General features: G+C 33.6%; 2 protein-coding genes and 1 pseudogene across 3 annotated transcripts in view; all 3 read right to left on the bottom strand.

Moving 5' to 3' along the window:
- LOC139876179 (uncharacterized) overlaps window positions 1-21,879 on the bottom strand; it is a 49,265-nt gene extending 27,386 nt beyond the window's left edge. Inside the window, exons 1-2 of the mRNA XM_071863475.1 lie at window positions 20,938-21,879; window positions 20,773-20,839 (exon numbers count right to left, since the gene is read on the bottom strand). Coding sequence (XP_071719576.1) covers window positions 20,773-20,839; window positions 20,938-21,879 — 1,009 coding nt within the window. The remainder of the gene's footprint in view (window positions 1-20,772; window positions 20,840-20,937) is intronic.
- Window positions 21,880-54,667: 32,788 nt separating this feature from the next.
- LOC139876177 (uncharacterized) lies at window positions 54,668-57,836 on the bottom strand (annotated as a pseudogene).
- Window positions 57,837-58,611: 775 nt separating this feature from the next.
- LOC139876531 (uncharacterized) lies at window positions 58,612-62,568 on the bottom strand. Of its 2 annotated transcripts, XM_071863869.1 has the most exons (4): window positions 60,982-62,568; window positions 60,554-60,602; window positions 59,719-59,798; window positions 58,612-59,385 (listed from the first exon to the last, which is right to left on the bottom strand). In XM_071863869.1, the coding sequence occupies exons 1-4, from the start codon at window positions 61,069-61,071 to the stop codon at window positions 59,170-59,172; spliced, it is 435 nt and encodes a 144-aa protein (XP_071719970.1). In that variant the 5' UTR covers window positions 61,072-62,568; the 3' UTR covers window positions 58,612-59,169. The 2 variants fall into 2 exon arrangements, 1 of the variants encoding a protein (XP_071719970.1); XR_011768169.1 differs by lacking the exons at window positions 59,719-59,798; window positions 60,554-60,602; window positions 60,982-62,568 and adding an exon at window positions 59,479-59,711.
- Between the last annotated feature and the right edge of the window lie 9,521 nt (window positions 62,569-72,089).

Here is a 72,089-nt window from a genome sequence, read left to right as displayed (position 1 = left end):
ATATAATAATTTAAAATCTCATTTGATATTACAAACATTGGGTTAACAACATTTAACAAGATCGCTAACCTAAAGGTTTCAAAACAACACTTACATGTAACGACTAACGATGACTTAACGACTCAGTTAAAATGTATATACATGTAGTGTTTTAATATGTATTTATACACTTTTGAAAGACTTCAATACACTTATCAAAATACTTCTACTTAACAAAAATGCTTACAATTACATCCTCGTTCAGTTTCATCAACAATTCTACTCGTATGCACCCGTATTCGTACTCGTACAATACACAGCTTTTAGATGTATGTACTATTGGTATATACACTCCAATGATCAGATCTTAGCAGCCCATGTGAGTCACCTAACACATGTGGGAACCATCATTTGGCAACTAGCATGAAATATCTCATAAAATTACAAAAATATGAGTAATCATTCATGACTTATTTACATGAAAACAAAATTACATATCCTTTATATCTAATCCATACACCAACGACCAAAAACACCTACAAACACTTTCATTCTTCAATTTTCTTCATCTAATTGATCTCTCTCAAGTTCTATCTTCAAGTTCTAAGTGTTCTTCATAAATTCTACAAGTTCTAGTTACATAAAATCAAGAATACTTTCAAGTTTGCTAGCTCACTTCCAATCTTGTAAGGTGATCATCCAACCTCAAGAAATCTTTGTTTCTTACAGTAGGTTATCATTCTAATACAAGGTAATAATCATATTCAAACTTTGATTCAATTTCTATAACTATAACAATCTTATTTCAAGTGATGATCTTACTTGAACTTGTTTTCGTGTCATGATTCTGCTTCAAGAACTTCGAGCCATCCAAGGATCCGTTGAAGCTAGATCCATTTTTCTCTTTTCCAGTAGGTTTATCCAAGGAACTTAAGGTAGTAATGATGTTCATAACATCATTCGATTCATACATATAAAGCTATCTTATTCGAAGGTTTAAACTTGTAATCACTAGAACATAGTTTAGTTAATTCTAAACTTATTCGCAAACAAAAGTTAATCCTTCTAACTTGACTTTTAAAATCAACTAAACACATGTTCTATATCTATATGATATGCAAACTTAATGATTTAAAACCTGGAAACACGAAAAACACCGTAAAACCGGATTTACGCCGTCGTAGTAACACCGCGGGCTGTTTTGGGTTAGTTAATTAAAAACTATGATAAACTTTGATTTAAAAGTTTTTATTCTGAGAAAATGATTTTTATTATGAACATGAAACTATATCCAAAAATTATGGTTAAACTCAAAGTGGAAGTATGTTTTCTAAAATGGTCATCTAGACGTCGTTCTTTCGACTGAAATGACTACCTTTACAAAAACGACTTGTAACTTATTTTTTCGACTATAAACCTATACTTTTTCTGTTTAGATTCATAAAATAGAGTTCAATATGAAACCATAGCAATTTTATTCACTCAAAACGGATTTAAAATGAAGAAGTTATGGGTAAAACAAGATTGGATAATTTTTCTCATTTTAGCTACGTGAAAATTGGTAACAAATCTATTCCAACCATAACTTAATCAACTTGTATTGTATATTATGTAATCTTGAGATACCATAGACACGTATACAATGTTTCGACCTATCATGTCGACACATCTATATATATTTCGGAACAACCATAGACACTCTATATGTGAATGTTGGAGTTAGCTATACAGGGTTGAGGTTGATTCCAAAATATATATAGTTTGAGTTGTGATCAATACTGAGATACGTATACACTGGGTCGTGGATTGATTCAAGATAATATCTATCGATTTATTTCTGTACATCTAACTGTGGACAACTAGTTGTAGGTTACTAACGAGGACAGCTGACTTAATAAACTTAAAACATCAAAATATATTAAAAATGTTGTAAATATATTTTAAACATACTTTGATATATATGTATATATTGTTATAGGTTCGTGAATCAACCAGTGGCCAAGTCTTACTTCCCGACGAAGTAAAAATCTGTGAAAGTGAGTTATAGTCCCACTTTTAAAATCTAATATTTTTGGGATGAGAATACATGCAGGTTTTATAAATGATTTACAAAATAGACACAAGTACGTGAAACTACATTCTATGGTTGAATTATCGAAATCGAATATGCCCCTTTTTATTAAGTCTGGTAATATAAGAATTAGGGAACAGACACCCTAAGTGACGCGAATCCTAAAGATAGATCTATCGGGCCCAACAAGCCCCATCCAAAGTACCGGATGCTTTAGTACTTCGAAATTTATATCATATCCGAAGGGTGTCCCGGAATGATGGGGATATTCTTATATATGCATCTTGTTAATGTCGGTTACCAGGTGTTCACCATATGAATGATTTTTATGCCTATGTATGGGATGTATATTGAAATATGAAATCTTGTGGTCTATTGTTACAATTTGATATATATAGGTTAAACCTATAACTCACCAACATTTTTGTTGACGTTTAAAGCATGTTTATTCTCAAGTGAATACTAAGAGCTTCCGCTGTTGCATACTAAAATAAGGACAAGATTTGGAGTCCATGTTTGTATGATACTGTGTAAAAACTGCATTCAAGAAACTGATTTCGATGTAACATATTTGTATTGTAAACCATTATGTAATGGTCGTGTGTAAACAGGATATTTTAGATTATCATTATTTGATAATCTACGTAAATCTTTTTAAACCATTATTTATGAAATAAAGGTTATGGTTTGTTTTAAAAATGAATGCAGTCTTTGAAAAAAACGTCTCATATAGAGGTCAAAACCTCGCAACGAAATCAATTAATATGGAACGTTTTTAATCAATAAGAATGGGACATTTCAGACTTGGCCACTGGTTGATTCACAAGCCTATAACAATATATACATATATATCAAAGTATGTTCAAAATATATTTACAATACTTTTAATATATTTTGATGTTTTAAGTTTATTAAGTCAGCTGTCCTCGTTAGTAACCTACAACTAGTTGTCCACAGTTAAATGTACAGAAATAAATCGATAAATATTATCTTGAATCAATCCACGACCCAGTGTATACGTATCTCAGTATTGATCACAACTCAAACTATATATATTTTGGAATCAACCTCAACCCTGTATAGCTAACTCCAACATTCACATATAGAGTGTCTATGGTTGTTCCTAAATATATATAGATGTGTCGACATGATAGGTCGAAACATTGTATACGTGTCTATAGTATCTCAAGATTACATAATATACAATACAAGTTGATTAAGTTATGGTTGGAATAGATTTGTTACCAATTTTCACGTAGCTAAAATGAGAAAAATTATCCAATCTTGTTTTACCCATAACTTCTTCATTTTAAATCCGTTTTGAGTGAATCAAATTGCTATGGTTTCATATTGAACTCTATTTTATGAATCTAAACAGAAAAAGTATAGGTTTATAGTCTAAAAAATAAGTTACAAGTCGTTTTTGTAAAGGTATTCATTTCAGTCGAAAGAACGACGTCTAGATGACCATTTTAGAAAACATACTTCCACTTTGAGTTTAACCATAATTTTTGGATATAGTTTCATGTTCATAATAAAAATCATTTTCTCAGAATAACAACTTTTAAATCAAAGTTTATCATAGTTTTTAATTAACTAACCCAAAACAGCCCGCGGTGTTACTACGACGGCGTAAATCCGATTTTACGGTGTTTTTCGTGTTTCCAGGTTTTAAATCATTAAGTTAGCATATCATATAGATATATAACATGTGTTTAGTTGATTTTAAAAGTCAATTTAGAAGAATTAACTTTTGTTTGCGAACAAGTTTAGAATTAACTAAACTATGTTCTAGTGATTACAAGTTTAAACCTTCGAATAAGATAGATTTATATGTATGAATCGAATGATGTTATGAATATCATTACTACCTTAAGTTCCTTGGATAAACCTACTGGAAAATAGAAAAATGGATCTAGCTTCAACAGATCCTTGGATGGCTCGAAGTTCTTGAAGCAGAATCATGACACGAAAACAAGTTCAAGTAAGTTCATCACTTGAAATAAGATTGTTATAGTTATAGAAATTGAACCAAAGTTTGAATATGATTATTACCTTGTATTAGAATGATAACCTACTGTAAGAAACAAAGATTTCTTGAGGTTGGATGATCACCTTACAAGATTGGAAGTGAGCTAGCAAACTTGAAAGTATTCTTGATTTTATGCAACTAGAACTTGTAGAATATATGAAGAACACTTAGAACTTGAAGATAGAACTTGAGAGAGATCAATTAGATGAAGAAAATTAAAGAATGAAAGTGTTTGTAGGTGTTTTTGGTCGTTGGTGTATGGATTAGATATAAAGGATATGTAAATTTGTTTTCATGTAAATAAGTCATGAATGATTACTCATATTTTTGTAATTTTATGAGATATTGCATGCTAGTTTCCAAATTATGGTTCCCACATGTGTTAGGTGACTCACATGGGCTGCTAAGAGCTGATCATTGGAGTGTATATACCAATAGTACATACATCTAAAAGCTGTGTATTGTACGAGTACGAATACGGGTGCATACGAGTAGAATTGTTGATGAAACTTAACGAGGATGTAATTGTAAGCATTTTTATTAAGTAGAAGTATTTTGATAAGTGTATTGAAGTCTTTCAAAAGTTTATAAATACATATTAAAACACTACATGTATATACATTTTAACTGAGTCGTTAAGTCATCGTTAGTCGTTACATGTAAGTGTTGTTTTGAAACCTTTAGGTTAACGATCTTGTTAAATGTTGTTAACCCAATGTTTATAATATCAAATGAGATTTTAAATTATTATAATATCATGATATTATCATGTATGAATATCTCTTAATATGATATATATACATTAAATGTCTTTACAACGATAATCGTTACATATATGTCTCGTTTAAAAATCATTAAGTTAGTAGTCTTGTTTTTACATATGTAGTTCATTGTTAATATACTTAATGATATGTTTACTTATCATAGTATCATGTTAACTATATATATATATCCATATATATGTCATCATATAGTTTTTACAAGTTTTAACGTTCGTGAATCACCGGTCAACTTGGGTGGTCAATTGTCTATATGAAACATATTTCAATTAATCAAGTCTTAACAAGTTTGATTGCTTAACATGTTGGAAACATTTAATCATGTAAATATCAATCTCAATTAATATATATAAACATGGAAAAGTTCGGGTCACTACAGTACGTACCCGTTAAATAAATTTCGTCCCGAAATTTTAATTTGTTGAAGGTGTTGACGAATCTTCTGGAAATAGATGCGGGTATTTCTTCTTCATCTGATCTTCACGCTCCCAGGTGAACTCGGGTCCTCTACGAGCATTCCATCGAACCTTAACAATTGGTATCTTGTTTTGCTTAAGTCTTTTAACCTCACGATCCATTATTTCGACGGGTTCTTCGATGAATTGGAGTTTTAACCTTACAGAATGGTATCAGAGCCACTCATGTGCCGTTGGTGGTGGTGGGGCAAACCTCATCGAGGACGATGAGTCACTAAGGGGGGGGGGGGTGAATGTAACACCCTAGGCAAATCCCACATCGTCCACGAACATGAGTGATCATGGGATTATAAGGTAATACTCACGCGTAAATGACACAACGCGTTGTGGGATCACAGGCTGAGTAGAAGTGCGAGTACGTTGTGGTTAAGCGTGCTCGGGCGAGAGCACTACCAGGATGGGTGACCTCCTGGGAAAGTGCTTCTCGTATGTGGTTGCCAAGAAAAAACCGTGCGCCTGCGGGCAAAGCGGACAATATTGTGGTCATGTTAAGCTGGGGTGTTACAGAATGGTATCGTTAAATAAATTTAGTCCCGAAATTTTAAGCTGTTGAAGGTGTTGACGAATCTTCTGGAAATAGATGCGGGTATTTCTTCTTCATCTGATCTTCACGCTCCCAGGTGAACTCGGGTCCTCTACGAGCATTCCATCGAACCTTAACAATTGGTATCTTGTTTTGCTTAAGTCTTTTAACCTCACGATCCATTATTTCGACGGGTTCTTCGATGAATTGGAGTTTTTCGTTGATTTGGATTTCATCTAACGGAATAGTGAGATCTTCTTTAGCAAAACATTTCTTCAAATTCGAGACGTGGAAAGTGTTATGTACATCCGCGATTTGTTGAGGTAACTCAAGCCGGTAAGCTACTGGTCCGACACGATCAATAATCTTGAATGGTCCAATATACCTTGGATTTAATTTCCCTCGTTTACCAAATCGAACAACGCCTTTCCAAGGTGCAACTTTAAGCATGACCATCTCTCCAATTTCAAATTCTATATCTTTTCTTTTAATGTCAGCGTAGCTCTTTTGTCGACTTTGGGCGGTTTTCAACCGTTGTTGAATTTGGATGATCTTCTCGATAGTTTCTTGTATAATCTCCGGACCCATAATCTGTCTATCCCCCACTTCACTCCAACAAATCGGAGACCTGCACTTTCTACCATAAAGTGCTTCAAACGGCGCCATCTCAATGCTTGAATGGTAGCTGTTGTTGTAGGAAAATTCTGCTAACGGTAGATGCCGATCCCAACTGTTTCCGAAATCAATAACACATGCTCGTAGCATGTCTTCAAGCGTTTGTATCGTCCTTTCGCTCTGCCCATCAGTTTGTGGATGATAGGCAGTACTCATGTCTAGACGAGTTCCTAATGCTTGCTGTAATGTCTGCCAGAATCTTGAAATAAATCTGCCATCCCTATCAGAGATAATAGAGATTGGTATTCCATGTCTAGAGACGACTTCCTTCAAATACAGTCGTGCTAACTTCTCCATCTTGTCATCTTCTCTTATTGGTAGGAAGTGTGCTGATTTGGTGAGACGATCAACTATTACCTAAATAGTATCAAAACCACTTGCAGTCCTTGGCAATTTAGTAATGAAATCCATGGCAATGTTTTCCCATTTCCATTCCGGGATTTCAGGTTGTTGTAGTAGACCTGATGGTTTATGATGTTCAGCTTTGACCTTAGAACACGTCAAACATTCTCCTACATATTTAGCAATATCGACTTTCATACCTGGCCACCAAAAATGTTTCTTAAGATCCTTGTACATCTTCCCCGTTCCAGGATGTATTGAGTATCTGGTTTTATGAGCTTCTCTAAGTACCATTTCTCTCATATCTCCAAATTTTGGTACCCAAATTCTTTCAGCCCTATACCGGGTTCCGTCTTCCCGAATATTAAGATGCTTCTCCGATCCTTTGGGTATTTCATCCTTTAAATTTCCCTCTTTTAAAACTCCTTATTGCGCCTCCTTTATTTGAGTAGTAAGGTTAGTGTGAATCATTATATTCATAGATTTTACTCGAATGGGTTCTCTGTCCTTTCTGCTCAAGGCGTCGGCTACCACATTTGCCTTCCCCGGGTGGTAACGAATCTCAAAGTCGTAATCATTCAATAATTCAATCCACCTACGCTGCCTCATATTCAGTTGTTTCTGATTAAATATGTGTTGAAGACTTTTGTGGTCGATATATATAATACTTTTGACCCCATATAAGTAGTGCCTCCAAGTCTTTAATGCAAAAACAACCGCGCCTAATTCCAAATCATGCGTCGTATAATTTTGCTCGTGAATCTTCAATTGTCTAGACGCATAAGCAATCACCTTCGTCCGTTGCATTAATACACAATCGAGACCTTGCTTTGATGCGTCACAATAAATCACAAAATCATCATTCCCTTCAGGCAATGACAATATAGGTACCGTAGTTAGCTTTTTCTTCAATAATTGAAACGCCTTCTCTTGTTCATCCTTCCATTCAAATTTCTTCCCTTTGTGCGTTAATGCAGTCAAGGGTTTTGCTATTTTGGAGAAATCTTGGATGAATCTTCTTTAGTAACCAGCTAGTCCTAAAAATTGACGTATATGCTTCGGAGTTTTTGGGGTTTCCCACTTTTCAACGGTTTCGATCTTTACTGGGTCCACCTGGATACCTTCCTTGTTCACTATGTGACCGAGGAATTGAACTTCTTCCAACCAAAATGCACACTTTGAAAACTTAGCGTACAGTTTTTCTTTCCTCAATACTTCTAGCACTTTTCTCAAATGTTCTTCGTGCTCTTGATCATTCTTTGAGTAAATAAGTATGTCATCGATGAAAACAATGACAAACTTGTCAAGATATGGCCCACACACTCGGTTCATAAGGTCCATGAACACAGCTGGTGCATTAGTTAAACCAAACCGCATGACCATAAACTCGTAATGACCGTAACGTGTTCTGAAAGCAGTCTTTGGAATATCATCTTCTTTCACCCGCATTTGATGATACCCGGAACGTAAGTCAATCTTTGAATAAACAGACGAGCCATGTAGTTGATCAAATAAGTCATCGATTCTCGGTAGTGGGTAGCGGTTCTTGATGGTAAGTTTGTTCAACTCTCGGTAGTCGATACACAACCTGAATGTACCATCTTTCTTCTTGACAAACAAAACAGGAGCTCCCCACGGTGATGTGCTTGGTCGAATGAAACCACGCTCTAAAAGTTCTTGTAATTGGCTTTGCAGTTCTTTCATCTTGCTGGGTGCGAGTCTGTAAGGAGCACGAGCTATTGGTGCAGCTCCTGGTACAAGATCTATTTGAAATTCAACGGATCGATGTGGGGGTAATCCCGGTAATTCTTTCGGAAATACATCGGGAAATTCTTTTGTAATGGGAACATCATTGATGCTCTTTTCTTCAGTTTGTACTTTCTCGACGTGTGCTAGAACAGCATAGCAACCTTTTCTTATTAGTTTTTGTGCCTTCAAATTACTAATAAGATGTAGCTTCGTGTTGCCCTTTTCTCCGTACACCATTAAGGGTTTTCCTTTTTCTCGTATAATACGAATTGCATTTTTGTAACAAACGATCTCTGCTTTCACTTCTTTCAACCAGTCCATACCGATTATCACATCAAAACTCCCTAACTCTACTGGTATCAAGTCAATCTTAAATGTTTCGCTAACCAGTTTAATTTCTCGATTCCGACATATATTATCTGCTGAAATTAATTTACCATTTGCTAATTCGAGTAAAAATTTACTATCCAAAGGCGTCAATGGACAACTTAATTTAGCACAAAAATCTCTACTCATATAGCTTCTATCCGCACCCGAATCAAATAAAACGTAAGCAGATTTATTGTCAATAAGAAACGTACCCGTAACAAGCTCCGGGTCTTCCTGTGCCTCTGCCGCATTAATATTGAAAACTCTTCCGCGGCCTTGTCCATTCGTGTTCTCCTGGTTTGGTCAATTTCTAATAATGTGGCCCGGTTTTCTACATTTATAACAAACTACATTGGCATAACTTGCTCCGACACTACTTGCTCCGCCATTACTCGTTCCGACACCATTTGTTCCTTTCGTTCTATTAACCCCTGGTTCGTAGACCTCACACTTCGCCGCGCTATGACCATTTCTTTTACACTTGTTGCAAAATTTGGTGCAGAACCCCGAGTGATACTTTTCACACCTTTGGCATAGCTACTTCTGATTGTTGTTGTTGTTGCGGTTATTATTGTTGTTGGGATGATTGTTGTAGTTGCTGTTGTTGTTGTTGTTGTTGTTGTTGTTGTTGTTGGGCCGTTGATAAGACAGCGTGTTGTAACGTCGTCAAAGGGACGAGGGTTACGTAATGACCAACAGTCTCGTAATAACCTAAAAACCTCATTTCTTACCCCAATTACCGACTCCGTCACTTGTGGGAACGTTTTGTTTAATAGTTGTAGCACGATGTTCTTTTTCTCACTTTGGTGAGAAGCGAACATTACTAACCCGTAAGCATAGCATGCTTCTTTATGTTGCATGTTAGCCGGTTTTTCTAAATCATGAAGTCCTATATTCGGATACATTGAGTCAAAATAATTTCTTAACCCGTTGCGTAAAATAGCATTTGGGTTCCCCGCAATATATGCGTCAAAGTAAACACATCGTAACTTATGGGTTTCCCAATGTGATATCCCCCATCTTTCAAACGAAAGTCTCTTATAAACCAAGACATTCTTGGAACGTTCTTCGAATGTCTTACAAACTGATTTCGCCGTAAATAGTTGTGCCGAAGAATTCTGACCGACTCTAGACAAGATTTCATCAATCATGTCTCCGGGTAGGTCTCTTAAAATATTGGGTTGTCTATCCATTTTGTGTTTTTATACTGTAAAATAGACAAGAGTTAGATTCATAAAAAAATATACTTATTAATACAAGCAATTTTTACATATATCATAAAGCATAAGCACACTATATTACATATATTACACCACACGAATACAACTATCTTATTCCGACTCGCTCATTTCTTCTTCTTCAATTTTGGTTCATTTTGCCAAGTTTCTAGGGATATATGATGTTCCCCTAATACGAGCTGTCGTTTTCCACAACGGTTTAGAAAAACCTGGTGGTTTAGAGGTTCCCGGGTCATTGTTACAATTTAAGGGCTTCAGGGGTTGACGATACATATAAATTTCATCGGGGTTGGAATTAGATTTCTCTATTTTTATGCCCTTTCCCTTATTATTTTCTTTTGCCTTTTTAAATTCAGTTGGGGTAATTTCTATAACATCATCGGAATTCTCGTCAGAATCCGATTCATCGGAGAATTGGTAATCCTCCCAATATTTTGCTTCCTTGGCGGAAACACCATTGACCATAATTAACCTTGGTCGGTTGGTTGAGGATTTTCTGTTACTTAACCGTTTTATTATTTCCCCCACCGGTTCTATTTCCTCATCCGGTTCCTCTTCTTCCGGTTGTGATTCTTCTTCCGGTTCTTCTTCGGGAACTTGTGAATCAGTCCAATATATATTCGACTCTTCGTTATTATTAGGTGAGTCAATGGGATTTGTGCTAGAGGTAGACATCTATCACACAATATCAAACATGTTAAGAGATTAATATATCACATAATATATACATGTTAATAATATATAGTTTCCAACAAAAATGTTAAGCAATCATTTTTAAAGAAAACACGGTCGAAGTCCAGACTCACTAATGCATCCTAACAAACTCGATAAGACACACTAATGCAAATTTGCTGGTTCTCTAAGACCAACGCTCGGATACCAACTGAAATGTCCCGTTCTTATTGATTAAAAACGTTCCATATTAATTGATTTCGTTGCGAGGTTTTGACCTCTATATGAGACGTTTTTCAAAGACTGCATTCATTTTAAAACAAACCATAACCTTTATTTCATCAATAAAGGTTTAAAAAGCTTTACGTAGATTATCAAATAATGATAATCTAAAATATCCTGTTTACACACGACCATTACATAATGGTTTACAATACAAATATGTTACAACAAAATAAGTTTCTTGAATGCAGTTTTTACACAATATCATACAAGCATGGACTCCAAATCTCGTCCTTATTTAAGTATACGACAGCGGAAGCTCTTAATAATCACCTGAGAATAAACATGCTTAAAACGTCAAGAAAAATGTTGGTGAGTTATAGGTTTAACCTATATATATCAAATCATAATAATAGACCACAAGATTTCATATTTCAATACACATCCCATACATAGAGATAAAAATCATTCATATGGTGAACACCTGGTAACCGACATTAACAAGATGCATATATAAGAATATCCCCATCATTCCGGGACACCCTTCGGATATGATATAAATTTCGAAGTACTAAAGCATCCGGTACTTTGGATGGGGTTTGTTAGGCCCAATAGATCTATCTTTAGGATTCGCGTCAATTAGGGTGTCTGTTCCCTAATTCTTAGATTACCAGACTTAATAAAAAGGGGCATATTCGATTTCGATAATTCAACCATAGAATGTAGTTTCACGTACTTGTGTCTATTTTGTAAATCATTTATAAAACCTGCATGTATTCTCATCCCAAAAATATTAGATTTTAAAAGTGGGACTATAACTCACTTTCACAGATTTTTACTTCGTCGGGAAGTAAGACTTGGCCACTGGTTGATTCACGAACCTATAACAATATATACATATATATATCAAAGTATGTTCAAAATATATTTACAATACTTTTAATATATTTTGATGTTTTAAGTTTATTAAGTCAGCTGTCCTCGTTAGTAACCTACAACTAGTTGTCCACAGTTAGATGTACAGAAATAAATCGATAAATATTATCTTGAATCAATCCACAACCCAGTGTATACGTATCTCAGTATTGATCACAACTCAAACTATATACATTTTGGAATCAACCTCAACCCTGTATAGCTAACTCCAACATTCACATATAGAGTGTCTATGGTTGTTCTGAAATATATATAGATGTGTCGACATGATAGGTCGAAACATTGTATACGTGTCTATGGTATCTCAAGATTACATAATATATAATACAAGTTGATTAAGTTATGGTTGGAATAGATTTGTTACCAATTTTCACGTAGCTAAAATGAGAAAAATTATCCAATCTTGTTTTACCCATAACTTCTTCATTTTAAATCCGTTTTGAGTGAATCAAATTGCTATGGTTTCATATTGAACTCTATTTTATGAATATAATCAGAAAAAGTATAGGTTTATAGTCGGAAAAATAAGTTACAAGTCATTTTTATAAAGGTAGTCATTTCAGTCGAAAGAACGACGTCTAGATGACCATTTTAGAAAACATACTTCCACCTATCATGTTTCGACCTATCATGTCGACACATCTATATATATTTCGGAACAACCATAGACACTCTATATGTGAATGTTGGAGTTAGCTATACAAGGTTGAGGTTGATTCCAAAATGTATATAGTTTGAGTTGTGATCTAGCCTGAGACGTGTATACACTGGGTCGTGGATTGATTCAAGATAATATATATCAATTTTTTTCTGTACATCTAACTTTGGACAACTAGTTGTAGGTTACTAACGAGGACAGCTGACTTAATGAACTTAAAACATCAAAATGTATTAAAAGTGTTGTAAATATATTTTGAACATACTTTGATATATATGTACATATTTGTTATAGGTTCGTGAATCGACCAGTGGCCAAGTCTTACTTTCCGACGAAGTAAAAATCTGTGAAAGTGAGTTATAGTCCCACTTTTAAAATCTAATATTTTTGAGATGAGAATACATGCAGGTTTTATAAATGATTTACAAAATAGACACAAGTACGTGAAACTACATTCTATGGTTGAATTATCGAAATCGAATATGCCCCTTTTTATTAAGTCTGGTAATCTAAGAATTAGGAAACAGACACCCTAATTGACGTGAATCCTAAAGATAGATCTATTGGGCCTAACAAACCCCATCCAAAGTACCGGATGCTTTAGTACTTCGAAATTTATATCATATCCGAAGGGTGTCCCGGAATGATGGGGATATTCTTATATATGCATCTTGTTAATGTCGGTTACCAGGTGTTCACCATATGAATGATTTTTATCTCTATGTATGGGATGTATATTGAAATATGAAATCTTGTGGTCTATTGTTACGATTTGATATATATAGGTTAAACCTATAACTCACCAACATTTTTTGTTGACGCTTTAAGCATGTTTATTCTCAGGTGATTATTAAGAGCTTCCGTTGTCGCATACTTAAATAAGGACAAGATTTGGAGTCCATGCTTGTATGATATTGTGTAAAAAGTGCATTCAAGTAACTTATTTCATTATAACATATTTGTATTGTAAACCATTATGTAATAGTCGTGTGTAAATAGGATATTTTAGATTATCATTATTTGATAATCTACGTAAAGCTTTTTAAACCTTTCTTGATGAAATAAAGGTTATGGTTTGTTTTAAAATGAATGCAGTCTTTGAAAAACGTCTCATATAGTGGTCAAAACCTCGCAACGAAATCAATTGATATGGAACATTTTTAATCAATAAGAACGGGACATTTCAGTGGTAATGGAAAGCTGAATAATGGTGGTAATCCGAGAGTTTGTTACGAGTGTGGGAAACCGGGGCATTTTAGTGACGCATGTCCCAACAAAAAGACTGCAGAGACTGCACAAGGTAGAGCGTTCAACATTAACGCTAGGGATGCTGAGGAAGATCCTAAACTTGTTACTGGTATGTTCTCGGTCAACGATTTATCAGTTTATGTACTATTTGATTCAGGGGCTGATTTAAGTTTTGTGTCGAGTAAATTAAGTCCAAAAATCAAAACACCGTTAACTCCTTTAGACAATACGTATGTTGTTGAAATAGATAATGGTAAGATACTCACTGCTAAGACTGTGCATCGTAAATGTAACATTAGTTTAGCTGGTAGGGATTTCGAGGTAGATTTGGTACCGATTGAACTTGGTAGTTTTGACATTGTCATTGGGATGGATTGGTTATCTACGAATCGTGCTGAGATTGTGTGTTATAATAAAGCTATTCATATTACTAATGTGGTTGGAGAGCCGCTGATGGTTCTTGGAGATAAGAAATGCTGACAGTTAAATCTTATTAGCTGTTTGAAAGTTCTTAAACATCTTCGCAAAGGCTGTCATGCTATTCTAGCCCATGTTGTTGATTCCGATAAATAAACGAAGAGCGTTGGTGATGTTCATATTGTTAGAGATTTTCCCGAGGTATTTCCCGAAGATTTACCTGGCCTTCCGCCGCAACGCGCGGTAGAATTTCAAATTGATCTTGTTCCCGGTGCTGCTCCCGTAGCACGTGCTCCTTATCATCTTGCGCCTTCTGAACTTCAAAAATTGTCAAGTCAACTCCGCGAGTTGTTAGACAAGCGTTTTATTCGTCCTAGTTCGTCCCCTTGGGGAGCTCCTGTTCTGTTTATTAAGAATAAGGATGGTTCTTTTCATTTGTGCATTGATTATCGTGAGTTGAACAAGCTTACTATTAAAAACCGTTATCCCCTTTCGAGAGTTGATGATCTGTTCGATCAGCTTCAGGGTTCATCTGTTTATTCAAAAATCGATCTTCGTTCCGGCTATCATCAGTTGCGTGTTAAAGAATCTGATGTTTCGAAAACTGCTTTTCGCACCCGTTACGGTCACTTTGAGTTTCTTGTTATGCCGTTCGGATTGACAAATGCACCTGCTGTGTTCATGGACCTCATGAACCGTGTGTGTAGACCCTATCCGGACAAGTTTGTTATTGTGTTCATCAACGACATCCTTATTTATTCGAAGAGTGATGAAGAGCACAAGGAACATTTGAGGTTAGTGCTTGATCTGTTGAGAAAAGAAGAGTTGTACGCTAAGTTCTCTAAGTGTGCATTCTGGTTACGAAAAGTTCAATTCCTTGGACATATTGTTAGTAAACAAGGGATACATGTTGATCCTGCTAAGATTGAGGCGATTGAAAGGTGGGAAACTCCGAAGACTCCTACTCAGGTTCGTCAGTTCCTAGGATTAGCAGGTTACTATAGAAGATTCATTCAAGATTTCTCTCGTATCGCGAAACCACTGACTGCTTTAATGCACAAGGGGAAGAAATATGAGTGGAAGGATGAACAAGAGACTGTTTTTCAGATTTTAAAGAAGAAGTTGACTACCGCTCCGATATTGTCACTACCTGAGGGTAATGATGATTTTGTTGTTTATTGTGATGTTTCGCGTCAAGGCTTTGGTTGTGTTTTGATGCAAAGAAAGAAAGTTATTGCGTACGCATCACGTCAGATGAAGATTCACGAGCAGAACTATAGAACTCATGATTTAGAGTTGGGGGCCGTTGTTTTTGCGCTTAAGATTTGGAGACATTATTTGTATGGGGTCAAGAGTACTGTGTACACAGATCACAAAAGTCTTCAACATATCCTCGATCAGAAACAGTTGAACATGAGACAACGAAGATGGATTGAGACGTTGAACGATTACGATTGTGAACTTTTGTATCATCCGGGTAAGGCCAATGTTGTGGCGGATGCGTTGAGTCGTAAAGAAAGGGCTGAACCTCGCAGGTTTAGGGCCTTGAATATGACAATTAGAACAAACCTCGCAAGGCAGATTCTTGAGGCACAACAAGAAGCCTTAAAGGAAGAGAATTTTGTGAAAGAGAATGTAAGAGGTATGGCTAAGAAATTTGAGATTCGAGCAGATGGTACTAGGTACTTTGCAGGACGTCTATGGGTTCCGAAATTTGGTGAACTGCGACAACTTGTTTTAGATGAGGCTCATAAGTCGAGGTACTCTATTCATCCTGGTTCAGGAAAGATGTATCATGATCTTAAGGAGCTGTATTGGAGGCCAAATTTGGAAGGTGATGTGGCTACGTATGTGGCTAAGTGTTTGACCTGTGCTAAGGTTAAAGCTGAACATCAAAAACCGTCTGGACTTTTGGTGCAACCCGAGATTCCCGAGTGGAAGTGGGAAGGAATTACAATGGATTTTATTACTAAGTTACCGAGAGTTGCGGGTGTCTATGACACTATTTGGGTGATTGTAGATCGACTCACTAAGTTGGCCCACTTTTTGCCGATTAGGAAAATGGATTCAATGGAGAAGCTTACACGTTTGTACTTGAAGGAGATTGTTTCTAGGCATGGTGTTCCTGTATCCATTATTTTGGACCGAGACAGTCGATTTGTATCGAGGTTTTGGCGATCTTTATAGGAAGCCTTGGGAACTAGGTTAGATATGAGCACCGCTTATTATCCTCAAACGGATGGTCAGAGTGAAAGGACCATTCAGACGTGAAGATATGTTACGAGTATGTGTTATTGATTTTGGTAATGGGTGGGATAAATATTTGCCACTAGCTGAGTTTTCTTATAACAACAGTTATCACGCAAGTATTCAAGCCGCACCGTTTGAAGCTCTGTATGGTAGGAAGTGTAGGTCTCCTGTCTGTTGGAATGAGGTTGGGGATGCTCAACTCACAGGTCTAGAAATTATTCACGAGACTACTAAGAAGATTGTACAGATTAAGGAAAGGTTGAGAACCGCTAGAAGTCGGCAAAAGAGTTATGCTGATAGGGGAAGGAAAGATGTGGAATTTCAAGTTGGTGATCGGGTTATGTTAAAAGTTTCACCTTGGAAGGGTGTGATCCATTTTGGTAAAAGGGGAAAGCTAAGTCCTCGTTTTGTTGGACCGTTTGAGATTGTTGAGAGAGTTGGACCGGCGGCTTATCGTTTGAAATTGCCACAAGAACTCAGTGCTGTTCACGATGTCTTTCATGTATCGAATCTGAAGAAGTGTTTGGCCGAGGCCGATAAGACTATTCCTCTGGAAGAACTTCATGTTGATAAGCAACTACACTTTATTGAAGAACCCATTGAAATTATGGATTGAGAAGTTAAGACTCTTAAGCAGAGCCGAATTCCTATTGTTCGGGTTAGATGGAACGCCAGACTTGGTCCCGAGTTCACTTGGGAGCGTGAAGATCAGATGAAGCAGAAGTACCCGCATTTGTTCCCAGATGCTGAGTCAACCCCTGCACCTACTTAAATTTCGGGACGAAATTTCCGTAACGGGAAGGTACTGTCACAACCCTACTTTTTCCGTTATCTTTTACCGTTAATTATTTAACGACCGTTAACTATTAATTGTGCTACGCCATTTCTATGACCTGTATTATCATATTAATAATAATATATTAATTATTAAGTGTTATGTGAATAATTGTATTCATATTTTAATTTATACGTTTCTACGTGTCGCGGATTTCTATTCGGCGAATCTTTTCGGTTTTTAAACCAACGGTCTCGTTTTTGGGATATTTAAATCTTAATTATTTTAAATATGATATTTTAAGATCATATAATTATATAGAGTATTTATATTTATTTTTCGTCGCGCGTTTGTTATCTCTCCGGATTTTTAATCGCGTAAGTGTGTTTTCGCGTTTTGGGATTCGTTTGGGCTTTCGGGCCATCAGGAAATAACCATTTAGCAAAATTAGGCCTTGGGGCCCACCCCATGACCCCACCTTCGACCGAAACTCCAAGGGAGGGAGTATACTCCCCTTGTTTTCTCATTTGTAATCTTATTTTCCATTTTATCAATTTTATTTAGAAACCTAATTATTTTTTGTTCTCTCCTCCCTCTCCTCTCCCTCTTTGCCATCGCCAACCACACATCAAACATCATCATCTTCATCAATTATTATAGCTTGGTTCAAGGATCAATTAACACCAACGCGTTCCTCGTTCCGTTCTCTACGCGATTATACTTCTCGTTTCTTGATTAGGGTATAAACCCTAACCCTAGAACTTTTGATTTTTCATTATATTTTTGTATTTTGATTTCATATTAATAGTATGATGATTACTTGTTGTTGTAATGGTGTTTGTATGCATAGAATTACTCGTAAACATATGTTTTCGGTTTGATATAATTGGGACAGCAGATTTTTCGTGTATTTCTGATATTGTGACTGATATAAAAGTCAAAATAAAGTATCTAAATGAGTTCCTCTCATCAAGACATTAATTTTAGACTCCGGATTCATGTCGTTTCGATTTCCGGAGCCCTAGATATGATCAAAGTGGTATTTTGTTAAGATTGAAATGTGATTTTGGTATGAACCAGGTTTGGTCCGACTTTGTGACCATATTTGGTGACTTTAGGGCATCTTAGTGTGTTAGGACTGATGTTGGGACGAACTTTAATGTTCGGGTCATCTCAATCCGAGCCACGAATCACCCGTTACGTCTAAAACACGTTTTTGATTGAATTGAAGTTCCAAGTAGTGTATTCGCTGTACATCACGACTTATGGGCTGTTCATGGTGTGTTCTTGAGTGTACCAAAGTGTCAGGTGGTTTGATTAGGCGGAGATATATGTAAGGCTCGCCGAAAACCGACAACCGGGGCTCAGGATACGACCCGATGAACTTTTGATTTAAAACTTATGACTAATTATTAAACTTATAATATAAATAATGGATTTCATTATCATTTAATTACTTATGATAAAAAAGTAATTATTATTATTTACAACTTATGATATATTTATTATATCATTTAATTAATACTTATGATTTAATTAACATTTTAATTAAACTTATGATTAATAATACTTTTATTATTAATGGAAAATACTTATGATAAGTATTAAACTTATATTATGAGATAACTATTATAAGACTTATAATAAGGATTAATTAATTATTTAATTATTATAAGGCTTAGTTATTATTTAATTATAATTTAATTATTAAATACTTATGATTTAATAATTATAATTAGAAACTTATGATATGATTAATAATTCATTATTAATTAATAATACTTATGATATGATTTAAAATTTATTATTATTTAATAATACTTATATTATGACTAATATTTAATTAATTAATTAAATACTTATGTTATATTAATTATATCATTTAAACTTATATTAACTTTAATAATTCATTTTAATTTAATTAAACTTATGTTATGACATAATTGGACATATTTAACTTTATTAAACATTATAACTTACATTATTATTACAACTTACACTTTTAAAATTTACGTTGACCATGTTTGACCAAGGTTGACTTTTGAGTTGACTTTCGGTTGACTTTGACTTTCAGTTGACTTTTGTTGACTTTCTAATTAAGGAAACTTTCCTAACTTATAAAATTTCCTAAAATAGCAACTTTCTAAATTTGAAAACTTTCCAAAAATAAAAACTTTCCAAAAATAGAAACTTTCCAAAAATGGAAACCTGCTAAAAATAGAAACTTTCTAAAAACAGAAAGTGTGTGTCCGTAAGCTGTTCCGATCAAACCAATGCATATTGAGTATTGTTCTATGACTACTTGCAACATGTACAATAGCTATCATACTAAGACTTGACCTAAGTTAGTTATTTATATCGACCTGCTTTATTTATAGGTCGGCGTTGTGATCATTCCTGATCACTGTACTACTTTTGTTGTTCGCTTATTTTGTGTGGTTTCTTCGTTACTATTAAGGTGAGTATAGTCCCGTTTTTACATACTTTTCAAAGTATATTTTTGGGATGTGATTACATGCATTTTATTTCACTTTTAGACACAAGTGACAATTAAATTTAAATTATTCATTGTGAGTTGGACAAAAATATTTCCTAGTCTGGTAACTGTAATCATTGGTTTCTACCGGTGAACGCGAATCCTACGGATAGATTTATCGGGTTTGACAACCCCATTTCGAGCTAGTCGCGCTAGCAATATATAATTGGAATGTTTAGTACTTCGTATTTTGTTGTAGATACACTGTCCGGTGTATATTTTTATTGTATTTGGCAAGGGTAAATAAAGGGTTAAGTGGTTACCAGGTGGCTCATTGATAATGAAATAATGTTTAATGTTTTCTAACATTTTTAAATCTTTTGGTCTAAAGTTTATTCAATTATTTAAACCTATAATTCACGCAACCTTTGTGTTGACAGTTTACTCGCATGTTTTCACAGGTACTTGAGTTTATGTGATGCTTCTGCTGTGTTTAGAAGAGTCTGCATGCATTTGGGCAGATTTTTATGAAACTTTGGCTTGCATTCGGTTTTTGAATAATTAATACTTGTGGGTTGTTGACAATGTTTTGTGTCAAATTTGGATTATTAATATGTTGGGTTACTTTTAAACTACATATTTTGGTATGCTTTCCTTTTTGGGAAACTTTTGAAGTAAAAGAATACAATGTCTTTTGTTAAATTCATTTAAGTTCGATCAAGCTATGGGACCAAGTGACGGAGCCATTAAGTGTTTTGACGGGGCCATCACAGTTAGCACCAGAATCAACTATCCATCCATAATGACTATTTGACTCAGTTGTATTTGACACAAGAAAACTTTTATGATTAGAATTAAAAAAGATATTATTATTAACAAAATTACCTGCCATATTTGATGCAGGATTCTTCCCTTTACCCTTCTCATCTAATAGACTTAGTAACTTCATGACCTGATCATTGCTTAAACTCAGTTGATTTAAACTGCTACACCCTTGACTATCATTACAAGCTTTATTGTTATTAACTTTGACACTGTTTGAACCAAAACCTTTTTCTTAAGGTTAGAGGGATAACCAATAACCTCAAAACACCTATCCACAGTATGATTAGTCATTCCACATTTTGTGCATGTCATATTTCTTGGTGGATATCTAACAACTTCAAAGCATTTGTCAATAGTATGATTAGTTCTCCCACATTTAGTACATTTTAGTTCTTTTGAAGGTTGATTCAAACTTGGTTTAAAAGTATTAGAGTAGAAAGCAGATGAATCAGATTTTTTATCACTCAAATGAGATTTCCTGTGTGATTCTTCTCTGGAAATAACAGAGAATGCAGTGTTCACCGAGGGCAGTGGGTCTCTTATAAGTAGATTACTTCTGATTGGTTGATAGATATCATCAAGTCCCATCAAGAATTGCATTAGCTTAATCAGATTTGTGTGATCTTTATATTCTTTTGAAGCAGTGGTGGTACAGCTAGGAAGCTGCACCATTGTATCATACTGTTTCCATAATGAGTTAAGAGTGTGATAATAATCAGAAACAGAGTTACCATTCTGTGTTAATGAATTCAGTTTTTGATACAGATTAAAGATCACAGACCCATCCATTTTATCATAAGTTTCTTTTAATTCTTTCCAAACCTCAGAAGCAATTTTAGAATAAATTTGACCATTATACAATTCATCAGTTATAGATCCAAGAATCCATGACAAAACCACAGCATTACATCTATCCCACTGGATTCCAAGAACAACATTATCTTCATCCCTTTTAACAGTTTCATTTATAAAGCCCATTTTATTCTTTGTTTGCAAAGCAAGTTCCATGGCACAAGCCCAAGATTTGTAGTTTTTTGTACCTTTTAATTTGATGTTTATTAAAGGTGTGCTATTAATATCACTTAGATGAAGAAAAAGTGGATCCCCAAAATCCAATTTACTTATCTGAGTGGAACTACCACTAGAATCATCATCATCTTTAGTCATTTTGAAAAAGATGTAGTATGAACAGACAAAACAGCAAAAGAATTAGTTGATCCTTTGATTGATCAAATCAATAGCTTGATCAGTTTTTCGTTGATTTCAAGAATCAAGGTCAAGAGTTGGGCTATGATGATCAAACAAGAATCAATTAATTTTACAGATATATGAAAACAAGATAAAGAGAAGTGAATAACTCCCCTAGATCTCTGTTAATCGCAGCGGAAGAAAAGAAGAACCAACTTGAATCAACGAGTGCTCCAATCAATCAATTAGGGTTTGAGAAACCCTAATTCAACCAGATAAACAAATCGATTAAATCCTTACACTGTAGATGAATAACAAGATCGGATTAACAATCACAAATGATTGTCAGATAATCTCTCTGATACCATGAATAAACTTGAAGATTAACACACGAGAATACAAGATTGTATACTCAGAAACATAAACGATTACTAAAACTGATGAAATCACCAACACTTCAATGAAACTATCAAAGAAAAGATTCACAACCACAATGATTCATCAACTAGATGAATCTAAACAATAAAACTGAAATCAACTTTTACAGAACCAGAGAATGTTATAAGAGAAAAATACAGATCGAATGAATGAGTTGATCTCAAACCCTAATTCTAATCTGGATATATCAACTTGATACACCGACTAAAAAGACTAATTACAAACTAGTCCTTTAACTTTGAAACTTTTAGTAAATGACATAATAAGTCCCTAGAATTAAGAATTAGGCCTAACTACATCCCAGCGTTGTGTTACTTGAGAAACCTCCATACTAGGTATGTCGATTTACAACAAATAACACCTGATTTGCAAAGGACCTAAAACCTTCTAGCAGCATGACTTAAAATAATCATCTCAACTTGCTTCAAGCTTTAACAAACAAAACAAAACAGCACTTCTTTATAAACCTGCACATTCTAATCATGCAATGAGAACAAGTATAAATATGACAAACAATTAGATTGATCAATTTAACAGGATGGCATCCGCAGGTAACGAGCACGGATACTTAATATCCACCACCAGCCTGACATGATTTTTTCCTTACCCGCGGGTATCCATTTACCCGCCAACAGGTAAATTTTTTTGCCCGTACTCACGACCCGCGAGTACACGCTACCCACGGGTTTATAAAATGTACACTTGAACTAATTTTTAATTACGGATACCCACTACCCGCGGGTAACCCGTGAATAATTATGAAAATTCGTTAAAAAATTATATTATATATTATATAATTAAGTAGATGTATGCGGGTAAACGGGTATACTGGTGGGTTACTCAAACGGACATCACGGATTGACGGGTAGGGTTTTACCCGCGACGGGTATTAGATACCCGAGACCCGCTCGCGACCCGCCAACGGGGACAAAATTTTACCTGCCTCGTACCCGCGGGTACATTTTTTATAAATATCCGCCCGTCACGGGCACGAGTACCCGCGGGTCACGGGTATTTTCCGCCCATTCCCATCCCTAATTAGCACCTGTAAAATTGTTACCGCGCAAATGAAGTTGTACAAGATTTAAACAGTGTGAGATATTAGAAGGGATTTCACCTGATAAAGAATTGTTTGTAACTGATAACCACCTTAATCTTGGTAACCTGCCAATTTCTTGGGGTAGATTGCCTGTTAAATAATTGTTATAGAAAAAAGATTTTCCCGACTGCAGGTGCTATTGAGCCAACGAAACCACCATACTGCAGATTAAGGGTGATGACTCTCTTGTGGTTAAGACCACATATGACACCGGTCTAGTTGCAGAAGTGGACCGAGTCGTTCCATGTAGTAGTCATGATCTGATATGGGTCGGATGATATATGAGCCTTAACCGAGAGTAAGGCTAAACGATCGGTTTCTTCTCCATCAGGTGTAGAAGAAACTGAGATAAGTATGAAAAGTAGGGGTGAGTGTGGGGCGGTTAATGACAACACCCGCTCCCATAAAAAAAAATTTGGTTAATTAAAATTCTTAACCGTTCTGTTCGGTTAATAAACAGCTTGGTTAATGCGGTTTATATGGTTAATTTGTGGATAAAGTGGTTAATTCGGTTAACCATTTACAACAAAGAGAAATTAATGAATATGAACAATGAGTAACGATATATAATGTTTTGATGGCACCGAGTAACGAATTATATAGTTTAAGGACGTATATCCCAAACAAACCTAATGGAAAAAATCAAACATCAAACATTCAAATTAAATTGAACCAAGTAATGATTTAAATACTATTGTATTTTATATGTATATCGTTACAACGCAACATATCAAACGATAATGCTGTTGTAAACATGCTTTAATGAAAACATTCTTTAAGGTCAGTCGCCGAGAGGAAAATCTATTTTTTTAATCTTCGAATATAACGACTTACGTGGTGATACAATTTATAACAATATATAAGCCAAAGACTACTATTCCAAATTTTATTTTATAAATACAATTTGTATAATATTAATTAAATAACAAACTTATATTGGTATAGTACTACTTTATTATATATATATATATATATATATATATATATATATATATATATATATATATATATATAATAAAGTAGTACTATACCTATATAAGTTTGTTATTTAATTAATATTATACAAATTGTATTTATAAAATAAAATTTGGAATAGTAGTCTTTGGCTTATATATTGTTATAAATTTGGAATTGTATTTATTTAAACTTGTATAATGGTGTGGTGAGGTTAAATCGGGGCGGATAATCTTTATTTTCATAAGCGCCCCATAAAATTCGGTTAATTTAAAATCGTTAACCATAACCGCGGTTATATGTTCGGTTTGGTTAATTCGGTTTGGTTTTAACGGTTAAAACGGTTACGGTTCGGTTAATTCGGTTTTCTGCTCAGCCCTAAATTGCTAAGGAACAAGATAAAAGGGAAGCAAGGCATACAGAATACGGTGGTCAATCATACCTTTTTCATCTGATGCAGTGGTTTTAATAGTGTTAGTTTTGTGTAAGAAAACAAAACATAATCACTTATATATAGTACTCCGTATTACTTATTAGGATTATTATATTGGAATTTTGTTAAGACTTCATTATTTTTCTAGATTCGTGCTTTTAAGGTCTAATAACATATGTCTACATGGGAAATTACCTCTGGTAGCACATGGTACCAAGACCTATCATTTAGGACACTCTTGTCTTAGCCATCCATTCAATTCCCCATATATGATCTTGACCATTGATTGTTTCCTAAACTTGATTATGACCTCATAATCTTGGCCTTGAATTAGTTGATTACAAAAATACCCTTTGAATACAAAAAATGGCAGTCTCTTTTTCAAATTTTAGGAGTTTCAATAAATTTATCACATTCAACATTATTACTTTCCATTTTCAGCTTCAAAATTCGAATTACTTTCCATTTGTAACATTTTATAAACTTTTAACAGATGCTATAATAATTACTTTTCAATTTTGTCACATCTTATAATCTTTTAACAGGTGCTATAATAATTACTTTCCATTTTCAGCTTCAAAGTTCAAATTTGCACCTAATAGAACGTAACTGATAAGAATGCAATTGATGACTTTAGCTGTTAAACTTCTAATTACACACATATCACATAATTATGATATATTTTGAAATCAATCATTCCAAAATAAACTGTTGTAGTGTACCTCTTTCATACTATTTAAACTGATTGACACTATTACAATGTCTGATTCAAAATGGAAAAAAATAATGTTTCATAAGGATACCTAAAATTGTTTAATAACCCTTAACAGAGCACATATCCAAAATGATGTGGTCAACCAATTTGAAATTCAATTTGCCTACTAATCTATAGATAAATCAAGATATAGTTTCTTAAATTTCAAATTTCAACCCAAAACACGTTATTGGATATACTCAACATTGAATACGGTTCCTATTATTTAGCTAATTACACGCATATCATTTATTTGAATCATAAACTCAAATTAATCATCCCAAAATAAATTTTGTTGCTGTTAAACTTTCACACTATTTAAATGGCATAGTATTGTTCACTTTCATCATTCACGGTCGTTTTCTAACATCAATAATCACAATTGTTTAAGCAATAGCTACTGAAGAAGGAAACACACCACTTAATCAACTGATCAAAGGAAATGACGATTATAAGGTTAAGGTGAAGGTTCACATTGTGTGAAAGAAGTTCTTCAAGTCTAATCCATCAAAACCATCATCCCTTGAAATGGTTTTGGTCGACCAACAGGTATTGAATTTGTCCTTGATCTGTATATATAATTTGATGAGGGTTCTCACAATGATCGATTGTTGTATGGAACTTGTGTTCAAAATATATATACTGGATCATCAAGGAGGTACGCAGATCTTTCATAATTTGGATGAGTGTATCTTGATATCAATTTCATTAAAGATACTCCAAAAAGCCCCATTTATGTCAAAAAAAAAATATTGTTGCTTAATTCGTTTATTGTTGAATTGCACGTGCCATTGATCCAACGATATTTTAATGGTGAATGCTTAATGACAGAAATGTTATAAAACAGCTTAATATTAGTTTAAAGGTTTAGGAGCAGTTTTAGGTAAAAGCAATGTTGGTCATTGGTTGTTGCAGACACAAGAATATAACGCACCAGATTTGTACAATGAGGATTACAATAAGTTTGGAAGTCAAGAGTTCGTTTTTTGCATATCTCTATCTCTACTATATAGTATGATAAAGTGCAAATTTCATATTAAAGGCAGTGTATCCTTCTTGTGTAGGTGGTCATAATAGAACAATAAGCTTAAAGATGGGTTACCAGTGGAAACCTAACAGATGCTCTAATGTCACGTTTTTGGTCATGTTCATGAAAAATGTTCTAGCAGACCTCTGTCTGCAGAAGAATCTAATGCTAAGGTTAAAGTTATGGAAAGGCAGGTTAATGTTGATGAAGGATTGCACACCATTGGCAAAGGTAATAGAATTATTAAGGATAGTAGTGGTAGACTGGTAGTGTTATGGTGAAATCTATTTTCAAGGGTAGAAAGAAAATAAATGATGGAAAAACTGGTAATAGGAATGGTTCTTAAAAGGTAGTTAATAATAACACTAATAAAAAAGGCAATGTTGAGACTAATAAAAGTGGTTACCAGAAATGGATCAAAAAGATATGGGATTTAAAAAGTCAATTTTAGTTGTTGATGATAATTATGATGGGAAATTGGGAAACTGTGGAATTGGATCAGAGTAGGATGTTAAAAAGGATATGAGTAAGATTAAGATTTATAATAGTTTTGGTGTTCTTGGTTCTGGAGATGTTAATGATGATGGTGAAGAAGATCATATTGACATGAGATGGAATGTGTGGGAAAGTAACAAAAAAGGAGATGTTTAAAATGGTTGAAGAAGGTAACTTGCCTCTGGAAACTGATGTAAGAGGTTGAGACCCATTTCAAATTGCTTACTTTTTATTTTTGTGCCAAGAAAAGGGTATTTTTTACAACATAAATGATGAGGAAGATGATAATGAGTCTGATCATAACGATACTCCTAATTTTGCGAATAATGATGTTTTGAGGGAGGATATTTTGGTGCCAGATGATCATGGCGCTGAATATCGAGTGATGAATTAATGTGTATTATTTGTAGTAAAGTTGTTTGACTTTCTATAGTCAAACTAATTTGGGTATGTGTTATAAGTATGGGATTGCTAATGCATTTACTGGTAATCGATGGAGTGTTTTCAATAATCGGCTGATTATTGAGAATGGATGTAATGAGATATGGGCTAAACATCATGTGAATTTGAAGTGAGCTTGGTTATTGAATTTGGGCCGTTGTATTATGAAGTTAGGTGATGAGCATAAGGGATGGCAGTCATTTTAGTGATCCTCATTGCACGTGTTTGGGACGTACATTAAAAACGTCTCACCCCTTTGTAACTTTTAGCTTTTATTATATATACAACATTATTCTATGATTTAGTAACCATTCAAATAATACAAAATATCAGTTAGGAGTTTCAAATTTATTCTTGATTAGTCCCATAAAAAATCTCCGAGAATTCGCGAGCATTAAGCTAGTATGCTGAATTTAAAAACTTGAATTGCAAGTCTTATATGTTAAATTTGAAAAAGATGATTGTAAACTGGTACCAAGACTTTTTTTTTTTTTAAAAAAAGCACATACTTCAATTCGTAGTCTCATAGATATACCTGCCTTGGTGAACCTCCAAAAATCAAAATGGTTTTTTTAATATCAATTTGGAGTTTTCTAGTGAGCATCAATATTTTCAGATAAGCATTGAGTACTTGTACTCTAGGGGTAACCATCCAGTAAGGCAGTAACTTTTAATAACTAACTCATCCACAATCCTAATGTCCTACTAACTATGTTGGGTAATATTGAAACCCAATTATTTTGGATTCAACACGTCAAAATGAAAATCCAAGAAGAATGTATTTAGTTGGCTTGTTTAATTAGCAAGTGTGGCCGAATTTCATGCTATGGAAAGTGAAGAATTTAGTTTGTTACCAAAAGTACGTACTATGTATTTGTAGAAGGTGGTATGTGATGATGCGGAAATTAAATGTGCAGTTTGGGATTGTGGTAGCTCAAAAGCCCCGGGTCCGGACGGGTACTCGTTTTGATTTATAAAACAATTTTGGGATATTTTTAGTTCGGATATTTGCAGGATGTTTGGCAGTTTTTAGCTACTTCGATCATGCCTCGTGGCGCAAACTCGGCATGTTTCGCTCTCATTCCTAAAGTCAAGAACCCGGTACATGTTGATTTTTGCCCCATTTCGTTGGTGGGCTTCTTTTACAAGGTCATAACCAAGCTACTAACGAATCGTTTAGCTAACGTTATTGATAAGATTATTAGTCCAGCTCAATCGGCGTTTATTGCCGGGCGTCACAGATATTAGATGGTCCGTTAATGTTGAGCGAGATTATCTCCCGGTATAAGAAGAAGAATCATAAGTGGTTGTTATTTAAAGTAGACTTCGAGAAAACTTATGATTCGGTGAGTTGGGATTATCTATTGTTTATGATGCATGCGTTGGGTTTCGGCTCTAAATGGTGTGATTGGATCATAGGTTTTTGTCTTCCGCGAGAACTTCTATTTTAGTCAACGGCAGTTTGACTCGGGAGTTCCCAATTCGGAGAGGGTTACGTCAGGGGAATCTTTTGAGCCCATTTTTGTTCATCATTGTCATGGAGGGATTGCATTTAGCTTTACATCATGCCATGGAGTGTAATTATCTTCGTGGTATCAAGGTAGGGGTCAACGAGCTAAAGTTTTCTCACTTTATATATGCGGATGACGTGATCATATTGTCGGAATGGAGGCGACAAGAGCTAGCGCATATTGTTTGTATTTTGGAGGTTTTTTTTCTTGGTTTCCGTCTTGAATATTAACATTAATAAGTCTCCTGTTTTTGGTATTGGTGTTGGAGATGAGGTGGTGCAACAGACAGCCCACGGTTTAGGTTGCCAATCGGATGTCTTTCCGTCTAAGTATCTTGGTATCCCAATTGGTTCTAATATGAAGCGTGTTTCTAGTTGGAATGTGTTGATCGACAAAAACTTACTTCGTGGAAGGTTCCTTTGTTATCTTCGGGTGGTAGATTGACCTTATTAAAATCAGTCTTGGGTAGCCTCGGGATTTACTTTATGTCGGTTTTCAAGTTCCCTGAATCTGTTCTAAAGCAATAAGAATCTATCCGCGCCAAATTTTTTTGGGGTGCTAACGGCTCAACTCGTAAGATGGCTTGGGTTAAATGGGAGTCCGTGATTGCGTCTTTTGAACAAGGTGGGTTGAATGTCGGAAGTCTCAAAGCGTTCAACCTTGCTTTGATTCATGAATGGCGTTGGCGCTTTTTAACGAAACCGGACGATTTATGGGTAAAGGTTGTTAAGTCTATACATGGGAATGAATTCGAATGTACAGAATGTAACGGATGGTGGTCGGACATTGTCAACACTTGTTTATCTACTTTGGAAAAGAATTTGGTACCTCCTGATGTCATTCGTTTAAATATTGGTGATGGTAACAGAGTGCTTTTTCGTCGTGATGTTTGGTTAGGGGATACTACTCTCATGTCCCAATTTAATCGTCTCTTTCATTTAGACGTTTTCAAGAATGACTGTTAAAATATTAGTGCACAACTCAAACTCAAGTGGCTCAACTTGCTTAACTTGATTTTAGAATTTATTGATCAAGTTGCTCTCAACTTGTTCAAATGGGTTTAGGCCATTATTGACCAAATTAATGGTTAAGGTGTTTAAACTTGACATTATCTTTTGTGGCATACTTGTAATCAAGTTGCCTTTTATGTTGTTTTATTAGGTCTAGTTGTTAGTGTGTTCACATGTATACTAGTTGTCATATTAGTGTGTTCACATGTATGCTAGTTGTCATCTAGCTTTACTAGTGGGTCTAGTTGTTGGTATGTTATGATTATGTTTTGCTTTAATCCTCTATATAAGGATGTGATTGTAACCATTTGAAATCAATCCAACACATTTAGTTTGTTATATTCTTGTTCATATTATTTCGTTAACCTTTTATTCATAGCAAATAACTTGTTGTTTTATGGTATCTAGAGCTTGGTTCTAAGTTAAACTCTTGTGTACAAATACTCAAAGTTTATTCAAAAGTTCCAAACTAGTTATCTTGCTATCAAAAATAGAAGGCACAAATGAAAACAATGGTGGTATGGTCAATGGAATGGAGAAACTTATAGGCAACAACTACAAGTATTGGAAGATGTGTATGGAGGCTTTTTTTCAAGGTCATGATCTATGGGAACTTGTGGCCGGAGGCGATGCCATAATTCCCGTAGAAACTCTAGAGAATGTAGAGTCAAGAAGAAAATGGAAGGTAAGGTGTGGAAAGGATCTCTTTGCATTGAGAACTTCAATTAGCAAAGAGTTCATAGAACACGTTCGTGATATTACTTTTCCAAAAGAAGTATGAGATACTCTTGAGAAACTCTTTTCTAAGAAAAACACCGCAAGGTTTCAATTTTTGGAAAACGAGTTAGCAATCTTAAGACAAGAAGGTATAACTGTTTCTGAATATTTCTTACGGGTCAAAAATCTCTGTTCTGAAATATCAGAGATGAGATTGATGCCAACGAGAAAATTAGTGAAGCTTGTTTGCGAAGATATCTAATTCGCGGTTTGAAGAAAGAGTATGTCCCGTTCATAACCTCTATTCAGGGGTGGACTACTCAACCTTCGGTTGAAGAATTGGAGAATTTACTCTCTCTATTCATTATTCAAGAAGCTTTGGCCAATCAAATGGCTTGAGGATTTGAAAATGATGCGGTATTGTTTTCAAAAGAGAAGAACTTCAAGAAAGGTTCTTCTAGCAAAGAAAAAGAAGAAGAGCAAACTAGTTACAAAAGTAACTATGAGAAGAAACCTCCTACATGTTACAAGTGCGGGAAGGTTGGTCATCAAGAGATATTGTCGTTCTAAAGTCACAAAAGCAAACGTGGCTTGTTCAAGCAACGATGATGATGAAGTTAAATGGGAGCAATGTTTTACCATTGATACGGTTGTCAAGAAGAATCAATGGATTGTCGATTCGGGTTGCTCTCATCATGTGACCGGTGATGGAACTCTCCTTCATGACGTTAAAGATCACAATCAAAATCGAGTTGTAATCACGGCCGACAACTCAACTCATCAGGTTAAAAAGGAAGGTAATTGTAACGACCCAACCCTTCGTTAAACCGGCCCATAAAAATTTTTCTCCTTATTTTATAATACATTACTAATATTAACGTTTAGGTCCCAATTATGTTTCCAAAAACATCTTCATTACAATAGCAAGTTTAATCGACTTTAAAACATATATTGCATAATTAAATTACAAAACAGGCATACAACCCAAGACCCGTTTGACATAACCAAAAGGTAAACCTTGACCCGACAATTTTACTTTTCAACAAAACCGAGCATGGTGATTGGGAACGCTACCCAATCCTAAATAATTCAAAAGTCAAGTCTTCTAAGCATCACGAGCTAGCTCACTAGTCCCCATGCTTACCCTTGCCACGTACGCCTTGCAAATCTATAAAAATGTAAACAAAGAGAGGGTAAGCTAATGCTTAGTGAACGCAATAATTATACACATACATATATAATTTACCTACTTGCACTCCCTTACCATACCACAAGTTAAACCCACAAGTCAATGTATAAGAAACTTGCATCATCAATCTTACCACAATAATCTCGTATATCAAAGCCTAAAAGCTAGTAACATCAATCGCACCACAATTACCTCGTTTATTAATTCACACAAGCTAGTATCGTCAAAATCGTACAACTAGCATCAACGTTAGCATATATTCGCATATCATCTCGTAACAAAAGCTAGTATCGTCATATCGTACAACTAGCAACATCATTAGCATAATAATCATAATAATAATGAAATGCTAAACATCATCACGTATAAACCATGGTTAACCAATAATCGCAAGGGAATGACCTCACAAACAAGTCATCGGTGTTCATAACAACCATTAGCGCCCAAAAATGGCAATAGTATGCTAACCCCGAGGTGTTCCAAAAACGGCTATGGCATCACCCCCAAGTGTTCCAAAATGGCTATGGCATCACTTGATCATCGTGTGAGTAAAAACGGCTATTAATCACAACCATGTGCACAAAACGGCTATGTGCACAATTAATGAATGTGTGCAAAACGGTTATGCAACACATCAAAGGTCACAAAACGGCTATGTGACACATTGTCAAATAATAACAATATAATAATAATATATCGTCCACAAACCCTAAGTCGCATGTTAGTGCACAAAATCCGGCTATTGTGACACTATTCCCAAAGGTGACCAAACGGCTATCGTCGCATCGATGTGCACCAAAACCCGGCTATTGTGCACATCGCGCACAAGCAAATAAATTATATACATACATGTATAACTATTTCACTCACCTTGAAGTCTTGAAGAAAGCAATCCAAATCCGTCAATCCGCCAATGAAACGTATCTAATCCATTATCATAATAATAAACAACACAATTAGGGTGGATTACAAACCAACCCATATTGACACCTAGTGCAATCACGGCACGATTGTACTTTCAAACACAATCCATGCCCAAACTCGCCAATAATCACTAACTAGAGTAATAATGGTTCCAATAACATCAATCAAACCCAACCATAAGTGTTAAACACCTATCTTTCCCAAATTGCCACATAAACCCAAATTTTGACACATTTCAAAATTAGTCAACTAAAATACACCCAAAGTGGTTCCAATACTTCTATAATCACTAATACTAGTGATTACACACCATTAACAAGCCTAAAACATGGCCAATTCGTTCACCAACCCAAAACCCACCAAGTATCAAAATAACTAGTTTCCATAAACCCACTTCATCATCTAAATGGGTTTCACAACTAACAAGCTCAAAACCCTAACTTGAATATCAAATCATAAAGATGAAATTCGGAGTTGAGACTTACCAATACCACCAAAATTATGCCGTTGACGAGATGAACAACTTTAATACTTGAGCTTTAACCCTAGTCAACCTTCTTCTTCCTCAAAACCCTCTTTCTTTCTCTAAAACTCACTTTCTCTCACTAGGGTTTGAAAAATGAGAGGAGATGAAGAAAATGAGAATGAGATAAGGTTTGGAACTGATTTGGGGCTTAAAACCCGTCCATGGTGCGAAATTACCAAAACACCCTCAAAATATCCCTTAAAAACGGGTCAAATTAGTCAGTTCAGTGTGCTTGTCGCGTTTCGCGACACCTCCAAATGTGACACATCCAATCCAAACGCGATAGGTTGATCAGGAATTAGGAAAAATTGGTCGTCGCGTTTTGACCAATCCTGTCGCAGATCGCGATGCTTCAAAATGCGATATACCATGTCGAAATGCGATAATACCAGTTCTTAGCAGTTCAGGGACTGAAGTTGACATATTCTAATTCTAATGTAAATTCTAAAAATGCATAAGTGTTAGGTTGACTTTTAGTGGCGCTTTCTATACATTTACTGACACTTTCAAGAATATTTTCTGATGTATTAAAAATTCAGGGTGTTACAGTAATGTTATTATTGATGTTAATATTGATACATTTACTTTGGAAGATGTTTATCTTGTTCCTAAATTAACCAAGAATCTAGTTTCGGTACCTTAAATTACCGAAACCGGAAAGCATGTTCTTTTTGGTCCAACGGATGTGAAAGTCCTTGAGAATGTCAAGGAGATTGTGGGTGATGTTTTTTTCACGGGATAAAAGAAAGGTTCTTTGTTTGTGTTGTCTGCGGGTGAGGCTTATGTGAAGAAAACAAGTCAAACTGATAACGGAGCTATTTGGCATGCAAGACTAGGCCATGTGGGATATCAAATGTTACAAAAGATATTCTCACATAAGCTAGTAGATGGTATTCCTTAATTAAAGAATGTTCGTGAGGGGTAATATGCCAGGGGTGTCAATATGGAAAGTCACACCGACTTCCATATAAGAAGTCAACAAATCGAAAACAAGGTTTGCTTGACTTGATTCATACGGACTTGATGGGGCCAACAAGAACACCAAGTTATAGTGGTCATTGCTATATCATGGTGTTAATCGATGACCATTCTCGGTTCACTTGGGTAAAACTTCTAAAGGAGAAACGTGAAGCCTTATCAAAGTTCATAGAGTTCAAAGAAGCGGTAGAATCCAAATTTGAGAGAAAGGTAAAAGCTCTTAGGAGTGATAACGGTGGAGAATTCATGTCAAATGATTTCTTTACATATTGTAAAACAAACAATATCTCTCGTCAAATGACTTGTCCAAATACTCCTCAACAAAATGGTGTTTCGGAAAGGAAGATTGCTTACCGTGTTTCAATATGCTTATCTTGGTTGCATGACAAAGGATTGCCTAGGGAGCTATGGGCGGAAGCACTTCAATATGCTTGTCATGCGTCTAATCGGTTACCATCTTGGCCAGGTACACAAAAATCATCTTTTGGGCTAGCTTATGGTGAAAAGCCTAATGTAAGCTATTTTAGAGTGTTTGGTTCTATTTGTTATGTTCATGTTCCAAAAGCTAACCGAACCAAACTTGACCCAAAAGCTCAAAAGTGTATTTTTGTTGGTTATGATTCTTACAAGAAAGGTTAGAGGTGTATGGATCTAGAAACAAAGAAGTTTACCACTTCAAGAGATGTGGTATTTGATGAAGTGTCTTCTCAATTTTCTGAATCAAGCAAAAATGGTGAAAAAAATAGAGATTACAAATTTATGTTTCCTAGCTTCGACACTCAAGAAGAAAGTGACAATGATGGTGTTTCTCAAACTCAAGAAGAGGCACCTAGTGAAGAAGTACCAACCCAAGTTAGAAGGACAACAAGAGAAAAGAGACAACCAAGATATCTAAGTGACTATGAGGTGAACACGGTCACAACTTGTTTCTTTTCAGGTGGCTTAACCGAAGAACCAACATGTTATGAAGAAGCTAAAGATTCTCCGGATTGGAGAAAAGCAATGCAAGAGGAGATTGATGCATTGGAAAAGAATGAAACTTGGGAGCTTGTCAAGAAACCGGAAGCATGTAAACCGGTTACTCGCAAATGGGTGTACCGTTTGAAGAAGAACTTGGATGGAACCATTACTAGGTTCAAGGCTCGTTTGGTGGCTCGTGGCTTTTGTCAAAGTTATGGGCTTGATTATGAAGAAACTTTTAGCCCCGTGGCTAAAATGGTGACGGTGAGAACAATAATCTCACTAACAGCTTACAAAGGGTGGAAATTGTGGCAACTTGATGTGAAGAATGCTTTTCTATACAGAGAGCTTGATCGTGAGGTATTCATGGAACAACCTATTGGGTCACTTCAAATCAATTTCCAGAATATGTGTGCCGGTTAAAGAAAGCTCTTTATGGCTTGAAACAAGCTCCGAGTGCTTGGTATGGTAAGGTCGCACAATACCTTGTCTTTTGTGGTTTTAAAATTTCTGATGCGGATTCTTGTTTATTTCTGAAGAAAGAATCGGGTATTCATGTCTTAGTATTACTATATGTTGATGACATGATTATCACCGGAGGAAACGAGTCAGAAATCTCTCGTTTAAGTGGGGATCTTTCAGTTCGTTTTGAAATGAAGAATCTGGGGGAGATTGGATGTTTTCTTAGCTTGGAAGTTGATAAATTAGAAAACGGGTACTTTATCTCTCAAAAGGGTTATGCAAGAAGTCTCTTGGAACGTTTCAACATGGGGGAGTCAAAGCCCATGTCTACTCCAATGGAACCAAACCTCAAAATGAAGAAGGATCAAGGAAAAGAGCTCAAGGATGTAAAGTTGTTTAGACAAACGGTTGGAAGTTTGATTTATCTAACCATCACAAGGCCGAAAATTGCTTATTCGGTTAACATTGTTTCACAATTTATGCAATGTCCAACTAATGTTCATCTTGATGCAGCTAAAAGGATACTTCGTTATGTGAAAGGATCAATGGGCCATGGCTTGTGGTATAAGAAGTGTAATGATGTTTTGTTAAATGGTTTCGTAGATGCAGATTGGATGGGAGACGCAAATGATCGCCATTCAACTTCGGGTTACTGTTTTAACATGGGTTCCACGATTATTTCATGGTGTAGCAAGAAGCAAGATGTTGTTGCTTTGTCTAGCACGGAAGCGAAATACATAGCGCAACTATGGCAGCTCAAGAGTGTACTTGGCTAAGAAGATTGATTGGTGACATACTTGAAGAAGTAGATTATGTTGTCAAACTTGCTTCGAATGCTGTTTTTCATGCTCGTACTAAGCATATAGAAATGAGGTATCATTTCATACGTGAAAAGGTTCTTAGCGCGGAAATCGAGCTAGCAAATGTAAGGACAAATTATCAAGTAGCCGACATCTTTATTAAAGCTCTAATGAAAGCCAATTTCATGGAATTCCGAGAGGCATTGGGGATTTTTAATTGGGAGTTTGCACTAAGGGGGAGTGTTAAAATATTAGTGCACAACTCAAACTCAAGTGGCTCAACTTGCTCAACTTGATTTTGGAATTTATTGATCAAGTTGCTCAACTTGTCCAAATGGGTTTAGGCCATTATTGACCAAATTAACGGTTAAGGTGTTTAGTGGACAACTTGACATTATCTTTTGTGGCATACTTGCATAATCAAGTTGTGACAACCCGGAAATTTCCAACCAAATTTAAACTTTAATCTTTATATGTTTCCGATACGATAAGCAATATTTGTTAAGTTAAATTTCAAGAATTTTAAACTATGTTCATACATTCATTCAACCTCGACCAAGTTCCAACGATTCACGAACCATTAAACGAATATGATTATATATGTATATGTGTATATATATTATAACTTGAAACGTAAACAAAATATTAGATTAAATACTTTATATGATTGTATCTGTTTCAAAATGTTTATCAATGGAATTAGAAGATAAGATCAAATGATTGAATTATCAGATATATTGAATTATGATTACAAGTCTCTGTTGAAAGGTCCACGTTGATTTGAGAAATCTTTCTATTTTAACAATATTCGGAAAATGGTAAAGTGATTTATAAATAAGAACAAATTGTCAATCATTGAGAACTAGACAAAGGATAGTGGAAGATTGAATCTCATAAAGACTCGATTGATCTATTTAGTTTCAAACGTACAAAAACGTTTTCAGTTTAAAAAGAACTTTATTATTAAAACGTATATAACTTTTATAAATATCTAGAACCACTTTTGACAACTCATTACTTAACTAGTATGATAAAGATAACGATATTTATATTTTATTTTATATATATAACGATTTAAATTAATATTATATATATTTATACGCGTATTATACGTACATAGTTTTATACTTTTACTATACTTAAACTTTACCTTTACTTTATTTTTACTTTACTTTAACTTTAATAATTCACTTTAATAATTCATACTTTAATATTTCACTTTAATAATTCATACTTTAATAATTCACTTTAATAATTCATACTTTAATAATTCACTTTAATAATTCATACTTTAATAATTCACTTTAATAATTCAAAAATCTATTATAAATAGAATTCAATAGGTTTCATTATTTCATAGAAACTTGAAAATATTTTTCTCTAAACTCTCTCAATCGATTTACATATATATATTTACTCTGTATTATTTCAAGATATTATTAGTATACATAAAATATTACGACGGAGTGCTGTCCGAGTGATTTCGAAATTGTTTTTCGAGTGGGATAGGATTAAGGAAATTATGGGTTATAGCTATAGAGGTGATTGAGTATGGTTCATGGGTATGCTCGTGAGATCAATATAGTGTTTATCATTTCCGTTGCGTCTACGTACCTTTCCTGCAATGTTGAATCTCAATATTGATACGTGAGTACTCATAATTTAACTTTTACATACTAATAGTGTATCCCTGACTAGTGCTCGAGTATTTAGGATTATGCATGCTTGTACTTTTGATATTGCCCTTAGACAGGTTAGGTTGAATGTTGAATTAGTTACACTTGCGGTTGAGATAAGGTATAAGATATGCATGTCCTTGGAAAGCTAGCGAAAAATTAAGAACTTTTCCTTTAGATATCGAATGGTTTCGATGAACGGATTAGAAGTTATAATCAATTGAATTTTCGATATTTTTATTAAAAATGATTATTATTATCGTCGTTTTTATCGTCGTTCTAGTTTTATCTTATTATTATCATTATTATTATCTTTATCAATAAAAGGGATTTATCATTAAAAATTGTTATTTTTTTTATTATTACTATCGTTATTATCGTTAAAGTTATAATTAGTATTATTATTATTATCCAATTATTATTATTATTATTATTATTGGTATTATTATTATTATTATCATTATTAATATATATATCATTATTTAAAAATGGTTATTGTTATTGTTATTATTATTATTACTATATTATCATTAAGATAATTATTAGTATTATCGTTAATAATGTTATAGTAACTATCATTATTAATATTAGTGTAATTAAAATAAATATTTGTAACACCTAATTATTTTGATTACTATTATTATCATTATTATGAACACGATATAAAAGACGATTAAAAGCTATTAAACGAAACGATTAGGAAATAATGGGTAAGAGTATCATGATGAAATTAAAATATTATAAGATATTGATTTAGATAAAATTATCGTTCTTATTATATTTATTATTACTATTATTATTAAAAGTATCGTTAGTATTAAAACTATCATTTTAACAAAAATTATCATTTTAATAGAAATGTCATTGTTACTATAAAATATCATTATTATTATTATTTTAAATAGAATTATTATTTTAAAGATAATATTAAAAATTATCGTAAATATTAAAGTTATCATAATTAGAATTATCGTTTTATCTAATGTCATCTTAGTAATTATAAATATTGATATTTTTATAATAATTATTATTATTACAAAATAATACAACTTTTACTTACTATCATTATAGATATTATTTTATCAAATAAATATGTGATACAAACATATTTTACTACGTGTAATAACTTACTTTAATAATACCTATCATATTATCTTTATGATATTAAATGAACCCTATAAATTTTATTACTTAATATATATAAAAGTATATTTTATTATATAAATTTAATATAAAATTTTATTTATTAATAAATAAATTATATTATTTACTTTAATAAATCTTTTAAAAATATTTAAAAATATAAAACAACGATATTTAAACTATATATTAATCATGAATAGATTTTTGGAAATTATTTTGAGTCAAATTTACTTTTGTTGACTTTTGCATATTAGTCTCGAGCATTAGGATTGTGGTACACTATGACTTGACCTAATTTGTTAGACAAATATTGACCAACACATAAATATATATAATTAATTTAGGTTCGTGAATCCGAGGCCAACCTTGCACTTGTTCAATGACGTTATATGTATTTTTACTACGAAATACAGTATGGTGAGTTTCATTTGCCTTTTTACCCTTTATATTTTTGGGACTGAGAATACATGCGCTTTTATAAATGTTTGACGAAATAGAAACAAGTAATTGAAACTACATTCTATGGTTGAATTATCGAAATCGAATATGCCCCTTTTTATTAAAGTCTGGTAATCTAAGAATTAGGGAACAGACACCCTAATTGACGCGAATCCTAAAGATAGATCTATTGGGCCTAACAAACCCCATCCAAAGTACCGGATGCTTTAGTACTTCGAAATTTATATCATGTCCGAAGGAGGATCCCGGAATGATAGGGGATATTCTTATATGTATCTAGTTAATGTCGATTACCAGGTGTTCACCATATGAATGATTATTTTTGTCTCTATGCATGGGACGTATATTTATGAGAACTGGAAATGAAATTCTTGTGGTCTATTAAAATGATGGAAATAAATGATTATGATAAACTAATGAACTCACCAACCTTTTGGTTGACACTTTAAAGCATGTTTATTCTCAGGTGTTAAAGAAATCTTCCGCTGTGCATTTGCTCATTTTAAAGATATTACTTGGAGTCTTTCATAGCATATTTCGAAGAACGTTGCATTCGAGTCATTGAGTTCATCAAAGATTATTATTAAATCAATTTATAGTTGGATAGTGGATATTATGAAATGGTATGCATGCCTGTCAATTTTCGATGTAAAGAAAGATTGTCTTTTAAAAAACGAATGCAATGTTTGTAAAATGTATCATATAGAGGTCAAATACCTCGCAATGTAATCAACTATTGTGAATCGTTTATAATGTATATGAACAGGTCCTTTCAGTTGGTATCAGAGCGGTGGTCTTAGCGAACCAGGTCTACATTATTGTGTCTAACTGATAAGTCGATAGGATGCATTAGTGAGTCTGGACTTCGACCGTGTCTGCATGTCAAAAGTTTTGCTTATCATTTTGTGTCGAAAATTAATTACTTATCATCCTCAGGAAATTACCTGCTTATCATTTTTAGTCTAAGACACGTCTTGCTGCATTGATTGCATGAATAGTGTATAGACAAAAATTCATATCTTAGCATATCTGCTAAATCATATCTTATCGTATCTGTTACTTTAAACTTTGCCTGACATATCCCGCAAAGTCCTCCGTAATCTACGAAATCTTTTGGTCTATATATATATATATATATATATATATATATATATATATATATATATATATATATTCTATGTAATTAGAATACCATCCGTTAGCCAAAATCATTTCATATCAAAAAAAAAAAAATCCTTTATCCAATCGTACGAAATGGAATTCGTCATCAGTTCAAGTCACTCAGATTCCAAAATGGAATCCCATTCAAGCTCCGAAAGCAGTGTGACTGGAATAGATCAACCAATCAGTCATCACCTATTCTGGATGAATTGGGGATGGGTTCGTAGCCTCCTCAATCATTGGAGACAAGAAGAAGGTGATCCCTTCCATCCACCACATTGCCCTCTTGACGAAGAACCTGAAGCACTTACCGGCGAACCTGTGTAATAGAAGAAGTCAACGAGCTTCGCGCTCGGGTAGTGGCTTTGGAGAATATGGTGCAGAGATTACAAACACCAGCAGCAGCATCAGCAGCATAACCAGTACCACCATCATCAACGCCAACAGTACCATTACCACCTCCAACCACAACCGCGTCGTAAACCTCAACTTCACAATCTGTCCCACGAGCATCAACGTCATACGCACCATAGATACCAAGGAGTACCAACAACAATAACTGATGAAGTATTAATTCATAACTTCATTGGAGAAACATTCTGCGGCGATTATGTAATCTCTAAAGTCTTAGAGATTATCTAATCTAGCCCTAACCATAAATCAGTTAAGCGAACCAAAAATGATAGAAGGAAGAGTAGAAACCCTGACAAAAATGGTGTGTGATTAACAAGCTAAACTTGCTTTACCAACAGCATTAGCAGTACCGTCAGAGTTACCAGCATCGTCAGTACAGTCAACATCCGAATCAACAACACCGATTGTAGTGACCCGAACTTTTCCATGTTTATATATATTAATTGAGATTGATATTTACATGATTAAATGTTTCCAACATGTTAAGCAATCAAACTTGTTAAGACTTGATTAATTGAAATATGTTTCATATAGACAATTGACCACCCAAGTTGACCGGTGATTCACGAACGTTAAAACTTGTAAAAACTATACGATGAAATATATATGGTTATCTATATAGTTAACATGTTTTTATTATAAGTATGTATCTCATTAGGTATTTTAACAATGAGTTATATACATAAAAATGAGACTATTAATTTAAGAAACTCGAAAACGATATATATAACGATTATCGTTATAACAACGTCTTACTAGGTACATATGAATCATATTAAGATATTGATACACTTGGTTAATTATGTTAAATGATAAGTAAATATATTATTAAGCGTATTAACAATGAAATACATATGTAAAAATAAGACTACTAACTTAATGATTTCGAAACGAGACATATATGTAACGATTATCGTTGTAACGACATTTAACTGTATATACATCATACTAAGATATATTATATATCATGATATCATGATAATATAACAATTTAACATCTCATTTGTTATAATAAACAATGGGTTAACAACATTCAACAAGATCGTTAACCTAAATGTTTCAAAACAACATTTACATGTAACGACTAACGATGACTTAACGACTCAGTTAAAATGTATATACATGTAGTGTTTTAATATGTATTCATACACTTTTGAAAGACTTCAATACACTTATCAAAATACTTCTACTTAACAAAAATGCTTACAATTACATCCTCGTTCAGTTTCATCAACAATTCTACTCGTATGCACCCGTATTCGTACTCGTACAATACACAGCTTTTAGATGTATGTACTATTGGTATATACACTTCAATGATCAGCTCTTAGCAGCCCATGTGAGTCACCTAACACATGTGGGAACCATCATTTGGAAACTAGCATGAAATATCTCATAAAATTACAAAAATATGAGTAATCATTCATGACTTATTTACATGAAAACAAAATTACATATCCTTTATATCTAATCCATACACCAACGACCAAAAACACCTACAAAAACTTTCATTCTTCAATTTTCTTCATCTAATTGATCTCTCTCAAGTTCTATCTTCAAGTTCTAAGTGTTCTTCATAAATTCCAAAAGTTCTAGTTTCATAAAATCAAGAATACTTTCAAGTTTGCTAGCTCACTTCCAATCTTGTAAGGTGATCATCCAACCTCAAGAAATCTTTGTTTCTTACAGTAGGTTATCATTCTAATACAAGGTAATAATCATATTCAAACTTTGGTTCAATTTCTATAACTATAACAATCTTATTTCAAGTGATGATCTTACTTGAACTTGTTTTCGTGTCATGATTTTGCTTCAAGAACTTCGAGCCATCCAAGGATCCATTGAAGCTAGATCCATTTTTCTCTTTTCCAGTAGGTTTATCCAAGGAACTTAAGGTAGTAATGATGTTCATAACATCATTCAATTCATACATATAAAGCTATCTTATTCGAAGGTTTAAACTTGTAATCACTAGAACATAGTTTAGTTAATTCTAAACTTGTTCGCAAACAAAAGTTAATCCTTCTAACTTGACTTTTAAAATCAACTAAACACATGTTCTATATCTATATGATATGCTAACTTAATGATTTAAAACCTGGAAACACGAAAAACACCGTAAAACCGGATTTACGCCGTCGTAGTAACACCGCGGGCTGTTTTGGGTTAGTTAATTAAAAACTATGATAAGCTTTGATTTAAAAGTTGTTATTCTGAGAAAATGATTTTTATTATGAACATGAAACTATATCCAAAAATTATGGTTAAACTCAAAGTGGAAGTATGTTTTCTAAAATGGTCATCTAGACGTCGTTCTTTCGACTGAAATGACTATCTTTACAAAAACGACTTGTAACTTATTTTTCCGACTATAAACCTATACTTTTCTGTTTATATTCATAAAATAGAGTTCAATATGAAACCATAGCAATTTTATTCACTCAAAACGGATTTAAAATGAAGAAGTTATGGGTAAAACAAGATTGGATAATTTTTCTCATTTTAGCTACGTGAAAATTGGTAACAAATCTATTCCAACCATAACTTAATCAACTTGTATTGTATATTATGTAATCTTGAGATACCATAGACACGTATACAATATTTCGACCTATCATGTCGACACATCTATATATATTTCGGAACAACCATAGACACTCTATATGTGAATGTTGGAGTTAGCTATACAGGGTTGAGGTTGATTCCAAAATATATATAGTTTGAGTTGTGATCAATACTGAGATACGTATACACTGGGTTGTGGATTGATTCAAGATAATATTTATCGATTTATTTCTGTACATCTAACTGTGGACAACTAGTTGTAGGTTACTAACGAGGACAGCTGACTTAATAAACTTAAAACATCAAAATATATTAAAAGTGTTGTAAATATATTTTGATATATATGTATATATTGTTATAGGTTCGTGAATCAAACAGTGGCCAAGTCTTACTTCCCGACGAAGTAAAAATCTGTGAAAGTGAGTTATAGTCCCACTTTTAAAATCTAATATTTTTGGGATGAGAGTACATGCAGGTTTTATAAATGATTTACAAAATAGACACAAGTACGTGAAACTACATTCTATGGTTGAATTATCGAAATCGAATATGCCCCTTTTTATTAAGTCTGGTAATCTAAGAATTAGGGAACAGACACCCTAATTGACGCGAATCCTAAAGATAGATCTATTGGGCCTAACAAACCCCATCCAAAGTACCGGATGCTTTAGTACTTCGAAATTTATATCATATCCGAAGGGTGTCCCGGAATGATGGGGATATTCTTATATATGCATCTTGTTAATGTCGGTTACCAGGTGTTCACCATATGAATGATTTTTATCTCTATGTATGGGATGTGTATTGAATTATGAAATCTTGTGGTCTATTGTTACGATTTGATATATATAGGTTAAACCTATAACTCACCAACATTTTTGTTGACGTTTAAAGCATGTTTATTCTCAGATGAATATTAAGAGCTTCCGCTGTTGCATACTAAAATAAGGACAAGATTTGGCGTCCATGTTTGTATGATATTGTGTAAAAACTGCATTCAAGAAACTGATTTCGATGTAACATATTTGTATTGTAAACCATTATGTAATGGTCGTGTGTAAACAGGATATTTTAGATTATCATTATTTGATAATCTACGTAAAGCTTTTTAAACCTTTATTTATGAAAAAAAGGTTATGGTTTGTTTTAAAAATGAATGCAGTCTTTGAAAAACGTCTCATATAGAGGTCAAAACCTCGCAACGAAATCAATTAATATGGAACGTTTTTAATCAATAAGAACGGGACATTTCACCGATAACATCACAAACTCTGTCAGTTCAAGAATCACTGTGGACATCATTACGAATCAATAACGTGTATATTGTATCAACGAGTTATGAAGAATTAACTCATTCCCTCTCAAGAAATTATATGTATATTATATATATATATATATATATATATATATATATATATATATATATATATATATATATATATATATATATATATATATATATATATATATATATATATATTTATATTTATATTTTGAAATAAATCTTTCCGTGCTAAACTATTGTGTGTGAATCTTAACTACTCGGTTAATTCATATTACAAATATGCAATAATGTACGTCCTTCAGCCGCAACTTAACCAGCGTTAACTACAATCTCTGTCGCAATTCAACAAATTCCAATTCACAATAAATCAAGTATATATTTGATTTTACACTTTCATCATCGATGTACCCGAAACTTTTCAGATAACATCATTCGTACTTTGCAAAATTCACAAGAATTCCACGAACCGAACATCATACATCAACAAATAACGAAGTATTGATTCATAATTTCAATGTCATTAAAGAAATACTGCGTAAAAGTTATGTACTTTTTAAAGCCTTTAGGGATTATTAAATTCTAGTTTCAACCGTAAATCAAATGAGTTTAATTTAACATTAACTCATTAAATCTATGTTATATCTGAAGAAAATATACATATATATATTTTCATAAAGACTGTAATAAAATTCTTTTGTACAAAATATTAATTGTGAAATTTTTTTTTTTTAACGGGTAGGTAATACCCGAGAGATATATAAATTCACAAATAATATATTACATTCTTCGAATCTGATTCAGCAAATTATCCATTATACTCCCTACTTTCACAACAATATATATTCTTTTATAGAAATCAAAACAACCATACTCATTCAAAATTTAATTACATATTCTGATTTTGAAATCTCAAAATTCAACTCGAGATATGACCAAAATCATCACTCTTAGATCCTTACATCTTTCACAAGCTATATTTTGACTTCAAAACTGTATTAGAACATCAAATGTATGTTAACGATTACAATCTGTGTTCAAACCCTTCGAAAATTTCTGAAGACACTTCGAATGATGAGCAATCGAGATGATGATCCAACCACATGTTACCCACAGTTATGTACCCGAAAAACTCTTGAAACCAAAGTAAAAGTTTAAACAACGTATCCGCGTCAGATTCTTTGGCATTTATTAGCAAAAATAACTTTGCGACTCCTATTCAAAGTAGCCAGTTTTGTCACAGCTCCAGCAAGTCAACTTCGACTTTTCAGTCAGACTAACCTTATTATAACCTTGAGATATACACCATCGTTACCAGGGAACCTTTTATATTCCACCACATTATTAGCAGATGTACCAACAACTTCATTACCCTTTGACTTTAGCCTCTCCAAAAAGTCATTATAATTATTTATTGAAACCCCATCATTTACTCATTCGCATCTTGTAATGAGAATTGCCATACGAATCATTGGGAATTAGCAATCAGTATTTTGAAATCTCAAAGCATGTCTACGCCAACAGTTATATGTGTATATATAACGTCTATCTTCTGGACTTAATTTGAATGTGAAGTTTCTGAAAAACACTCCGAACTAAGAATTGGTTCTCCGAAAATGGAAAAATATGCTGATGAAGCAGCAAAAACTAAAAACGACTTTAAACGGTAAAAGCTGAATGATAATGATGAAGTGTGCTGGCAAAGCGCAGAAAAAGAGAAGTTTTGGAACTGGAAAACGGATTGAGCAAAGTAGGAAGGAGGCTTTGGACAAATTACAAAGACTGAACCTGACTTCAAAGGATCCAAATGATTCAGTACCTGCTGAAGTCATTAACGAATACCTTGCTCCTGACTCTAAATCCCTGCGGACAATATTCTTCATCATCCTCTGATATTAGAAATTCTAAAATATCATCATATCTTTCATTATAAATATCCTCCGTATTTCTGAAGATATTTTCTTAATTTTTCTTATTTGAAATCATTTACCTCTTCGCACTATCTGTATTACATCATAAAAGAAACTATTTTAGTTTCTAAATTCTGAAACATTCAAGTTTAAAATAGGAATATTTTGAAGTAGTGTTGGGAACTGAAGCATGAATTAGTATAATATAATGACACTTGATCAACGTGATTATATTACAGTAAGTCATGCTGAGTTTCTAAATAGAACGTGATGATTCACATATCATAATATCATCATGTACCATGTTATACGACTCTTGTATTCTATTTAACCTCTAAATTATCAAGAAAATATTTCTTGATGATTCGGCCTTTTCCAAGGTATTCTAGTAATTTGACAAGTCAAGATCGTGTCATCACAATTTCCTTCCTAGAACATTAACAATGTTCATTCTGAAATTCATATCTGTGAATTCTGGACCATTACAAGCGGTGCTTAATCGCAAGAAGAAGAAACAAAAGGACAAAACTCCGAAATAAAAATTGGGGTATAAATTGCAGCAAATAAAAGAGAGCATTAACTGTTAATGATAATGATTATAGAAGACAGAAGCAGAGACTTTGAAATATAAGGGAACATATAAAGCCCAACGATAAACCAGAAATTATAAACCATATATATCGATGCATATAGCAATATAAAGACACGGGAGAACTAGAAACACTATAAACCCAAGAGTATAGTAGAAGTAAATAGATTCTTCTGGCGGTAGATGAAAAAGAAGAATGACCGATATGAAAGTTAGAAGTATATCGAGAATCAGAACTGGATGGAGCATATTGATGAATACTTTAAAATATGAGTTGAGGGGGAAAGAATAGAAGGTGATGAAACATGACTAAGAACTTAGAAATCAACAGATTTAACTCACACAATGGCGGAATAAGTGAATCAAACCCTCTAGTGAATAGGTTAATTTTTTTTTTGATTAATTTAGTCAAACCACAACTAAATCAAGTGTGATTAGATCAACACCTAGAGCTATTATTCACCACCTGAGTGATTTGGACTGAGAGAAAATTGGAGGAGCTCACTAGATCTGAGTGTGTGTAACAAATGAGAGGCTTAACCTAAAATGAAGAACATAAGACTTTATATACCCCGGATGTTGACTCACCCATACGATTCACTCATCACACGTACGAGTTGGCTTCATCAGCCGTACGGGTGATCACTCACTCGTGTCTTCTCATTTAGGTTGTAATTGTGACTTAGCTCAGCATCAACCATGTGTATGAGTCTGTCAGCCGTACTAGTGAGGCTTCACTCGTACATCTAACAAAGTCTAACATAGTCAAACATCTAAATCTCGTTCCTGCCGTTCCTGTAACCACATACAAACACGTAAAGGATAATAACGAGCAATCATGGTGGCCTGTAAACTGTTGTACCTGCAATGGACGTGGGTAGATGTCTAGGGACTTGCATAAAATGCATCAACAGAAGGTGTGAGTTGTAAGGAAATGAAGGAGGTGAATTTATAAGAAAATCTCCGACAGAACAATTAAAATGGACGATCGCATTTAAAGCGGATCCTAATTCCCTTGATTACCGGAGAGTCAAATCTTATTAAGAAGATTTTCTTCAAATCCCTTGAAATCTGGGAATCAATCATATCTACGTCAAATGATAAGATGAATCTACACTTACTCATTTCACTCTTCTATGTTAGCTTCATTCGTACTCTTCATATAAATGGATTGTTTATCCAAATTATTCGCTGATGATAAAACTCTAATTTTTAGCCCGTATGCATCATGAAAACATACTTATTATCATTCACGACCTTTCCACTCAAATTTCGGGACGAAATTTCTTTAACGGGTAGGTACTGTGACAACCCGGAAATTTCCAACCAAATTTAAACTTTAATCTTTATATGTTTCCGACACGATAAGCAATATTTGTTAAGTTAAATTTCAAGAATTTTAAACTATGTTCATACATTCATTCAACCTCGACCAAGTTCCAACGATTCACGAACCATTAAACAAATATGATTATATATGTATATGTGTATATATATTATAACTTGAAACGTAAACAAAATATTAGATTAAATACTTTATATGATTGTATCTGTTTCAAAATGTTTATCAATGGAATTAGAAGATAAGATCAAATGATTGAATTATCAGATATATTGAATTATGATTACAAGTCTCTGTTGAAAGGCCCACGTTGATTTGAGAAATCTTTCCATTTTAACAATATTCGGAAAATGGTAAAGTGATTTATAAATAAGAACAAATTGTCAATCATTGAGAACTAGACAAAGGATAGTGGAAGATTGAATCTCATAAAGACTCGATTGATCTATTTAGTTTCAAACGTACAAAAACGTTTTCAGTTTAAAAAGAACTTTATTATTAAAACGTATATAACTTTTATAAATATCTAGAACCACTTTTGACAACTTATTACTTAACTAGTATGATAAAGATAACGATATTTATATTTTATTTTATATATATAACGATTTAAATTAATATTATATATATTTATACGCGTATTATACGTACATAGTTTTATACTTTTACTATACTTAAAATTTACCTTTACTTTATTTTTACTTTACTTTAACTTTAATAATTCACTTTAATAATTCATACTTTAATAATTTACTTTAATAATTCATACTTTAATAATTCACTTTAATAATTCATAATTTAATAATTCACTTTAATAATTTAAAAATCTATTATAAATAGAATTCAATAGATTTCATTATTTCATAGAAACTTGAAAATATTTTTCTCTAAACTCTCTCAATCGATTTACAAATATATATTTACTCCGTATTATTTCAAGATATTATTAGTATACATAAAATATTACGACGGAGTGCTGTCCGAGTGATTTCGAAATTGTTTTTCGAGTGGGATAGGATTAAGGAAATTATGGGTTATAGCTATGGAGGTGATTGAGTATGGTTCATGGGTATGCTCGTGAGATCAATATAGTGTTTATCATTTCCGTTGCGTCTACGTACCTTTCCTGCAATATTGAATCTCAATATTGATACGTGAGTACTCATAATTTAACTTTTACATACTAATAGTGTATCCCTGACTAGTGCTCGAGTATTTAGGATTATGCATGCTTGTACTTTTGATATTGCCCTTAGACAGGTTAGGTTGAATGTTGAATTAGTTACACTTGCGGTTGAGATAAGGTATAAGATATGCATGTCCTTGGAAAGCTAGCGAAAAATTAAGAACTTTTCCTTTAGATATCGAATGGTTTCGATGAACGGATTAGAAGTTATAATCAATTGAATTTTCGATATTTTTATTAAAAATGATTATTATTATCGTCGTTTTTATCGTCGTTCTAGTTTTATCTTATTATTATCATTATTATTATCTTTATCAATAAAAGGGATTTATCATTAAAAATTGTTATTTTTTTTATTATTACTATCGTTATTATCGTTAAAGTTATAATTAGTATTATTATTATTATCCAATTATTATTATTATTATTATTATTGGTATTATTATTATTATTATTATCATTATTAATATACATATCATTATTTAAAAATGGTTATTGTTATTGTTATTATTATTATTACTATATTATCATTAAGATAATTATTAGTATTATCGTTAATAATGTTATAGTAACTATCATTATTAATATTAGTGTAATTAAAACAAATATTTGTAACACCTAATTATTTTGATTACTATTATTATCATTATTATGAACACGATATAAAAGACGATTAAAAGCTATTAAATGAAACGATTAGGAAATAATGGGTAAGAGTATCATGATGAAATTAAAATATTATAAGATATTGATTTAGATAAAATTATCGTTCTTATTATTTTTATCATTACTATTATTATTAAAAGTATCGTTAGTATTAAAACTATCATTTTAACAAAAATTATCATTTTAATAGAAATGTCATTGTTACTATAAAATATCATTATTATTATTATTTTAAATAGAATTATTATTTTAAAGATAATATTAAAAATTATCGTAAATATTAAAGTTATCATAATTAGAATTATCGTTTTATCTAATGTCATCTTAGTAATTATAAATATTGATATTTTTATAATAATAATTATTATTACAAAATAATACAACTTTTACTTACTATCATTATAGATATTATTTTATCAAATAAATATGTGATACAAACATATTTTACTACGTGTAATAACTTACTTTAATAATACCTATCATATTATCTTTATGATATTAAATGAACCCTATAAATTTTATTACTTAATATATATAAAAGTATATTTTATTATATAAATTTAATATAAAATTTTATTTATTAATAAATAAATTATATTATTTACTCTAATAAATCTTTTAAAAATATTTAAAAATATAAAACAACGATATTTAAACTATATATTAATCATGTATAGATTTTTGGAAATTATTTTGAGTCAAATTTACTTTTGTTGACTTTTGCATATTAGTCTCGAGCATTAGGATTGTGGTACACTATGACTTGACCTAATTTGTTAGACAAATATTGACCAACACATAAATATATATAATTAATTTAGGTTCGTGAATCCGAGGCCAACCTTGCACTTGTTCAATGACGTTATATGTATTTTTACTACGAAATACAGTATGGTGAGTTTCATTTGCCTTTTTACCCTTTATATTTTTGGGACTGAGAATACATGCGCTTTTATAAATGTTTGACGAAACAGACACAAGTAATTGAAACTACATTCAATGGTTGAATTATCGAAATCGAATATGCCCCTTTTTATTAAAGTCTGGTAATCTAAGAATTAGGGAACAGACACCCTAATTGACGCGAATCCTAAAGATAGATCTATTGGGCCTAACAAACCCCATCCAAAGTACCGGATGCTTTAGTACTTTGAAATTTATATCATGTCCGAAGGAGGATCCCGGAATGATAGGGGATATTCTTATATGTATCTAGTTAATGTCGGTTACCAGGTGTTCACCATATGAATGATTATTTTTGTCTCTATGCATGGGACGTATATTTAAGAGAACTGGAAATGAAATTCTTGTGGTCTATTAAAATGATGGAAATAAATGATTATGATAAACTAATGAACTCACCAACCTTTTGGTTGACACTTTAAAGCATGTTTATTCTCAGGTGTTAAAGAAATCTTCCGCTGTGCATTTGCTCATTTTAAAGATATTACTTGGAGTCTTTCATAGCATATTTCGAAGAACGTTGCATTCGAGTCATTGAGTTCATCAAAGATTATTATTAAATCAACTTATAGTTGGATAGTGGATATTATGAAATGGTATGCATGCCTGTCAATTTTCGATGTAAAGAAAGATTGTCTTTTAAAAACGAATGCAATGTTTGTAAAATGTATCATATAGAGGTCAAATACCTCGCAATGTAATCAACTATTGTGAATCGTTTATAATGTATATGAACGGGTCCTTTCACAAGTTGCCTTTTATCTTGTTTTATTAGGTCTAGTTGTTAGTGTGTTTACATGTATGTTAGTTGTCATATTGGTGTGTTCACATGTATGCTAGTTGTCATCTAGCTTTACTAGTGGGTCTAGTTGTTGGTATGTTATGATTATGTTTTGCTTTAATCCTCTATATAAGGATGTGATTGTAACCATTTGAAATCAATCCAACACATTTAGTTTTTTATATTCTTGTTCATATTATTTCCTTAACCTTTTATTCATAGCAAATAACTTGTTGTTTTAGACTCGGTGGCTAATAAATGGGTTAATGGCGAGTGGACTTGGGTGTGGTCTCGGGCTGATATTGGTAGCCATAATAACCAGCTTCTTCTCGAGTTCAAATTCATGTTAACTTCGGTTCAGATTCGTGAATGTCCGGATTGTTGGGTGAGTAATTTGAATCCTGATGGTATGTTCACGGTGAATGCTGTTAGAAAACATATTGATGTAACGATGGGTTCGAATGGAAACGGGGAGACAGTTTGGGACAAGTTTTTGCCACGGAAAGTCAATGTTTTCTTGTGGCGATTCAACCTAGATGCATTACCGGTTCGTTGGAACTTGTCGAACAGAGGTATAGTTTTGGAAAGCATCGAGTTTCCGGTTTGTCAAGACACAGTTGGACACCGAAATCATTTATTTTTCTCGTGCACTTCGGCTACAGAGATTTGGCGTAAGATCCTTAGTTGGCTGGATTGCGGTTTACACAATTTTGATTCGTGGGAATATGTGATGAGTTGGATCGATGGGCTGCAGCTTTCGAGTGTGCACAAGAACAAGATTTTAATGGTCGTTACTATTCTTCTTTGGGTGTTATGGCGGTTTTGTAATGGGATTGTTTTTCGTGAACCGTGTTTTTGTTGAAATAGTCTTTTCGATTCGATGTTATTAGATTATTTTCTTTTCGTTGGTTGAAAAATAGAGGTCATGTAGTTTTTAATTGGAACTTGTGGCTTCAACAACCTTTGTAATTTTTCTCTTAGCGCCTTGCTAGAGAGCGTTTTATTTATTTATATATAAAATTTTGGCCGTTAAAAAATAAAATAAAATAAAAAATGTGGATAGATGCATTACATCAGTTAGTTTTTTAGATCAAGTATTTAATTGTTTTATCGAACATATTTATAAGAATGTATGAGAATTGATTGGCTTTCTAAGCGGTTGTAGTTTTGGCATTCCATAGCAGCTTGCTAGAGTTGGTGTTTAATATATTGCCTTTCGAAAGAAAAAGAAAAAAAAAACGAGTCTTCTGTGATCGAAAGAAGCTGCGTGTTGATCCTCAGATTGTAGCATTGACAACACGAGCTACGGTCTCAGTTTTGCCGAGACTTGTGGAAATATATTGATATTCGATAATGGGTCGTGTTTGACCGAAAGTGGACCTAGAAGGTGACTTGTAGAGGAAAAGAGTGTTGCAAGGAGTTCATCAAGAGGTTTTTAGCAGCCATCACTACCTCTTAAAGAACTTGAAAATTGAGGAGCAAAAACAAACTGTACCTTATTACTTGTCGCACCATGATCTGCAGCTCGAGTTTAAAACTTGTAAGACAATGTAGCCCACAACATTTTAGGTGTCAACTTGGAAGGAATGTGAAATTGCCAAAGCTGATGACTTTTTTGTTGTCGAAAAGGTATATAAACTGATTTTGTTTAACACACATAATCTGGCTTGTTACAAGTATGTCACACAATTCCGCTAACAATTTGACTTTGTCATTCTCTGTATAGTGTATGAAATATATGACTACCGTATATGATTTATAAAATCAAATTTAAAAAGATTATACAATACACATATCCTTCAAGAGTTTCAAAAGTGATGCATTATTATGAATATGATGTTTTTAGTCAACCTAAATCAAACAGTAGCATTATGCTTTAATAATTCAGAGGACTTGTACTTAATTTGTGTCTTTAAGCCAAGTTACTCCTACTATCAAGAAGAGTTTTCTTAACAAAATGCAGTTGATTAAATGCATCGTTGATGTCCATCCGATCACTTGGTGATTCCATTGAGCAATTAATCCCAATTTGATAAACTGCAGTCAGGCACTCCTTGATGGACTTGTAGGTTCTCAGATGGATGCGATCGGATGAGATCAGTTATCTCCATAACACGGTCATGTATTGCCGTCTTCACAAAACCATGAAGACTCAGACCATCACTGAACATTTCATGAGTAGGGTGCTCTCCTGTAAATGTCTCTAGTATGAGGATCCCGAAACTGTAGATATCACCGTATGTTGATGTTTGACTACCCATTCCATATTCTATATTTATAAACAACCACACTTGTAAAATATAAACCATCACAAGATAGCAAGGAATAAGTAATTGTGAACAAAAAGTGTTATATGTTTATAAAATAATGAGTTTGATGACAAATTACCAGGAGCAGCATAACCAACCGTGCCTTTTACACCAGTCGAATTTGTGTGGCTTGATGTTGAATCAGGTGCGGTATATTGAAGAAATCTTGCTAAGCCAAAATCACCAAGGTGAGCAACCAAATCGACATCTAACAAAACGTTACTAGGTTTGATATCACAATGAACCAATGGTGATCCACACTCGCAATGGATATAAACTAGCGCGCTAGCCACATCGATCACAACATTCAGCCTCTGAATGAAGTTTAGAGACCTTGTTTCCTTCTCGATATCTTGATTAACAACCCGATTCTGATGTAACCAATCATCCAAACTGCCATTAACCATATAAGCATAGATAAGAGCCTTGAAGTCATTTCCATTATAATCAACACCTGAACAAGAAGTTATGACTTTCACAAGATTTCGATGTCTAATATTTCTCAAAGCTTCACATTCTGCTACGAACGTCTTATTGGCACCGTGAACTGCAAGTTTTAGTACCTTAACAGCAACAGCTTCCGGTCCATTTTTCTGGTTCAAAATCGCTTTATAGACGAGACTGAACTTTCCATGACCAATAAAGTTTGCCGAAGAAAACCCATCTGTTGCTTCATGTAAGATTCTATAGGAAATTCGGGGGAATTTTTCATTGTCTGAGTTAGTCCCCGAGGAAACCTTCTTACTATATCTTCGTTTCCAAATTAAGTAACAAACCAGAATCACAACTAGTACGAAAATCGCGCCAAGTACTGAAATAATGATTATCATGGTACGAGAAATTTTGATTTTCTTGGATGATTCTTGATCAATCAAACACTCGGGCAACTGAAATTCTGGAAATCCGCCGCAAAGTTTAGCATTTCCGTTAATGGAAACTTTGCTACCATTTCTAAAAGCTCCTTTATCCGGCAACTTTCCCTCGAAACCATTGAAAGACAAGTTCAAACTGTCGAAGAACACAAAATCTCCTAGGAACTCGGGGATAGTCCCGGTTAAGTTGTTTCTTGAAAGATCAAGAACTTGTAGCCCTCTCAACGAGCTTAATGTTGATGGAATTTCACCTTCGAAGACGTTCCCCGAAATGGATAGTACAACCAAACTCTTGCAAGCTCCAAGACTTGATGGAATCGTCCCTGACAACATGTTATTTGAAATGTTAAGCCAAAACAAATTTTTCCCTACTTCGGAAGGAAGAGGACCCACAAAATGGTTGTCAGAAAGGTCTAATGATGTTAAGGAAGAAAGTCCAGTAACTTCCTCAGGTATGAACCCACTGAGGTTATTCCTATGAAGATCCAACTTCTGCAAGCCTTTACAGTTCGATAAACTTGATGGTACCGGTCCCACGAGATTATTAGTAAATAAAAAGAGCCCACTTAGTTGGGTAAGATTTCCTAATGACGAGGGTATAGAGCCAGATAATAAGTTTCCAAAAAGAGACATTGCACCTACGTTTACGATTCCCAATTGAATCCGGAATTGTACCAGTGAATAGGTTTGAGAACATATACATTGAAGTTATCTTAACTAGTTGTCCGATCTCGTAAGGGATACTTCCAGAGATCAAATTTCCTCCTATTGTGAGATCAGTAAGTTGATTGAAATTGAACATCGATTTAGGTAAAATTCCTCCGAGATTATTAGCACCGAAGCCTAAATTTCTTAAGTTAGTACAGTTAGTTAAAGAAGATACAAAGTTCAAATCACCGAGTTTCCCATTTCCAAGATGATTAACATTAACTGTAAACCGTGTCAGTCTTGTTAACCGATCAAAACTTGGAACACTTCCAGTAAACTCATTCCTGGTGAGTATTAGCTGTTCAAGATTCGTGGCATTAGTTAACGAAACTGGAATAAGTCCAGTGAACTTATTCATTGCAAGGTTAAAGATTACGAGTTTAGGAAATCTTTGCGCAATGTCTTGAGGCAGATTCCCACCAATTTGGTTGTTGGGCAAATCAATAGTCAACAAGGATGAAATATTGAAAAACGAAGGAGGTAAAAATCCCGAAAGATTATTACTTCCGAACCCGAAAAACCATAAATTAGACAACTGACCGAGAGTATCTGGAATACTTCCATGAAAATTATTAGTTGAACCAGATATAATCTCAAGAGACGTAAAGTTTCCAATATACTTGGGTAATTCTCCTGTTAGATTATTCGAGTGGATACTAATAACCTGTAGCTTACTCAACGATTCAAATTCTTTAGGAAAAGTACCTACGAAATCGTTCCGACTAATATTAAGTACTTTAAGATTTAGACACTGAGATATATTCGAAGGAATTTCACCTGATAGAAGATTAATCGAAATTCGAAGTGTTCTTAATCTCGATAACTTTCCAACTTCTTGTGGGACCTTGCCTGTAAAACTATTGTTGCGTAGCTCAAGCGTTCTAAGAAACAACAGGTTACCAACTGCAGGTGATATTGTACCAGAAAATTCACCTGACGTCAAATTGAGTTTGACAACTCGTCTGTGCCTTGTACTACACACAACACCTGTCCAGTTGCAGAAATGGGTCGAATCGTTCCATGTAGCCATTATCTGATATGGGTCTGATCTTATATGCGCTTTGATCGATAACAAGGCCAAATGATCGGTCTCAGTTCCAGCATCAACAGAAGAAACTGAAAGGACAAAACAAACCAAAACGAAATAAGACACGACAACATGTTTATTATATAGTGAACACTGTTTTTTCATTGATGCAATCCTCTTAAAGAATCTTGGTTTTGTATAATTTGCAATGAAACAAAGTAATTTGGAGTGTAAAAAGGAACATTTTAAGGTGAGCAACTCAATAACAGGTTTAGAAGATCTGTTGGGCAATCTTTTAATATAATGGAATGACACGACTATATATGTCTAACTCTGGTATGAATGCTTATAATAAGGTGTCAATTTATAATTTTATAATCCAGAAACTCTTGTCTAAATTCTCTTGTTTATACAGAACATATTGCCGTATGTCTTCAAGGATTATGACAGTTCATATTCTTCAATGTTTTTCAAGTCTTCTATAAGAAAGTTTAGGACATTAGTTTAATAGGTGAATGAAGAATTCAGGTGATATGAAAATAAAAATAAAAATTAATTCTAATTTTAGTTGCCAAACCCACAAAATACTTAATTCTAATTGCTAAGACACAAATTAAAAAATAAAAATATAAATAAATAATATGCACTATATCTATAAAACTAGTTCATAACCGCGCCTTCGCGGGGTTTCAAAATAAGAGAATACGAAACTTCTTTAGAGGTATTTTTTTGTTGACAAAAATTGCGAATACTCTTTAGAGCGGTATTAGAAATATACTTGAATGAATAATTACTGGGAAACTAAAAAAAGATAAATATTGTGAAATATAATTCATAATGTTATATTTGAACTTGTACAGTTAACTAAAAAATTAACTAATATGAAGTTCAATACAATGGTTTAATGAATTCATATGAAAATAAGTGAATAGTAGAGCAACAAAGGGATTGCCATGCATACGTTAGTGACCTTAATTTACAATAATGAATGTGTGAATTGGGTCTAGTAAATTGAATCTGCACTTTAGACCACCTTATAAGAGGTAGACGTTATAGTAGTTGGGCCTAATTATGTTCCGGATAATTAGTTAGGCCTCTTAAAAAAACTGATTCAAACACCAAGTGAAAGGATCCCATTGGCCTTGGGTATGCTAACTAGTTTGCTAATCATTAGTCTTGAAGCTTAACTTACAAAGTTACTCTTCACACAAGTGCTATAATACATAGCTTAAATGACTCGAGGAGTACCTCAATATTCATGTATTGGAGATCTGGACCAGTTAGAGACATTGTAGAGAGTATTAAAAAGATATAACCATATATTCTGCATCTCCTATGTTCTCTTGTGGACTTGATCAAGAAAAACAAAACTCAAGCATTCAAACATACAAACATTGTGTTGGTAGCAATTGCAAGCGGGAGAGTATAACCTACCACTCGATCTATTATGAGAACAATGTGATCTCTCGTTGTACCGTGATCCATTTGGTTGTCTTACTCATTCCGCGTTATAATTTTCATCATCATATTCCAATACATTATCTTCTTTAGTATAATTTTCATCATCATATTCCATTGAATTTGAGTGGGCTGAGAACATTTTCCATGTCTTTACTTTTGAGCCTTTCTTTACTACGAAGATCTTTTGCCCTTTTGCGTTCCTTCCATTCTTTTCATCACGCTTCTCTTTCTCTTCTTCTTCAAGGAATTTACACTGAAGAAGAATGAAGTTATAAAATAAATGAACAAATAAATAAATATGAGGTAGCAATTTTGACCCACTTTTAACCGAGTTTTTAAAACTTGCCTAAAAAGGGAATGAGTCAATTGATAGTCACAGTGTTCCAAAAGCTTAAGACCTGCTAAACACTTTAGTTAGAATGAATTACTACGGCGGATGTGTCAGATCAAGCCTACTTCACCTCTGTGGACCAGCGTTATAAAAAGATACCCATTTCGACCCACTACCCAACCTGTCCACGTCATCAAATTTACCAGCTCTAAACAATATCAACTCCAAAAGAAACAGACAATCAAAGATAATTACATGTTTCTCCAAAGTAATGATGTCCTTGCACGTGACCATCACACGTTCTTCCAACAAATTTAAAGCAAGTGATACGAACAAGGTTTAAAAAAACGGAAACGCGCCTCGAGGCGTTTTCCCTTAGTGAGGCGAGGCGTACGCCTCGAGGCGAACCTAGGCGTACGTTCGAGGCGGAGTTAAAAAATACATAAAAAATCTTCATATAGACTCCCACATCCTTGACGAGTTTTGTCAATTGGTTAAAAAGTCTATATGTATATTTTAAAATTTTGAAATAAACATGTAATGAGTTTTGTAATTATCAGGGGGCTTGATGTCAATTGGTTAAAGTTCAAGAGTGCTATCAAGTTTGTTCATGTTTTTAAGATTTGGTAAAAGTTCAGGGACTGCTATTGTAATTTGAGTAAAAAGGAGTTAAAGTAGGAGTAAAATATACGGAGTAATTTGTTTCCCTTACCACCTAACTTAATAAAACCCTAATTAAAAGAATACATCGCCGCTTTACATGTAGCTACTTATCTTCTTCATCCTCTGTTACCTCCTTCATATCTTCTTCTTCCTTTTTGCTCTGCTACCTTTGCTCTGCTACCTCGACTGTTTTTCTAAAGCGGCTCTAATTTAGCTGCCAGCCTAATTTTCCCGCTATTTTTCATTGAGGCGTACGCTTTTCAATAACCATTGAGGCGTACCAAAATCGAACCGCCTCTCAAATTGAGGCGTACGTTTTTAATTAAGCATTGAGGCGTACGTTCCTATTCGTTCAATTGCAAAATCGTACTGAGGCGCGCCTCGAGGCGTACGCCTCGACCGTTTTTTAAAACCATGGATACGAACATGATATGTGCATTTCGACGGGCAGTCCCTTCTCTAAAAGCCTTTTCAACCTATGAAAATAATATAACTCCATACATTCATCACCTTGATACTTGCCTAATCATTCATGCTTTGTTACAAAAACAGGGTAGATGGTTGTATGTAATGGTTTAATGTAAAGTTGCACTAAAAACCCGCAGAACAGTTCAATTTAGAAAAATGAAAATAATAATAAATAAATAAAACATTCTAAGTACCTCTAGAAATTTGTGGATGGTGTTTTTGTAATTTTTATATAACTTAATGGAACATCAAGATAAAAGTATTGATGCGATCTTTAGGATGACCATTCTGGAGTGGACTAATTAAAGCTAGAAGAACTTAACTTGGCTAAACAAAAAAGATAGAAGGTCCATTTCAAGAAAACATCCTTTTTTTTGTTAATATTACCTGCTCCTTAAAAATGACTGTTGCAGCATGTAAAAGAAACTCTATAGCAAATTCTGCACTCTTTGCATGTTTTTGGGAACTCACTGCCATGTTGTCATCATCCTGAGATTCAAATTACATAATTAGTAATCATATAACAAAATATGACTACAATTATTTGTAAAGATGACGAAATGGGTTGGGCTGGTAACGTGTACTTCTTTGGTACATGTTGAGATGATTATAGACGTTAAACAGGTTAGCCACACTTAATGTAATTGATTAGCATGTATGTCAAATATGCTTACGCAATATAAACAATATTTCAACATCGATCCAAAATTATAATTTATAAGAAGATAGATCATTAGCAAGGTTTACCTATTAAAAACATTTTGGTAGCCATACAACCCATTTGACCCTTCACTTATATAGAACTATCATGTTTCAGACATCTGTCACAAACCCTAATTTCATACGTAATTGGAACTTTCATACGTAATTAATACTCTAATTTCAGGCCAGTATGAATATGAATAGCTACTTACAATTATTCCTGAAGTATGAAACAGATTTTCCATGTGCGAAACCTAATTCAATTATTTTCTGATTCCTAAAAATATCACGATTCCTAAAGATATCAGAAAATCGACTCAACATGTTCGAGCCCTAATGATACCTGAACCCTAACTTTTAATTCTTAATTGAATCGATCTGTGTTGAAGTCTGATATTTAAAAGATTCAATGGATTCAACATGTGCAAACCCTAATCAAACATTGGAATGGATTATCAGAGGATATGTTCTTACCTCGGATGTTCATCATACATTGTGACTTACATATTTCTGGATCGATTCATTGGACTGGATTATCAGAAATGGAAGTTTCTCTGTTCAGATGTAATCGACATTTCTTCTTTACCGCAGCTAAGAGACTCTTCGATTTGCCTTTATTATTGAAGAACCCTAAGGCTCTGTTCCTTAGTCTTAATTTAGAGAGAAAGGAATGGAAAGGGAAGGGAAACAAGAAATTTAGGTGTTCCAGAGTTCTTTATTAAAAGAAAGGGAAGGAATCAGAGAAAGATGGATTTGGCCTGATTTTCCTTCCAAATTTTCTTTCCAATTTGGAAGGATTCATCTTCCTCCCCTTTCATTTCATTTCATTTCATTCCCTTTCCTTTAATTTGAAACTTGGGAACACAGCCTAATTGTATCTAAAGAATATTTGATTTAAAGAACCCTAATTATTGGGTGAATACTGCGAATTTAGTGTTACTGAATCATGCGAATAGATAAAGTAGACCCCGTATTTTCATTTGGGAGCGGTGTATTTGAGGGTAGTGTTGTCAAATATACAAATATAATCAAATAGAATAGAAGTGAGAGACAATTGTTGCCTAATCAAGGTAATTAATGGTTGTGATTAAAAGATGAATTTACATCCAATGGTTGATTCTTTGCCATTTAAGCTAATTTTAAGGAAGATTAGGTAAAAACAACTTTGTTATTATATATAATATAGATATAGAATAGAATAGATATAGATATAGATATAGATATAGATATAGATATAGATATTGCTAATCAAGTTACACGTATGTTAACAATCAACCTTCATGTTAACGTTCGAAAAATAAAGTAAACGAAGAAAATGCAAACCTGGATTATTAGGACCTGTAAAGTTGTCCAGTTCATCTCCTTATTGTACAAGAGATCACAGCAAAGAACTAGCCTTCAAGCTCGATCAACAGCTACATGCTCAAGATATAAGCAAATCAAAAGCTTTCAATAAAAATCATAAGGCTCCTTGCCTTACTTATGATTATAGCCGTTAAAAATGTACTATATAAATAGAGGATACACTAGATAGCCCATTGGTTCTGAGTTCACTGCAAGAGGTCTCAGGTTCGAAGTTTGTCTAGGACGAATATTTAGTGGTGGTCAGGGGTTGGGTTGGAAACAACAAGGGAGTAATTCTGGGTTACGTACATCAGAGTATGGGGTCGGATTACTTGCCCTCCTGGGCAGCCCGAAAAGGAAAACCTTTCTACCTTTTATATAAATAAATAGAGGATTAGCTCAATATAAACGATTCTAATTCAAGTTCTAAATCAATAAGAGATCGATATTCATTTTTAATTGTTACTATGATAACAGAGCCAACGAATTGATATCAATGTGGACGGTAAGGACAAATTACAAACCTATGATTTACACGTTATCTCGAATTGAATAGGCAAACATGCTAACTAAGAATCTGTAGTAAACCGCAGTAGTCGCAAACCACCACCGAACTCATCCGCCGGAGCATCGTCGATGAAAACCGACAAATCGAAACTAGAGTGATCCTTCTGTAAGAAATCAAAGCATATAAAGGAGCAAATCTTCGAATTACAAGACAACCGGCAAAAGTAGCAGCAGCCGTAGGCGACCCGGAGGTCGCCGTCGACAACGGAGGAGAGGAGCTAGGGTTTGGGGAATGGCAGCCGGTGGAAAATGTCGCAACAGGTATCGATTTTGGGAATTTTATTCTCAACCCTTCATCTCTTACTCATTTTCTATTAAATTTCCATATTTTATCTATATTACCATTCAGTCCGTTACACTAATAAATTAGATTGTACTAAGTACTTAAAAATTGTACGTAAATAATTAAAAGTGTTATAATAATAATAATAATATAGATATGGATAGTCAATTTTGGTGTATACATATAGTCAATTTTGGTACACAAAGTATGTATTTTTATATTGAGATTTTAGGCTATAAATACTCATGAATGCAAGCATTAAACTTGCACCATTTCTCACACTTACAAAGTGTTTCTTTCTTTCTCTCCATTATCATCTATGTTCTTACACTTCATTATTAGTATTCTAAATCAAGAATCAAATCACTAAAGGTAGTTATAAGCCTACTGAATTATAACATCAAGAATCAAACCACTAAAGGTAGTTATAAGCCTACTGAATTATAACATCAAGAATCAAACCACTAAAGGTAGTTATAAGCCTACTGAATTATAACACGTTATCAGCACGATAATCTTAATACTAAATATGGTTGGCTCTGCCACCAAAATGATATATGGTCGGTTATACCACCAAAATGATATATGGTCGGTTATACCACCAAAATGATATATGGTCGGTTATACCACCAGAATGATATAGGTCGGTTATACCACCTGAAAAAATATATGGTCGACACTGTCGCCAAATTTTCATTTATGTTTACTAATATTTATATTTTTGTTATATAACATTTATTTATGATTGCTTACACATGGTCGACACTGTCACCTACTTATCATTTATGTTATATTAAATTTATGTTTAATGTTTATATACTTATGAATATAAATTGACTCTAATTTATCATGATGTTTGTTTTAATTTTTGATAAAAGAAAATGTCGAATCTGGAAAAGCTTAAATTTACTCCTTTAGAATCAACTGGAAACAACTACATGCCATGGGTTATAAAAGTAAAAATGCATCTTAAATCAATGGGCATTCTTGAAACCATAAATGAAAACAACACTTGTTCTGAAAAAGAACAAGCTACGGCATGTTGCTTTATTCATCAACATATTGATGAATGCTTACAAAATAATTATGTGACTGTAGAAGATCCCCATGTTTTATGGGAAGGTCTCAAAAGCAGATTCAATAATCAAAGAGAAATTTTACTTCCAGCTGCAATGGAACAATGGAGAACATTAAGGTTCCAAGACTTTAAGAAAGTAAATGAATACAGCTCAGCTCTGTATAATACATGTTCACAACTTAAATTCTGTGGACATGAAATTAGTGATGCAGACATGATGGAGAAAACTTTCTCCACAATGAATGCTGCAAACATCACAGTGCAAAGAAATTTGAGAATGCTAAAGTTCAAAACATATCCTGAACTTAATTCATATCTCTTAGTTGCAGAGCAAAATGATGAGCTATTAATGAAAAATCAGCAATCCCGTCCTACTGGTACACTTGCAATCCCTGAAGCAAATACTGCAAATAATTATAAACAGGGACAAGGACGCGGGCAAGGTCGTGGTTATAATAACCATCACCATCATCATGCCAAAAGCCATAACTATGGTAGAAACCATCCTTATGGTAATGGTAATGGGCGTGGACGTGGTCGTGGTCGTGGCCGTGGTGGTCAAAGAAATAGTAATCCACGAAAATATAAATATCAACCACAAAACAAGCCCATTAAACAAGATGTTGAAGAAAATTCTTCTAAAAATTCTGAAGAATCTTGCTACAGATGTGGTAGAATGGGCCACTGGGCTAATACTTGCCGAACATCTAAACATCTTGTTAAGATGTATCAGGATTCGCTGAAAGGTAAAGAAAAGGAAGTAAATTTTGTGGATAATATTGATCCAACAGTCACTGAGAAACCATCTGATTTATATGAAGATTTCTTGAATGTTTAAGTTGTGTGTCTTTTGAAAAATAAACGATTTAATATCGTCTGTCTTTGTCATTATGTTTGCTAAATGTTTCAGTACTATCTATTTGCGTTTAAAATATTGTGTAATATTAATGTACTCACTATTTATTTCTTATATATGAAGTTCAATATGAATTTTGCTGGAATACAACATCAATCAAGTGGTGGAGATCTCTGTATAGCAGACAGTGGAACTACACACACTATACTTAAATCCGAGAAATATTTTATTGATCTAAAACCAACGGAAGGAACTATACATACAATATCAGGACCTGCTAACTTGATAAAAGGGATAGGAAAGGCAAATTTCATACTACCAAATGGTACAAAATTTTTAATAAATGATGCCTTATTTTCTCCCAAGTCAAGCAGAAATTTATTGAGTTTCTCCGACATATACCTTAACGGGTATGATTATCAGTCAGTGACAACAGAAAATGAGAAATATTTAAGTATCACTGACAAGAGTCATGTGGTTGAAAAACTGCCAAGACTTAGTTCTGGATTACATTATACACATATAAATGTACCAGAAATACATATGGTAGTTAACGAAAAATATATTGATCCTGGTGTATTCAGTTTATGGCATAACAGATTAGGCCATCCAGGATCAACAATGATGAAAAGGATTATTGAATGTACTCATGGACATCCACTAAAGGATAGAAAAATCCATCATGATACAATGGTTCCATGTACATCTTGCTCTCTTGGAAAATTGATAACTAGACCCTCACCACTTAAGGTTGAGAAAGAATCACCAATGTTTCTTGAAAGAATTCAAGGTGATATATGTGGACCAATTCATCCACCATGTGGACCATTTAGATATTTCATGGTTCTAATAGACGCATCTAGCAGATGGTCTCATGTTTGTCTGTTATCAAGCCGTAATGTGGCATTTGCAAAATTTCTTGCCCAAATTATTAAATTGAGAGCTCATTTTCCTGATTACACCATTAAAAGGGTGAGACTTGATAATGCTGGTGAATTTACATCTCAAGCATTTAATGACTATTGCATGTCTATAGGAATTGTTGTTGAACATTCTGTTGCTCATGTGCATACACAAAATGGTTTAGCCGAGTCATTGATTAAACGTTTACAGTTAATCGCTAGACCATTGATAATGAGAACAAAACTCCCTGTATCTATATGGGGTCATGCAATTTTACATGCTGCTGCATTGATTCGCATCAGACCAAGTGCAAGTCATAAATATTCCCCCCTACAACTTGCTTTTGGTCAAGAGCCAAATATTTCCCATCTTAGAACATTTGGTTGTGCAGTGTATGTTCCAATTGCGACACCACAACGTACAAAAATGGGTCCTCAAAGGAGGTTGGGAATATATGTTGGATATGAAACATCTTCAATATTAAGGTATATTGAACCTATGACAGGTGACGTTTTTACAGCACGTTTTGCTGATTGTCATTTTAATGAAACATTGTTCCCTAGATTAGGGGGAGAAATGAAAAATAAAGAAAATGATGTTTCATGGTGTGAACCTCAATTAAAGTATCTTGATCCTCGCACAAAAGAATGCGAGACAGAAGTTCAAAAGATAATGCATATACAAGAACTTGCAAATCAATTGCCTGATGCATTTACAGATACAAAAACGGTGACAAAATCATATATACCAGCAGTAAATACTCCAGCTCGAATTGAAATTCCAAAAGCTGGCAATAACGTCACTCATGAATCTTTGCCACGTCAGAAACGTGGAAGACCAATCGGTTCAAAGGATAAAAATCCTCGAAAAAGAAAATCAGCTGATAATGAAGTAAAAGAAAGTGTTCAAGAAGAACCACAAATCAGTACTCCTACTGCAGAGGAGATTGATGATGTCAATACAGAAATTGCAATCAATTATGCATATTCAAAAATATTATGGAACCGAAATGAAATGAAAAATCTTGATGAGAAATTTTCATTTAATGTTGCATATGACATCATGAATAATGATGATGATCCAGAACCAACATCTATGGTTGAATGTCAAAATAGACATGATTGGGCTCAATGGAAAGAAGCAATACGAGCTGAATTAGAATCACTCAATAAAAGAAAAGTTTTCGGATCCATCATTCTCACTCCTAAAGATGTGAAACCTGTAGGATACAGATGGATTTTTGTCCGAAAAAGAAATGAGAAAAATGAAGTTACAAGGTATAAAGCTAGACTTGTAGCTCAAGGTTTTTCTCAAAGACCGGGAATTGATTATGAAGAAACTTATTCTCCTGTTATGGATGCAATTACTTTTAGGTACTTAATCAGTCTGGCAGTTTCTAAAAATTTAGAAATGCATCTCATGGATGCTTATCTATATGGATCACTTGATAGTGATATATATATGAAGATACCTGAAGGATTTAAGGTACCAGAAGCATCAAATGCAAAACCCAAAGAAATGTATTCGATTAAATTACAAAGATCTTTATATGGGTTAAAACAATCGGGACGTATGTGGTATAACCGATTAAGTGATTACTTGATAAGCAAAGGGTATACAAATAATCTTACTTGCCCTTGTGTTTTCATTAAGAAAACAACATCCGGATATGTGATCATAGCTGTTTATGTTGATGATCTTAACATCATAGGTACAAATAAAGAGATCCATGAAGCCATTCAACTTCTAAAGAAAGAATTTGAAATGAAAGATCTCGGAAAAACCAAGTATTGTCTTGGTTTACAAATTGAGCATATGCCTAATGGTTTACTTGTACATCAAACAACATATACTGAAAAGATTTTGAAACGTTTCAATATGGACAAGGTAAAACCATTAAGTACTCCTATGGTTGTTAGATCACTCAATGTTGAAGCTGATCCATTTCGTCCATGTGAAGATCAAGAAGACATTCTTGGACCAGAAGTACCATATCTTAGTGCAATTGGAGCTCTTATGTATCTTACAAATTGTACAAGACCTGACATTTCTTTTGCAGTTAATTTGTTGGCAAGGTTCAGCTCTGCTCCTACCAAAAGACACTGGAATGGGATCAAACACATATTTCGATACCTTCGAGGAACTACTGATTTAGGATTATTTTATTCTAACGAATCAAAACAAGATTTGGTTGGTTATGCAGATGCAGGTTATTTATCTGATCCACATAAAGCTAAATCTCAAACTGGATATGTATTCCTAAATGGAGGTACTGCAATATCATGGCGTTCTCAAAAACAAACACTTGTTGCTACATCGTCAAATCATGCCGAAGTGATTGCATTACATGAAGCTACTCGAGAATGTTTTTGGTTGAGATCAATGACACAACTCATTACTGATTCTTGTGGACTAGAACGCGATAAAAGTCCAACAACTATCTATGAAGATAATGCAGCTTGCATAGCACAGATGAAAGAAGGGTATATCAAAAGTGACCGAACAAAACACATACCACCTAGATTCTTCTCATACACTCAAAATCTCATTAAGGACAACCAGATTGAAATGAGATATGTGCAATCTAGCAAAAACTCTGCTGATCTTTTCACGAAAGCACTTCCAACTGCTATTTTCAGAACACACGTTCATAACATTGGCATGAGACATGTTCAAAAGATGTAACAGCTGAAGCGATGTCTACTTGAGGGGGAGTCAACTCCATGCTGCACTCTTTTTCCCTTAGCTAAAGTTTTTTCCCACTGGGTTTTCTTTAGCAAGGTTTTTAACGAGGCACTAATTTATAGTTGATCTTCAACAAAATAAAATTGCTATCCAAGGGGGAGTGTTATAATAATAATAATAATATAGATATGGATAGTCAATTTTGGTGTATACATATAGTCAATTTTGGTACACAAAGTATGTATTTTTATATTGAGATTTTAGGCTATAAATACTCATGAATGCAAGCATTAAACTTGCACCATTTCTCACACTTACAAAGTGTTTCTTTCTTTCTCTCCATTATCATCTTTGTTCTTACACTTCATTATTAGTATTCTAAATCAAGAATCAAATCACTAAAGGTAGTTATAAGCCTACTGAATTATAACATCAAGAATCAAACCACTAAAGGTAGTTATAAGCCTACTGAATTATAACATCAAGAATCAAACCACTAAAGGTAGTTATAAGCCTACTGAATTATAACAAAAAGGTCTTTTTTATTTGTAGCCTAACGGTCGTTACCGCTCATACAGCTCTCAGCCAGCAAGCAGTTAGCCTTCCTCTACAAGGAATGGAAGTGTGGGTGAATCGACATCAAATAGAGGAATTCGCTTGGCCGGGTTCTTTTTCTACGACCCTTTTGAGCGAGGTACGAGCAGGAGAGTGGCTAATGCCCCTCAGCCCTTGAAAGCCATTAACTAACCTTAAGAGTGTTATAAAAAACCGATTACTCGTCGATCCCCGATTAATCATTTTTACGAGTAATCCGTTCCGATTTTTCAAAATCTGTTTAATTAATCGGTTAACGTCAATTAATGGGTCAAAATCGAATTTTGTAATCAAATTTGGTCTAACATGATTTTAAACTAGAAATTTATAGTTTTTGATTAAAATCAACAAATTTAGACCATTATGTTAAAGTTTATGTGTATATTTATGATTTTCTTCTATATTTAAACATATAATTTTTGAAATTTAATATTTAATGCATAATGTAATTCGATTAATCGTCGATTAATCCCCGAATTACCGATTATTCCTTCCTAATCCTGACCGATTAATCCCCAAATAGCGAATTTTGCAACCTTGCTAACGGATATACTTAAGGATTGATTATATTAGGTTACTAGTTTTATGAGTCTGTGCGTTGCACGACATTTATATAAATTAATAATCGAAAACGTTAATATTGATACTTTTCAATTTTATAATAATTACAGTATAAAAAATTATTTATTATGAATAACATGTGTATCAAAAACATTAGTATTGAATACTAACATATAGATTATGAGTATGTCCGTTAGAATCATTTTAACTTCAATTAACAATATAATTGTTAAAACACCAAACATGGAACCCTACAAGTTGTTTTTAAAACTGGTCATTAAGAATAATATTTTAGGTACATCTCTATTTGTATATGTTTTTGGTACAAACTAATTTCATTATGTCAAAATCTCAAGCGAAGCAGATCAGACATACATCCAAATATCAATAAGAATGATCAAATAACCATTTTTTCTTCAATTGATATGTAACATCCCGCGTTTTTCCGTTAAATTTATTTTTAACACTATCTTTTTTTTTTAATAATACCTTTCGTTATTTAAATTCGTAGTTTCCGTTGACCAACGTTCTTAATTTTCCCGTTATTTAATTATAACATCACTCGTTTACTCGAGCGTTTTTAAAATATTCGTTTGGTTAATTCCCGCACCCGCTTTGAAACTTGAGGGACCGAGGTTGCCAAGTGGGCAAACTAGTTGACTAGGTCAACTAGTCAACCCACCTTATCCATCCATTCATTTCACCTCCCACATTCTCCCTCTTTTCTCTCTACTTCCCTTTCATGAACTCAAACACCCATCCTCACAAATTCATCATCTAAATCCGATTGGAGAAGCAAACATCAAATCAAATTACTTTTTCGTGATCCTCTCTTCATCCTCTTCGATTTGGTACCAATTTCATAGCTTGGGGTAAAGTTTCTAAAAACTCTAGATTTCTCTAAATTCGTGTTTTTGACTTGAAATGGCGTTAGTTAGTGTCTATGGCTCGTGTATAACATGAATATATGTTTTGTTTGCTCGATTCGTTGTTTTGAGTAACTAGTTTGAACATTTGAAATAGGTGTGCTTAATCCTTAATTTTGAATGAGTTAATGTTGTTAAATTGTTAGAGTTTATGTTTTAAAAGTGTTACTAGCATCTTTAGCATCAATTTGTGTGATGACTCGGAAATTTCTGACCAAATTTAAACTTAATCTTTAACGTTTCCGACACGATAAGCAAAGTCTGTAAAACTGAATCTCGAAATTTTTGAACTACTTTCATATATTCAAATACCTTTCAGTTATTCTTGACGATTCGCGAACAATTATATGTATATAGATACATATATATATACTATAACTTGAAAACGTAACAATGTATTAATTGTTTGATACCGTGCATTAAACTTATTGGTTTAAATATTTATTTGAATATATATGATAAGTTGAAATATTAATTATATGAATAACTTGCGACGTATATTTAAAACGTGTTTATGAATGTTGAAAATATATGTTAACTTGGTCATAAAACGATTTGTTATTATATATATATATTAACAAATAGTGAGACAATGATTTATAGAAGTAAATGACCAAAACACTAGAAAGTTTAAGATACACTTTGAATGATATAGTTTATTGATAATTTAAGACTATATTTTGACAAAGGTACGAGCCACAAAACGTAAATTGCGAGTTTTCTAAGCGTACGAAAATGCGTTCGAGAAACCGGAACCGGGACATAAGTCGAGTGACAACGTACGAGTCATCGGAACGAAAATTACAAGTCAACTATTCACATGAATTTAATATAATATATAATTAATTATTTAAATTATATATATTATATATATTATAAAATAATATGTCGACAAACAAGAAAACAAAAACATTTTGAGTTGGATCAGGCGGCCATGCGATCGCATGGAAAATACACTAAAAACCCATGCGATCGCATGGGCATCAGATTCCAAAA

The sequence above is a fragment of the Rutidosis leptorrhynchoides genome, chromosome 11, assembly GCF_046630445.1.
Source record: "Rutidosis leptorrhynchoides isolate AG116_Rl617_1_P2 chromosome 11, CSIRO_AGI_Rlap_v1, whole genome shotgun sequence".
Classification (NCBI taxonomy): Eukaryota; Viridiplantae; Streptophyta; class Magnoliopsida; order Asterales; family Asteraceae; genus Rutidosis; species Rutidosis leptorrhynchoides.
The sequence above is the reverse complement of the archived record's forward strand: the minus strand, read 5'-3'. Positions and strand labels throughout refer to the sequence as shown.

Excerpts from the sequence above, each read along its gene's own strand:
- LOC139876531 (XM_071863869.1), bottom strand. The coding sequence starts at position 61,071 with ATGGCAGTGAGTTCCCAAAAACATGCAAAGAGTGCAGAATTTGCTATA. Across the intron at positions 59,799-60,553 it reads CCGTCGAAATGCACATATCA|TGTTCGTATCACTTGCTTTA; the intron begins TGTTCGTATCCA and ends TTTTTTAAACCT. Across the intron at positions 59,386-59,718 it reads TCATTACTTTGGAGAAACAT|TGTAAATTCCTTGAAGAAGA; the intron begins GTAATTATCTTT and ends ATTCTTCTTCAG.